The sequence below is a fragment of the Anolis sagrei genome, chromosome 4 (assembly GCF_037176765.1).
Source record: "Anolis sagrei isolate rAnoSag1 chromosome 4, rAnoSag1.mat, whole genome shotgun sequence".
In the NCBI taxonomy this organism is placed as follows: Eukaryota; Metazoa; Chordata; class Lepidosauria; order Squamata; family Dactyloidae; genus Anolis; species Anolis sagrei.
The window spans coordinates 109,609,254-109,681,342 of record NC_090024.1 but is presented as its reverse complement, the minus strand read 5'-3'; the positions used below and the strand labels follow the sequence as shown (position 1 = coordinate 109,681,342).

Sequence of the window (72,089 nt, the reverse complement as noted above, 5' to 3'; positions counted from 1 at the left end):
TGCTCATCATAATTTTGGTGCATTTCCTACATGCCACAGCTTTGTACTGAACTCACTTCTGAATGATTGTCATAATAACTTATTGTTCATACAATATGTGCTAAGAAATTTTATGTGTTAATCCAAAACTCTCTGTACTTCTTTTTCTTTGAACTATCATCAGTTCCAGCCAGGTGTATTTGTATTATTTAAATGCACAGTAGTGAGAACCTAGGGCCTCACTCCTCAGGGATGCACCAGCTTTGTAGAATTAATGCAGTTAGGCGTATGTTTGACTGCCAGAGCTAAATGCTATGGAATTATGGGAGTTGTAGTTTTACAAGATCTTTGGTCTACTCTGCCAAATAATGCTGGTGACTCACCAAATCCACAAATCCCATTATTCCAGAGCACTGAGCCATGGCAATTAGTGTGTCAAACTGCATTATTTCTATGCACTGAAAGAAAGTGCATTACAAGAAAGTGCAATGAGAACATTCCTCACTGTGTAGCTGGGAAAATGAATGCAAAGTGATGGCCACACTATGTTTAATGAATTTACCTGGCAGTTTGAATGTCTCAGGATGAGGTTCTAAATTGTGGCTCACCACTCACTAGATCAGTATTTCTCAACCTTCTTAATACAGTTTCTCGACCCCTTAATACAGTTCCTCGTGTTCTGATGACCCCCAACCATAGAATTATTTTCATTGCTATGTCATAACTCATCTCACCATGCTAAAACAGTAGGTGTGGCTCTTAATGAGACATGCCACATTATCATGGGGTGTCTATGCCCTACACCACTGGAGAAATGACACTGTTTAGCCGGTATTGCACCACCTGACATCCGCCAGGAAATAGCAGCCAATAGTGAAAGGATCAAGACAGTGACATCTCCAGCTCATCCCCTGTTTGGGTATCAGCCAGTACATCAACGACTTAAATCAAGAAATAGCTTTCTAAGATCTACAGAGACACTCGCTGGAACACCCCAGCAAGTGAGAGTCCAAAAGTGACAGGCTAAAACCCAGAACCTCAACCAATGGCTGATACCAAATGAGAGACTCCCTCCTGGGCACACTGAAAACTGGGCGACTTGGAAGGCACTGAACAGACTACGCTCTGGCACCACGAGATACAGAGCCAATCTTCAGAAATGGGGCTACAAAGTGGAATCCACGACATGCGAGTGTGGAGAAGAGCAAACCACAGACCACCTGCTGCAATGCAACCTGAGCCCTGCTGCTTGCACAATTGAGGACCTTCTTATAGTAACACCAGAGGCACTCCAAGTGACCAGTTACTGGTTAAAGGGCTTGCAACTACCAAGCTTGCAAACTTTGTGTCTTGTTTGTTTGTTTGCTTGTTAAAAAAATGCAATACAACTGTTTGGTTTGCTCCTGACACGATAAATAAATACCCTGGACTGTAAATTAACCCTCATCTTTCCCATAGCCTTTGCATTGGTGATCTGGGGACAGTTGTCATTGTAATGATCTCAGTACAGTAAGGCACTGAAACACATCTTCTTGTCTAAAAGCTACTTTATTAAACACAAAATAATATGTACACTAGAAGCTAAGCAGAACAAAATCTTGCTTCCATCTCTTGCGGCAGCTACATGGTTCTTCTTCAACACGTTGTTATCTACACTTAGGCACCTCCTTACATTCCACAGTGACATGATGACGTATGACGTTCTCCGCTCTACACAGTGTACATAGCTCTCCACATTAAGATTTACGACTCTCTAGGAATGCCATCCCTCTTCATGATACAGTTAACCCTTTCCACACAGGAATTACAACTCGGCACATTGCATTACATAGCATCACATTTCTAAGCACACAAACACTAACTTTGAAAATTACAATACACTATTTTAAAACACACATCAACAAAAGTGGCATTTTAGCTCCTCCCACACACAGTGTCAACATTTTATTTACAATCAGGCAACAAAAGCGGGTAAAAGGGATTAATATCACACTGGGAAATTGGCCATTTTGGCCAAATAAGTCAATTGCCAACCGGCTTGAGAATTGCTGGAAAAGCCAACACTTTAGAAATGACAAAATAGCTCACCCCCACAGTTGAAGCTTGCATCATGTGAAGGGCACTGCGAGTTGCCATTTCTTAAATGTGTAGAAACACTGATTTAACTGTGTGTGATGAAGTCATAAGTAGTTGGGTGTGTTCATACAGAAAGTTTTCAAAAATCGAATGGGAGCCCAAAACTGTACAATCCACATCATGCTTTATTATTTTATTCTGCTGCTTGTATACACTGTATATAATTTCCTCTAGGCTCCACTGGACTTATTCCTTAATATGTGTGTTTAAAACTGAAAAGTAGGGGACATCAGTCCTGTGAATAACAATATTGAAATGCCCGCCTTTATTAATATTAAAGCCAACACAGTAGTCTAAGGTACATTATATTGCTAGAATTAGAGCAATTCTGCATGCTCGGGCCATAAAGCTATTAGGAACAATTTCACAGATAATCAGCAAAATAACCCTTAATGTGCACTTTCATTTTGCCAGGGAAATGCTTTCCATAATAGAAGATAACTCTAGGCTAAAAAAGCCTTAGCAATTTAGGAGTTCAAGAATATTTGGCTTCCAAAGGTGAATTACCATAGCAATGCACATCATACTAATGGATCACTTAGAATTTTCAAATTTGCTGTGTGTAGCAAAGCCATGGGGAATGTTCAAACCATCAATAAATATAGCTTTAAATATTGTCAATTACAGCCAATGCCAGCAAAAAAAAAAAAAAAAAGAATGAACAAATTTACTAAGGAATTGTGTGCTTTGTGTCATAAAGCCATATAATTAGTAGGCCTGGGCGGTTTCGTTCGTTAATTTTGTAATTCGTTAAATATTCGTTATTTTTAGCAATTACAAAACGATTACAAAACATATTTTCAAACCCGGAAGTGTTTTTAAATATCGAAACGGCATCCTCCATCTTTTTTACGAGCTTCCGCCCGTTTCGGAAATGACGTTTTAGGGATGGAGGATGCTGGGTGCGCTGGGAGCCAATCCTGCGCTCCCAAGCACCGTGGCTGATTGTGATTGGGCGGGCTGCCCTTTAAAAGCGGCTCCACGTAGCCGCATTGCTCATTGCTGGGGAAGGCGAAGAGACGGGAAGTTCGGGAGGGAGGCTTGGCTTGCATTCATTCATTGCTTGCATTCATTCATTCCCTGGGCTGGGAGCAGCGGGGAGGCTTTGCCGTTCGCTCCACAACAGGGCAAACATTTTTAAATATTTCTGAAAAATATCTTTCTTTTATTCTTAAAAAAATTCAAAAAATATTCTAAAAAAAGAAAAGAAACTTGTGTGCCTGTGTGTGTGAGTTTGTCCCTGTCCTGTGGCTGTGTTCGCTCCACAACAGGGCAAGCATTGTTAATTTTCCATTTTTAAATATTTCAAAAAATATTTATAAATAAATATTTCAAAAAAATTCAAAAAATATTCTAAAAACGAAATTAACGAAATTAACGAAATTAACAAAATTTCGTAAATACTGAACTTTTTCAAAGGAAAATTTTGTAATTATTTTAAATATCGAAACGCAACCCCCCCCCCCCCCCAAATACAAATCGATTTTAGAAACAAATTTTTGCGTTGTTACCCAGGCCTAATAATTAGTACTGAGCATAAAATACAAACATAAAATGATTGTTTATATGTCAGAGGCAGACATCAGAAATCTGTAGCAGTGGGAGGAGTGACTTCAACCATATTTACTTTTAAAGTCAAAATAATAGGTCTTTACCAGTGTTAAAAAATTAAAAAGAGAGGTAGAAGGAATTCAAATGGCCTCTTTTACTAGATCACATAAAGAAGACCCCTGCTCAGACCCCTGGCCTTTGACCTTTGGGGTCCCACAAGGCTCCATTCTGTCTCTCATGCTTTTTAACATCTACATGAAACCGCTGGGAGAGGTCACCCGGAGTTTTGGAGTTCGGTGCCATCTCTGTGCAGATGACACACAACTCTACTACTCTTTTTCACCTAACTCCAAGGAAGCCCCTCGAATGCTAGACGAGTGCCTGACCTCTGTGGCTGTCTGGATGAGGACGAACAAGCTGAAGATTAATCCCAACAAGACAGAGGTCCTCCTGGTCGATCAAAAACCAGACCGGGGTATAGGGTGGCAACCTGTGCTGGACGGGGTTGCACTCCCCCTGAAGTCACAGGTCCGCAGCTTGGGTGTCCTCCTGGATTCTTCACTTATGTTTGAGGCTCAGACGTCAGGGGTGGCTGGGAGGGCCTTTGCACAACTAAGACTCGTGCGCCAACTGCGACCATACCTCGGGAAGGCGGATCTGGCCAAGGTGGTCCACGCCTTAGTTAACTCTAGACTGGATTACTGCAGTGCACTCTACGTGGGGCTGCCCTTGAAAACGGCTCAGAAATTCCAGATGGTCCAACGGGCGGCAGCCAGGTTGTTAACTGGGGCTCCTTACAGGGAGTGGTCAACCCTCCTGTTTAAGGAGCTCCACTGGTTGCCATTCATTTTCCGGACCCAATTCAAGGTGCAGATTTTTACCTACAAAGCCCTGAACGGTTTGGGACCCGCCTACTTGCGTGACCGCATCTCTGTATACAAACCCACATGATCTCTTCGGTCATCTGGAGAGACCCTGCATCGCAGGCATGATTGGTGGGGACGAGAGAGAGGGCCTTTTCGGTGGTGGCCCCTCGACTCTGGAACTCACTCCCTAAGGACATCAGGCAGGCCCCAACTCTGGCAGTCTTTAGGAGGAGTTTGAAGACATGGTTGTTCCAGTGTGCCTTCCCAGAATAATGATCCCATAGCACTTTGTCCTCCAAAGCACTTTACATATTAGGTCTGCTTGTACGTTTTCCACAAACGCCACTTTCACCTTTTTGCCCATGTCCCTGCATCATTTCCAATTTTAATTTTACATTTGGCCTTCCCACTGTTTTTAATTGTGTGTTGTCTTATTATTAATTGTTGCATATTTTATTGTCTATGTTTTTTTATTTTAATTGCTTGTATTGTTGTTACTATTGCTTGTATTGTTGTATTTGGGCTCGGCCTCATGTAAGCCGCACCGAGTCCCTTGGGGAGATGGTAGCGGGGTACAAATAAAATGTTATTATTGTTATTATTATTATTAACAGCATCAGGCAATAGAGTTGTCCCCATTTTTATCAGATCCTGCCCCTTTATCAGCAATTTGATGCTTTCTTGAACACATAAGTGTAACATACACAACTACACATTTTGACTAACCCTGTACTTTCAGTTTTGTTTGCCAATTATAAAAGTGAAATACAGTTGGTCGCAGATCCACAGATTCTGCACCCACAGATTCAACGATCAACAGGTAGAAAATATTTACTCTCAACACCCCTCCCTCGCCAAAAGTTCCACAAAGCAAGTCTTGATGTGGCCATTTTATAGAGAGATCACCATTTACTATGACAATATCTATAATCAAATTTGATCATCAACAGATTTTGCTGGCCATGGAGGGTGCTGGAACCAAACCTGAGCAGATATCATGGACCCACTCATAATCATCATAGGCAATCCTTCATGGCTAAGTACAATTGTCTTCTAAAAGTGGTCTTTGACATACTGTATATGTCAGAGTTTGGCGGTGCATAACAGAAGGAATGCTAGATCAGCAGACACTGTGATGCAAAATAAGGACTCTGCAGGCTTTGAGTTACAAAAGAAACTAAGTTTACTAAGCACATTCAATAGACACGTCTTACTACAGCGAGCTACAATTCAGGAACTAATCAAAATGAAAGTCTCTTCACATCTGCTTATCTCTTCTTGCTGAGACTAGTTACTCCCTTCTGTTCCCAGCAAGAGCAAACCGTATCTTACTTCTCAAGTTTACTTAATCACAGTCTCATAGAATAAACATTCTGCACAGCATTTCTAATACACAGTGGAATCCATCTTGGAAATACATAGAAGCACATTTAAAATACATACATAACTAAATTAATCCTGACAGTATATCCTGCTAAGAACATGCAAAAATTTGTTGTTGTTGTTCTTTATTCATTCAGCCACTTCCAATTCTTCGTGAACTCATGGATCAGCCCACGCCAGAGCTCCCTGTCAGCCATCACCACCCCCAGTCCCTTCAGAGTCAAGCCAGTCACTTCAAGGATGCCATCCATCCATCTTGCCCTTGGTCTGCCCCTCTTCCTTTTTCCTTCCATTTTCCCCAGCATGTCTTCTCTAAGCTTTCCTGTCTTCTCATGATGTGGCCAAAGTACTTCATCTTTGCCTCTACTACCGTTCCCTCCAACGAGCAGTCAGGCTTTATTCCCTGAAGTATGGACTCGTTGGATCTTTTTGCGGTCCAAGGCACTCTCAGAATTTTCCTTCAACACCACAGTTCAAAAGCATCTATCTTCCTTCGCCAAGTCTTCCTTATGGTCCAGCTCTCACATCTGTAGGTTACTATGGGGAATACCATTGCTGTAACTATACAGATGCAAAATATACCCAACTAAATTCAGGCTACTGGAAAGTGTTCTGTCTCAATAGTTTAGAAAACCCATATCACTGGGAACTACATCATTTTGATCTTAACGCAGGATTGCCACCTTGTCCCTGGTCATGAGAAGGTGACATAAAGAAAATTAGGGGGAGGGAGCTATGTTTGCAGACAAGGAGATAAAATGACAGGTAAACTGTCACTTTTTCACAAGTACTGTCCAAGAACTGTGAGACTGATAATACTGAGAGGCAAGGACGCAAATAGTTTGTGCGAAAAAATAGAATTTATGGGTGCACCTACATGTACACTGAAATCCAGGGCCAGTCCTGAGCATTTCTGTTCTAGATTGGCCTAGATTCTGTGCAGCTGTACAGATGCCCTGTTACTAAGCCACAGTAACAATGAGCAGAGTCCAGATCGTCCAGATGGGCAGAATCTGATTCAACCCCATTGAGCAGTAACGTTTTCTTTGCCTATTGTCGCTTTGGCTGCATCACCCACTGGAGAGCTCTAGAAAGTGCTTTCTGGTTGTTGGCTCCTTTGCTGACATCAGCAAACAGACCCACATAATCAAGAAGGAGAGTGAATCATTCACTCCTTTTCCCTGTTTGCATGGTGACGGATACAATGTGGACCCAATCAGTCCTAATTTCCCTGCACCACAGGGCATTCCCTGACTTCTCCTAATACAGCTGAAAACCAAGTTCATGGGTTTTACTCTGTTTTACAGACCACAAGACCCTGGAAGTCATACAGACATCCAGGAGTGACTTCTGCTCAACATCAGGGTATAGGTCCTGAGTAGACAGACCCTAGGTCTGTCCAGTGTATTATCATTGTTTTGTTATATTAGCTACTAGCTGTCCCCTGCCACACGTTGCTGTGGCCCAGTCTGTGTATATGTATTTTGTGTGAGTATACATGTGTATATATATTTGTGTATATGTGTGTTTACACACACACACACACACATTTTTGTTTTTTGGCTTTTTAAGTCTTCTGCTTTGTTTTTCAGTGTTTTTATGAGTGATGGTCAATTGTTGGCCTGATAGGTGTATTGTGTCCAAATTTGGTGTCAATTCATCCAGTGGTTTTTGAGTTATGTTAATCCCACAAATGAACATTACATTTTTATTTATATAGATATACTATAAAAGAGACATAGGTTAAACATAATTTGAAAATCTTGGAGGCAGAAATCTGGTTTCATTTGGTTAAGTTACCTTAAGCTGGAGCCACGGTGGTGCAATGGGTTAAACCCTTGTGCCAGCTGAACTGCTGACCTGAAGGTCAGAGGTTCAAATCCATGAGACAAGGTGAGCTCTTGTCTGTCAGCTCCAGTTTCCCATGCATGAGAGAAGTCTCCCACAGGATAGTAAAACATCCAGGCATCCCCTGGACAACGTCCCTGCATATGGCCAATTCTCTCACCCCAGAAGCAACTTGCAGTTTCTCAAGTCGCTTCTGAAATGAAAAAAAAATCTTAACACTGGTCAAAAAAACAGAGCTGTACAACTCCGGAAGACTCACACGTTTCCTTTGCTATCCTACAGAAATTCTGAACTGTCAGGGCACAACCTGGATTACTCTGATATCCTGAGATCAAACTGGAGTGACAAATGCATTTCCAGCAGCTCGTCAATAGTAATTTGAATGCTAATCTTCTTTCTTCCCTTTTCTTTAAAAAAAATCTATAATGAAAGATTCTTGGCTCTATAATTATAATTTGGTTTATTATTTATAATGATAATTTGGTCTATTGGCAACAAAACGTCTCACTACACTAGGAGTGACCATCACTCAAAACATTACGATTTTGTCATTTGGGAGTTGTAATTGCTGGGATTGATAGTTCACCTACAATCAAAGAGCATTCTGAACTCCACCAACGATGGAATTGAACCAAACTTGGCACACAGAACTCCCATGACCAACAGAAAATACTGGAAGGGTTTGGTGGGCATTGACCTTGAGTTTTGGAGTTGTAGTTCACTTGCATCTAGAGGACACTGTGGACTCAAACAATGATGGATCTTTCTTGACCAAATTTGGCACGAATACTCAATATGCCCAAATATAAACACAGATGGAGTTTGGTGGAAATAGACCTTGACATTTGGGAGTTGTAGTTACTGGGATTTATAGTTTACCTACAATCAAGGAACATTCCAAACCTCACCAACAATGGAATTGGGCCAAACATCCCACACAGAACCCCCATGACCAACAGAAAATACTGTGTTTCCTGGTGGTCTTTGGTGAACCTTCTGACACCCCCCCCCCCCCGGTGACACTCCCCCCCCTCCCCGGGTCTTCCCAGGTTGAGAAATGCTGCCTTAAGGCCACCCAGTCCAACTCCCTTCACCAGGGCAAGAAAACATAATCAAAGCCCTCCTGACAAAGGGCCATCCAGCCATTCACACACACACATATGTATATGACAGATGCAGTAGCAATTTGAAAGAGACCCTTAAAGAAGGACAATGATATGTTGCATGTTCCAGAGTAGGCCAACCAGACACTCTCCACATCAACACTGGCAAGTAAACAACAAGAAATACTTTTATCCCACAAGCATTACATATATTAGAAACCAAAATTTTCTCATTTCTTTATTTTCCAGCTCACGAGACTGGGCCACAGCAGCGCGTGGCAGGGAACGGCTAGCTATTCTATATGATGGATACTTGGTAATCCCCATCATATTGCTATAGAGATTGGCTTATTTGTAGTATGGTGACTAGATAATTAGTATAACTGCAGGTATATTTTGATATACTGATAAATTGCACCTCCCAGTGGACACTTAATCCAATGGTACAGTTGTGTTACTTTACAGGGTTTTAATTGGCAATCATAAATATAATACCACAGGGTTTAAGCACATAATAATGCTTTGTTGAACAACCAGATTGTGAACACACATGAACTACTAAAATCCCAAGAGTGTTAAGTAGCATTGTATCAGCATTGTGTGTTTCAATTGAAATTTAGATATACATTTCTGATTGTTCTTTCTGTGGCATTATATTTATGATTGCCAATTAAAAGACATACAATGGATTTTTATTGTGGACTTTAAGTAATCAGACACATGGCTCCGGTTCAAAGTAGTCGGTTTACAAGAAATCTGAGGAGTCTTTGACCCTCCAAATCCTTTACAAATATCATAATCCCTATAACTAGATGGGATGTGTGGATGCTGGAATACAAATTATTTGGAGGGCCAAAGATTCCTCACTGCACAACTGTACCACTGCCAGAACAAGGCAATCAGTTACATTTGGAATCATAGGCTTACCTGAAATCTGACTACCCAGAACTTAGAATGACAATTAATTGAATTCCTCCTCTTCCATTTAGAGCAGGGGTCCTCAAACTAAGGCCCGGGGGCCGGATGCGGCCCTCCAAGGTCATTTACCTGGCCCTCACTCAGGGTCAACCTAAGTCTGAAATGACTTGAAAGCACACAAGAAGAAGAAAAACGGAAAAATGATTTTAGTGATGAGACTCTGATGACTTGTGTTGTATGGTTTTTATTGTTTTATTGCTTTGATATGGTTTATATAATATGTAATGTTTTTGACTGTGTTTTATGTTGTTTGGGGGCATTGACTGCTGACTAGGCCTGTCGGTTTCGTTTCGTTAATTCGTTATTTCGTATTAAAATCGTTATTTTTTGCATATCCGAAGCGATATCAAAACATATTTTTAAACCCGGAAGGGTTTAAAAATATCGAAGCAGCAGCCCCATGTATTTTACGAGCTGAAGCTCCGCTCGTTAATGGCATGGAGGCTGCTGCTGAGTGGTGCTGCAGTGCTGGTGCCTGGGAGCCAATCCGGCGCTCCCAAGCAGTGCACCCCAGCAGTGCACCATGGCAGAAGCCGGATGGCGCGCGGAGGCCGCTTGTGAGCGCGCGCGCGCCATCCAATGGGCTCCGGCTCCTGCGCCCCCCTCCTCCTCCTCCTCCTCCTCTTCCTCCCAGCTGGGAGGAAGAGGAGGAGGAGGAGGAGGAGGAGGGGGGCGCAGGAGCCGGAGCCCATTGGATGGCGCGCGCGGGCTCACAAGCGGCCTCCACGCGCCATCCGGCTCTGGCTCCTCCTCTTCCTCCGGAGCCCATTGGATGGCGCGCGCGCGCTCACAAGCGGCCTCCGCGCGCCATCCGGCTCTGGCTCCTGCGCCCCCCTCCTCCTCCTCCTCCTCCTCCTCTTCCTCCCAGCTGGGAGGAAGAGGAGGAGGAGGAGGAGGAGGAGGGGGGCGCAGGAGCCGGAGCCCATTGGATGGCGCACGCGGGCTCACAAGCGGCCTCCGCGCGCCATCCGGCTTGTGTGACTTTTCAGGGCTGTATGACCATGTTCCAGAAGCATTCTCTCCTGACATTTTGCCCACATCTATGGCAGGCATCCTCAGAGGTCTGTTGGAAACTAGGCAAATGGTGAGTTATATATCATCTTCTAATACTATGGAATGTCCAGGGTGGGAGAAAGCCATTCAATGCTAATCAAGGTGACCATTACTGCAACATTCACACTTAGCCTGTTTGATCAAGAAATTTTTTTTTTCTAAAATGTTTTGTAAAATATTTACGAAAATTCGTAAATAACAAAACATTTTTTTGGAAAGTTTTGTAAATATTTTTAATATCGAAACAAAAAAACACCCCAATTAAGAATCGAATTTAGAAACAATTTTTTTCTTGATCAAACAGGCCTACTGCTGACTGTAAACCACCTTGAGTCATCTTCGGGCTGAGAGGGATGGTATATAAATATGGTAAACAAACAATAAGGGATTTCCTCTCAGCAGGACATCTGATCAGTTTCCCAGTTTACAGTTTCACAAGCACATACATAACATCATATCAAGTTTTTCTGGGTGCACTGGATCATAACTTTGCTGCTCCTGCCAGCACCCCCAATTCCTATTTGTATACATACATATATATGAGTGCCCCTCTCCCCAGTTCACGTTCCATCTAGTCATAAGGGAAACCTCAAAGTGCTTGAAAATCTCTGGGTGAAGGAGTTGGGAATCAGCCTATTGTTTGAAGAGTATTTTCCTGTCACCTACCTGGAGCACTAGGTTTGGCAGATAACTGATTTAATTATTTCAGGAATTTCTAGGCTCTAGGTGGTTTCAGAAAGAAATCACCACGAAAGGCTGAGCCAAAGTGTTTAATGAAGAATCCAATATCCGCACCAACAGTGTCTCCAACTTGGGTGCCATGACAAATAAGGTCGGTTCCTATGCCATCGTACATTGTATTATTCCCACGAGTGGGACAAACAGTTGGGCAAACATGCTATTTTTGTGTTAGCCTACCATTAGGTACAATGGTAGCAGGATCACTCATGCCAGCAGGATCTGTACAGAGGTTTCTAACACTAAAATGTTTTCAGCAGTCACATCCAATTTCACAGCTAGCCCTAGACTTAGCTGCTGCACCACTTAAAAGTGGCAGTGACCACATAAAATAAGAGCCAGGTGGTTTCCATGTATTTAGGATGGTGAATCTGGTCCTGAACCTAAAAGGAGCTATCCATGGTACTGAGCTTATTTAATGGACATTTCTCAATACAATGTGTAGCTCATTCAGCATTCATATTAAAACCCAGAGCAGCTTCATTATGTCACTTTTGCTATCAGCTATTTTGAATTAAATTTCTCACTGCACTTTATTATGGTTGGGCTTTAAGTAGCTGAAGTCGTACTGGTGGTGAGCCAAAGTTTCCCTGCCCTTGAGGTGGGTTGAATCTCTGGGAAAGAACTAGAGAACAAAAACTGTGGCTTCTTGCCATCTACTACTCTCCATCTTGGTCTCTTGGTTTATAGGCCTATTCCTGGGGTTATTTGGGACGCCGAGTCAGAAAATTGCATGAGATAGACCACATGGGATAGGCTCTAGTTACTTATACATAGTTACTTATACATAGTTATTGTGGTTTCCTACAGGCAAGCTAATGGCAACTGGTAGATGGTTATGTTCTATATCTCAAAAAGTTCTTCACATTGAACTGGATCCACATTGTAAGGCAGCGTGGACCTAGTTAACTCAGGGCCCTTCCACACAGCTTTATATTCCAGAATATCAAGGCTGAAAATCCTACATTATCTGAATGTAGGATTTTCAACCTTGATAATCTGGAGGATCTGATCCCAGGTTGTTTATCCCAGATTATCTGGCAGTGCGGACTCATATAGTCCAGTTTCAAACAGAAAACCGGGGATCAGATCCTGAGATATAGGGTCTTTCTGGAAGCCCTCCCACACAGCCATATAACTCAGAATATCAAGGCAAATAATCCACAAGATCTGATCTGGATTATCTGAGTCCACACTGCCATATAATTCAATTTAATGTGGCGTTTATACAGCTGTGCGGCCTGAAAGGGCCCTAGGTGCCCTTTCAAGAGAATTATCTCTTGAATTCTGGGCACCACAATTCAAGAGAGATATTGACAAGCTGGAATGTGTCCAGAGGAGGGCGACTAAAATAATCAAGGGTCTGGAGAACAAGCCCTATGAGGAGCGGCTTAAGGAGCTGGGCATGTTTAGCCTGAAGAAGAGAAGGCTGAGTGGAGATATGATAGCCATGTATAAATATGCGAGAGGAAGCCACAGGGAGGAGGGAGCAGGCTTGTTTTCTGCTTCCTTGGAGACTAGGACGCGGAACAATGGCTTCAAACTACAAGAGAGGAGATTCCATCTGAACATGAGGAAGAACTTCCTGACTGTGAGAGCCGTTCAGCAGTGGAACTCTCTGCCTCAGAGTGTGGTGGAGGCTCCTTCTTTGGAAGCTTTTAAACAGAGGCTGGATGGCCATCTGTCAGGGGTGATTTGAATGCAATTTTCCTGCTTCTTGGCAGGGGGTTGGACTGGATGGCCCATGAGACCTCTTCCAACTCTTTGATTCTATGATTCTATGACTGTGAGAGCCGTTCAGCTGTGGAACTCTCTGCCCCGGAGTGTGGTGGAGGCTCCTTCTTTGGAGGCTTTTAAACAGAGGCTGGATGGCCATCTGTCGGGGGTGATTTGAATGCAATATTCCTGCTTCTTGGCAGGGGTTTGGACTGGATGGCCCATGAGGCCTCTTCCAACTCTTTGATTCTATGATTCTATGACTGTGAGAGCCGTTCAGCTGTGGAACTCTCTGCCCCGGAGTGTGGTGGAGGCTCCTTCTTTGGAAGCTTTTAAACAGAGGCTGGATGGCCATCTGTCAGGGGTGATTTGAATGCAATATTCCTGCTTCTTGGCAGGGGATTGGACTGGATGGCCCATGAGGTCTTTTCCAACTCTTTGATTCTATGATTCTATGACTGTGAGAGCCGTTCAGCTGTGGAACTCTCTGCCCCGGAGTGTGGTGGAGGCTCCTTCTTTGGAAGCTTTTAAGCAGAGGCTGGATGGCCATCTTTCAGGGGTTATTTGAATGCAATATTCCTGCTTCTTGGCAGGGGATTGGACTGGATGGCCCATGAGGCCTCTTCCAACTCTTTGATTCTATGATTCTATGACTGTGAGAGCCGTTCAGCTGTGGAACTCTCTGCCCCGGAGTGTGGTGGAGGCTCCTTCTTTGGAAGCTTTTAAGCAGAGGCTGGATGGCCATCTGTCAGGGGTGATTTGAATGCAATTTTCCTGCTTCTTGGCAGGGGGTTGGACTGGATGGCCCATGAGGCCTCTTCTAACTCTTTGATTCTATCATTCTATGACTCTATAAGAGTTTGCCTCCAAGCGGAAGTGATGATTGCGTGGGGTTCTCCTGAGATGTAAAAAAAAAAAACCATATCCGATCTAAGCCACATCGCTCTATGTTTCTCAGCCTTGTGGTTCAATTGGGAACCGGACGTTTAGAGAGACCTCAGTAGGTGCTCTTTGCTCCCCTTAGCTTCACTAGCTAGTCCTCTTGCCCCGCCCCCTTTTCCGGGCACGCGCCTCCTCCCCTGCCTTCACCGGAAGTGATGGACAGCAAGGGGGCGTGCCTGACCAGCGAGCCGAGGGAGGAGGGCGCTTGCTCGTTTTGGCCGAGTTTGGAGGCCGGATGGATTGCCCAATGAGTGAGGCGGGCGCCCTCCCTCCGCGCGCGCCTGGCCTCGGAAGCGGCTGTTAGTGGGACCCCATTCCCCCCCTTGCGCGCGCCTCTCGCCTCGCTCTCGCGGTAAGTCCTCCTCTTCCTCCTCTCGCGGGGCGCCAAAGATTCAGGGGGGTTTCCGCGGGGCGCGGCCTTGTTTGAGGGGCTGCTTCGGGAAGAAGGGGCTTGGGGGCTTCAGCCTCTTCTAACCCACCGTTCAGCCACAGAGGCTCTCAGGGAAGAAGCTCTTTGCACCCCTAAGCAGGGGAGAGGCATGCCAGTGAGGAGAGGCAACAGCTGCTCTGCTCTTGCCCTCACTGGGCAACTTGACAAGAAAGGCTTGGGGCTCACAGCTTTCCCAGAGAAGTTTCAGCATTGGAGACCCCAAATGTTGCATCACAAGGCCCATAATCCTTAGCTGCGCCGAGGGATATTTCTTTATTGTGTCAGGAGCAGACCAAACAGTTGCATTGCATTTTTTAACAAGCAAACAAACAAATCACAAAGTTTGCAAGCTTGGTAGTTGATCAAATGGCTTTGATCTGGCCACTTGGAGTGCCTCTGGTGTTGCTGCAAGAAGGTCCTCCATTGTGCATGTGGCAGGGCTCAGGTTGCATTGCAGCAGGTGGTCAGTTTTCTTAGATCTACAAAGACACTCGCTGGAACACCTCAGCAAGTGAGAGTCCAAAAGTGGCAGGCCCAAACCCAGCACCTCAATCCATGGGTGATACCAGATCAGAATCATAGAATCAAAGAGTTGGAAGAGACCTCATGGGCCATCCAGTCCAACCCCCTGCCAAGAAGCAGGAATATTGCATTCAAATCACCCCTGACAAATGGCCATCCAGCCTCTGCTTAAAAGCTTCCAAAGAAGGAGCCTCCACCACACTCCGGGGCAGAGAGTTCCACTGCTGAACAGCTCTCACAGTCAGGAAGTTCTTCCTAATGTTCAGAGACTCCCCCCTGGGCACACAGAAGACTGGGTGACTTGGAAGGCGCTGAACAGACTGCGCTCTGGCACCACGAGATGCAGAGTCAATCTTAAGAAATGGGGCTACAGGGTGGAATCCACGGCATGCAAGTGCGGAGAAGAACAAACCACTGACCACCTGCTGCAATGCACCCTGAGCCCTGCCACATGCACAATGGAGGACCTTCTTGCGGCAACACCAGAGGCACTCCAAGTGGCCAGATACTGGTCAAAGGACATTTAACCAACTACCAAGTTTGCAAAATCTGTGTGTGTGTTTTTTTAATCTTGTGTGTTTGTTTTGCTCTGTTAGAAATGTAATACAATGGTATGGTTGCTGATGACACAATAAATAAATAAATAAATAGGTGGTCAGTGGTTTGCTCCTCTCCACGTTCACATGTCGTGGATTTCACTTTGTAGCACCATTTCTTAAGATTGGCTCTGCATCTAGTGGTGCCTGAGCACAGTCTGTTCAGCACCTTCCAAGTCGCTCAGTTTTCTGTGTGCCCAAGGGGAAGTCTCTCATCTGGTATCAGCCATTGGTTGAGGTGCTGGGTTTGAGCCTGCCACTTTTGGACTCTCGCTTGCTGGGGTGTTCCAGCGAGTGTCTCTGTAGATCTTAGAAAACTATTTCTTGATTTAAGTCATTGAGGTGCTGGCTGATATCCAAACAGGGGATGAGCTGGAGATGTCACTGCCTTGGTCCTTTCACTATTGGCTGCTACTTCCCGGCGGATACAAAAAACATAAATCCATTAAAAGTTGAGGTACATAAATGACAAATGTCAATATTGCCTAACAGTTTGTATGTTACAATATTCAACAAACGACAAATTTATATGGTATAGGCATAACACAGTGTATAATGAACAACAACCAGTTGTTTACGAAGATTACACATACATAACATAAAGAGTCTTTTGGTGTAAAGACAACTTGTCTTCAGGGCATAAGATCCCTTGCTTTAGAGTAAGCGTAATGTAAAGAGTCTTTCTTGGTGTAAAACCAACTTCTCTTCAGGGCATAGGATCCCTTGCTTTAGAAAATGTTCGGTTCCTTATACACGGATATTCACATCCACGACCAGTTTCGACTAGAGTCTTCCTCAGGTGAATATATGAAACATCAAGTTCTTCACAATAGTAATCCCTCCTCGGGTGTTTTATACAATGGGACAGTGGATCTATAGGGAAAATACAAAGGTGGCTAGAGTATGTCTCAAAGGGGGATAAACATTTGTATGTATTACTCACATTTAAGATATGCATCACAACAAAGGAGAAATAAACAGGCATAGGTTACTTACAAGTTCTCAGAAGCCGTGCTCTGCAGCAGTTTGATTCTCTAGCAAGCACATAGGCCATCAGGTACAGACTAGTTTATAAAGTAACACATTTAAAGGGGCTCAAACCAGGTAGATCAAGCCAAAAAATGTTAAAGAGCTATGTACTCTGATTTATAAGAAACACTGATATGAAATGGTGTCATTCAGACCTTTGGGATATACAGTTTTCAGGGTGAAGATCCAAAAGGCTTCCCACTGTAGTAATTTAATGCCAAAATCCAAATTGGAGGGGGGTGTGACAACCTCTAAAACAAGTACCCGGAGTGATTCTGCATTATGATTTAAATCCACAAAATGTTTATAGAAAGTGGAGTCCATGGAGTGATTTCTAATTTTGCTCTTATGCTCAATGATCCGTTGTTTAATCGGTCTACTTGTTTGGCCTATATACATAAGAGAGCATGGGCAAAAAACAATATAGACCACTCCCTTGGTGGTACAAGTAGCAAAATGCTGTATCGGGTAAGAAGCTTTAGTGTCAGGATTCTGAAATATCTTTGTCTAAATGAATTGTGGACATATCGAACAGTGATGGCAAGCAAAATTCCCTACCAAATTGTGTTTGACTTTAGAGGTTCGAAAAAAATGGTCTGTATCAGAATGATGGAGTGGGGTATAAATAAAGTTTCATTATTATTGTTGTTGTTTCATATTGAAAAAGAAATTTGTTAGCATGTCTGGAGTAGGGATTGGGAATGGTACCAAATTTAAGAAACCTAATAAATACAGACATGTGCAAATCAATGGAAGTGTTAGCAGTTAGATCTGTTCCTGTAACTACGTGGTTAAATTTAACATATATATCTATATTTTATTTCTAGGTAATAACTTCAAGTGTTACTGAAAAAACTATCAGCTTGAGAGACTTTAGCTTACATATGAAGTTCCCAATAGTAAAAGGGCACATCTGCAATGAAGAAAAGAAGAAAAGTCACTGCAAATTTAGATGACAAAAAATGCCTTGATCACCAGAAGGAGTCTTTTAACAAGATCTCTACAGCAGACTCTGAGAGGGAAACTATCATTGATTCTGCGGGACTTGCTCCTGCAGGCCAGCTTGCATGTTCCGAACAACTTCCTCCATCATCAGAGCAAAGAAGGCTTTTAAGCTCCCTACAGTACAACAAAAATCTACTAAAATATTTAAATGATGATCGACAGAAACAGCCGTCATTCTGTGATTTGCTTATAACTGTTGATGGGAAAGAATTCAGTGCCCACAAAGTAGTAGTTGCTGTTGGCAGCAGTTACTTTCATGCTTACTTGAGCAAAAATCCAAAAGCAAATGTTATTAGCTTGGATCATGTAACTCATTCAGTTTTTCGTCATCTCCTTGAATTTCTCTACACATCAGAGTTTCTTGTGTATAAAAATGAAATCCCCCTAATTTTAGAAGCAGCCAAATTTTTAGATATTATAGATGCAGTAAAACTGCTAAATATTGAAAATGTTTCCAGTTTGCATCAGGAAGAGAATCTAGAAAATTCAGCACAGCTTGAAAAGTTTGATGAACAAACTGCTAAAGTTCAAAGCAGTCACCAGTGCACTTTTTGCGGTCGCAACTTCTGTTACAAAAAATCCTTAGCAAATCACCTGTCCAGAGCACACACTTCCACTGCAGAGGGAAAAGGACATGGCCTAAAAATGGTGGAGAATTCTGAGATCTCTACCAGAAGATCAATGAGAAATCGCAAATGTCCAGCTAAGTTTGATCAGAGTGACAATGAAAGCAATGCTGCATCTGATAGCAATCTAGATACTGTTGTTGTTGGCAAAGAAAACAGAAGGTCTAGCAGTGAATCTGAAGATAGTGGAAGTAAATATAATACGGATGGAGATAGGCAGGAAGAAAACACCTCTGGAGATGACGCCAAGTCTGAAGAGCAAAGTGAAAAAGAACCTGAAGAGCCAGTTGATCTGGCAGAAAATATTTCAGAAGGCCATCTTTCCAAGTATATTCCAGTCATTGTTCAGAACAGCAGCAAAAAATGTTTGCAGTGTCCTAAGTGTGATAAAATATTTGATAGAGCAGGTAAGAGGGGATGAGAGTTTATTTCTTCTTTTGTAGAAGATAGTGTTTGGTTGGAAGGCACATCAACATTTTATATTGTATTATAGCTATTATTTTATGCTTAACCTATCTCTTGAAGACAATTATGCTGGGGAAAGTGGAAGGTAAAAGGAAGAGGGGCCGACCAAGGGCAAGATGGATGGATGGCATCCTTGAAGTGACTGGACTGACCTTGAAGGAGCTGGGGGTGGTGATGGCCGACAGGGAGCTCTGGCGTGAGCTGGTCCATGAGGTCACGAAGAGTCGGAGACGACTGAACGAATGAACAACAACAACCTATCTCTTTCCCCTCCTTCTACTTGAGGGTGGGAATCGCAGCATTTCTCACTATTAGCTTTCCTGTTTAAGAATGGTGAGACTTACAATCCGAGAGCTTGTGGAAAGCCACATGATTCTCATCCATGCTGATGACATATTAAAAGTATTAAAATAGATGGGGGTGTATTAGTAGGATTGAGTGATGGACATTATTTGAGTAATGGAAAAATAGAGCCTCATGTTTATTGTAAGATCCTTTAAAGTGAAGTATTTGGATCATCTGGTGTATAGCTGGTATTCTTATGCAATAACATAGGGCAGTCCAACAACATCAGGAGGGCTCCACATTCCCCAAATCTACCAAAAGAGACAGAGAAATGTTAGAGACATAGGCCTGGTTCAAATATCTCATTGACTGAACCCACAATTAGCCTTAAAAGGCATCTTGGGATCAGATGAAGGTGTTACTTGTACAAGTTGAAATGTTGTGTTGATCATGAAATGGTTGCTGAAATGTATACACTTCGCCTCCAATTTAGTATGTTTTTCTCCTATCTCAGGACACCTTTTTCATGCCATGGCTAATTTTTTTTGCTTGCATCAGCAGGCTTGCACCCCACTATAATCAGCAATTTGAATCCTGTCCTGATCCAGTTAAGTGCTTTCTATCATGATGGGGAGAATAAAGTGACATCTATTAGAAGAAATTTGGAAATATGTATTGTTAGTTTTATATTTTAAATAACTTTTTAAATAATAATTTTAAACCAGACTTGAAAACTGCTAGAGATGAAACTGGCAGGATGCATCTGCACATCTTGTGTTGTGTGTTAGTTTCTGTATGAGTATGGATAGCAAGATGACATTAGTTGACCTAGCAGCACACTTCAAACCCCTTCCTACTCCATGAACAGCATTTTTCCAGTTGAGAAATAGGATATTTCCAAAATAGAAGGGATTTCTTTCTAGGCTTTATTTCTGAATTTGTTTGATAATGTGCCATGTAAACCAATCTGTTTGAAAAGACACCTTGCCCCCCACCAAATGAAACAAAATCTATATTTATGTATGGTATTGCAGGCCTACTTCAGTCAACAAAGCGTCTGTCATTATTACTCTCTTCCATTCTTGTCCTCTATTGAGTTTTAAGACTTTTATCATTTGAAAATGGCAAAGGGGGCTAAAGAAACCCAAACCTTTCATGTTGGATTGCAGGGTGTATCTCCAAGTAAACTGCTATAAAGCTTGGGCTGGGAAAATGGTATTCTGCCTTAACATATCCTGTAGTTGTATATCCTTACCTGTAATGGTAAGATAAACCACATTTGCCTCCAGAACACCTTAGTGCATATGTGCGAACAGAACAGAAAAAAGAGGGGGAACAGCAATAAAGAAGCCTAACTTACCAATTTCTCTTAACATATTAAAGTGGAATAAGTCTGTAAAGTTGGCCATCCAAATCATGAGAATTTTTTTTGTCATGTCAGAAGCAACCGCTCCTGTTGTGAGAGAATTGTGTGAGAAAAATGGAGGCTGATAAAAAAAAGCATCATCTCTGGATGCACTGTGGAAGAAGCTTTCAAGTGGTTTCTAGGATATTCAGAATCTTTTTTTTTGTTACTTATGTGAGGCTTGATTACTGTATATACTCGAGTATAAGCCTAGTTTTTCAGCCCTCTTTTTAGGCTGAAAAAGCTCCTCTCGGCTTATACTTGAGTCAAGGTTATTGATTATTTTATTCTGTTATTAGTATTATTTTTATTTGATGTATTATTTTACTTTCTTTATTATTATTATTATTATTATTATTATTATTATTACATTCACAGTATTTTACCTTATTATTATTATTATTACATTTATTATACTTTATTATTATTGCATTTATTATTTTACTCTATTATTACATTTATTATTTTGCTCTATTATTACTGTTATTGCATTTCCATTATTTTACTTTATTGTTATTATTATTGTTGTTGTTACATTTATTATTTTATTCTCATTATTGTTGGAAGGATGTGCAAGTATATTTACATTGAAAAAGGTTAAAATAATGATTTAATCAGAGTTGGGCAATCTTATCTCAAATTACAGTTTTATGTAAATATTCAAAAACATTTCATCTCCTGGTGCCTCAATTAATTTAATGTTATTGGTATCTATTTTTATTTTGAAATTGGCCAGTAGCTGCTGCATTTCCCACCCTCGGCTTATACTCGAGTCAATATGTTTTCCCAGTTTTTTGTGGTAAAATTAGGTGCCTCGGCTTATATTCGGGTCAGCTTATACTCGAGTATAAACAGTAATTTGGTTTCACATATTTAAATTATTAATTTTGGATAACATCTAGACTGAAATACATTGAGTTGCTCTTCTGTTTTGTGTGATGCAGGAACCTATCCTTAGTCTTTTTATTATTTCTGCTTATGGTACTAATTTTTTGTTTAAAAAGTAATACCAAAGCATCTGTCTATTTTGTTCATTGAAATCCCTGTCCTGGATGTTAATAGGATTGTTTGCCAACTGGATATTTAATAATTTAATGCAAGTGTTTTGTTTTGTAGGGAAATTTGAGAGCCATGCTCGTGTACACACTGGCGAGAAGCCTTTCGAGTGTGATATTTGTCATCAACGCTATTCAACCAAATCCAATTTAACTGTACATAGAAAGAAGCACAACAATGAAATGGAACTTCATAAAAAAGAACATAAGTGTTCATACTGTAGCAAACTGCATGCCACCAAAAAGACCTTGATAAAGCATATAAAGAGGCGAGTATGAAGTTAATTTGTTACACTGTGGTTAGAGAGTGTTATAATGTGATTTCCTTTTAATGTAACATTGTATTATTGACATGTGTGATGATATAGAAAGACTTAAATGCATGCCAGCAAATTATTTTTAAGTATGTCATTTTACAAAGGCAGATCATAATCTCAGATGTTTTGAGCTTGTGTGTGAAAGGATGCGCACAAACTATCTCACACATGCAATCAAATGTCAAGTGATCTAGTAAAAAAACAAACAAACTACAGAGCTGAAAGGAAAGAGAGACTGCTTATCAAAACAGCATTTTCTAGCCAATTGGATATCACAGCATTGGAAGATGTGTAAGATTTCAGTTTTTATTGAAAGAATTAAGATTTATCTAGACGTATATCAGCACTGTTGGTTCTTGTGACCAGAACAGGTGAACACAGTGCAATCCTGGGCTGCAGGAGGCCTTGCAAGGCCACCTTTATGGAGCAAATTTTGTTTTGTTGCAACATGCCCCTAAATTATTTTTAGGGATGGCCTCTTGTTTGGAGCCTTCCCACCCTGAGTCCCCAGGATCCTAAATGAAATTTTATCAACACTTTTTTTGTCCAAAAATGTCACAGAAATACATTCTCTGGTCCCATGGGTGAAGTGTGGAGGCATTTCTTTGGTGACAATGGTTGCAGCCCTCTTAAGGCTAATGTGCCTCTCTAGGCTTCCATAAGTGCTCCCCTTAGCCTACAACATGGAAAGGATTGTGTTTTTTGGAAGCACAAACACTACTTTGCCAAGGTAGCTGTACCAGAGTTAAATTGATACACATGATAACATATATTTATTACTGAAATAATTTCTCCTCTACCCTTTGTAGATATCATCCTGATAATATACAGGAGTTTCTTTCCATTAAGAAAAAAAAGAGTGATGGCTGGAAATGTGATGTAAGCATGATCTTGGTATTTCTGAGAAGCAAGGATTTCTACTTTTTGCAATACTATATCTTGAATCCCAAGTGATTTGTAGGCTTGCCTGATTTTCTTTCTTAAATACAGCTTCTCATGTTGCACTGGAAATTTCTGCAAAGCATTCTCTGACAAAGTGAAATCTATATAAATAAAAATGTAATGTTCATTTGTGGGATTAACAGAACTCAAAAACCACTGGACAAATTGACACCAAATTTGGACACAAGACACCTAACAACCCAATGTATGTCCTTCACTCAAAAAAAATGATTTTGCCATTTGAGAGTTGTAGTTGCTGGGATTTATAGTTCACCTACAATCAAAGAGCATTCTGAACCCCACCTATGATGGAATTGAACCAAACTTGGCACACAGTTCTTCCATGACCAACAGAAAATACTGGAAGGGTTTGGTGGGCAGTGTCCTTTGGTTTTGGAGTTGTAGTTCACCTGCATCCAGATCTGGACCAAGCTCTACACGAATACGCAATATGCCCAAATGTGAACACTGGTGGAGTTTGGAGAAAATAGAATCTTCACATTTGGGAGTAGTTGCTGGGATTTGTAGTTCACCTACAATCACAGAGCATTCTGAACCCCACCACTGTTAGAATTGGCACACCTCCCACACAGAACCCCCATGACCACCAGAGTGGGCCACAGCAACGCGTGGCAGGGGACGGCTAGTTTAAAATAGCGAGATGTGCAGTGAGAAAGGAGCTTCAAAAACCAATTTTCCCAATGCAGTTCTTGCTTCATTGCACTCCTCGAGTTGTGAATTGAAACTTCTTTAATGTCCTCTGATTACTCCTCCCCTTTTTACATTCTGTGTGACCAGTACATTGTTCTTTTATACCCTGGATTGTCACTTCTTTAGAAAATTTGATTAGTATATGGGATATAAATCTTGTTGCTGATATTTAATATTAGATATGTTTATTTAAAAAACAGAAGACCTTCAGATAATAGCCAGACTATCTAGACCAGGGGTCCTCAAACTAAGGCCCAGGGGCCGGATATGGCCCTCCAAGGTTATTTACCTGGCCCTCGCTCAGGGTCAACCTAAGTCTGAAATGACTTGAAAGCACACAACAACAACAACAATCCTATCTCATCAGCCAAAAATAGACCCACACTTCCTATTGAAATACTAATGTTTTTATTTGTTAAAATTGTTCTTCATTTTAATTATTGTATTGTTTTAAGTTTGCATAGGAATTCTTTTTTTTCTTCAAATTATAATCCGGCCCTCCAACAGTTTGAGGGACTGTGACCTGGCCCTCTGTTTAAAAAGTTTGAGGACCCCTGATCTAGACCTTCAGATAGCCAAACTATCTAATCAGTCTCTCTAAAGTTGAAAGTTTTACATAGCTTCATGTTATAACAATGGATAGAAAAAAGTTGCCCAGAATAATACTGTTGGTCATAATATTTTTATTGACTTATACAGGGTGATGCAGCATAACTTCTTTTTTTCAAAACTTAATAAGACCCATTGTATGAATCAGAAATTTTTATTTTTTTTTAATAATGTAGGCGCATACCTAAAGTTTTGTTTTACGTAGTTTTGAAGATCAAATTAGGTAGGTGACGTCCCCCATTCTCCATACACAGAGTAAACCGATTTCTGGCGTTTGTCATGACTCTTGCCAGCATAGCAGGTGTTATGTTGGCAATTTCTTCCTGGATGTTGGTCTTCAAATCTTGCATACCTAAAGTTTTGTTTTACGTAGTTTTGAAGATCAAATTAGGTAGGTGACGTCCCCCATTCTCCATACACAGAGTAAACCGATTTCTGGCGTTTGTCATGACTCTTGCCAGCATAGCAGGCGTTATGTTGGCAATTTCTTCCTGGATGTTGGTCTTCAAATCTTATAGGGTCTTTGGATGGTTCACATAAACCCGGGATTTTAAAAAACCTCATAGAAAAAAATCACAAGGAGCCAAATCTGGAGAGCGGGCCGGCCACTCCAAATCCGCTCGAAAAGTAGGCTTCAACGGCAAAAGCATGCTCCTCACTGTTCCAACGCATGATGGCGACTGAACTGTGTCAGGACAAAACTATACTCCCGCCTCTCGAACGAGACCACTAGCGCTCTGCTACGACTGCAAACGACTGAATGGCGCTCATTTTAAAAAAGGAAGTTATGCTGCCTCACCCTGTACAATTGTTTATCATCTAAGCATCATCTAAGTCAGGGGTCAGGAACCTTCGGCCCTCCAGGTGTGGTGGACTTCAACTCCCACAATTCCTTGGGCCAAGGTAAGCCTTTGGGGCGAATGCCGAGCCTCAAGGAATTGTGGGAGTTGAAGTCCACCACACCTGGAGGGCCGAAGGTTCCCCATGCCTGATCTAAGTGAAAGTATTCCACGTGTTTGATTGATTCCCCACTATATTCCAAGAAGCTCAGACTTATAAACTTGGCAATTTCTAGTGGACATTTTAGTTAGTTGGCTTCTTGTATTGCTTCAGATTTGCAAGAAATCTTTCACAAGAAGGCTTCATCTGGACGAACACATGATTCTTCATACCCAGGATAAGCCTTTCAAGTGTACCTATTGTGAAGAGCACTTTAAATCCCGCTTTGCTAGACTAAAGCATCAAGAAAAATTCCACCTAGGTATGAAAACCTTGTTCTGATCATAAGTACTAGACTTAAATATGTTTTCTTTAATCTAATTGTGTTAAATTGAGTGTAGATTGGATTCCAAATCTTCAGTTTATGCAAATCTTTTCCATTATAGTATTTGAGTATCTCTGTTTTAAAATTGTGCAAAGTAGTACACATTTCACTATCCAGCAGTGATAGTATCCTTGTGAAATAGTAATATCGAAGGCAGTGGTTCTCAACCTTCCTAATTCTGCGACCCCTTAATATAGTTCCTAGCATTGTTGTGACTCCCTCAACCATAAAATTATTTTTGTTGCTACTTCATAACTGTAATTTTGTTACTGTTATGAATCGTCATGTAAATATCTGATATGCAGGATGTATTTTCATTCACTGGACCTAATCTGGCACAACTACCCGATACTCCCAAATTTGAATACTAGTGGGGTTTGTTGGGGGTTTGTGTTGATTTTGTCATTTGGGAGTTGTAGTTGCTGGGATTTATAGTTAACCTCCATTCAAAGAGCATTCTGAACTCCACCAACGATGGAATTGAACCAAACTTGGCACACAGAACTCCCCACGACCAACACAAAATACTGGAAGGGTTTGGTGGGCATTGACCTTGAGTTTGGGAGTTGTAGTTCACCTACGTCCAGAGAGCAATGTGGACTCAAACAATGATGAATCTGGACCAAACTTGTCACGAATACTCAATATGCCCAATTGTCAACACTGGTGGAGTTTGGGGAAAAATAGACCTTGACATTTGGGAGTTGTAGTTGCTTGGCTTTATAGTTAATCTACAATCAAAGATCATCTGAATGAGAAAATTGGGCCAAACTTCCCACACAGAACAGAAAATGCTGTGTTTTCTGATGGTCTTTGGCGACCCCTCTGACACCCCCTCGCAACCCCCCTAAGGGTCCCGACCCCCAGGCTGAGAAACGCTGATCTAAAGGAACTGGGAGGCACATTATTTCCAAAGAAACCCACTGCAAAACCAGTTCTCAAGAATTGGGAAAAGCTTTGTAGTCAGCTCTTGGATAGTATGGATAGCTTCTAGTGGAATAAGTAAGGAAGTTAATTGCATTTCATTAATGTTGGATTTAGTCCTTAGTTTTTAGGGAAAAAAGTTAGGCCCCTTCTATACTGCCATATAAAATCCATATTATCTGCTTTGATAATCTGGATTATATGCCAGTGTAGAAGGAGCCTTAGTTGTGGGAAGTACCCTATGCCCAGCTCATTTTTAAGACTCGGGAAAATTGAACAAATGTTCCAGCAGAGGGCGCAAGCTTTCCATTCTGAAAAGCCTAAAAGCAAGTTAGCTCAGCCTCTCAAATAAGAGTTGTAATACTTTCCATTTTTGTAGGATTTTATCTGCTTTGCTAATGGATAAATGAATTATTTCTGCTAGAAATAAAAGTTTTGTTTCTATGCAAACATGTTTGAATTGTGTAAAAGCAGAAAAATTGTGCCGATTGTGTACAATTGAGTTGCCTCTGGGCTGATATGAGCGGGGTAAAAATAATGCAAATAAATAAATAAAGATGGTGAGGTGACACACACACAAACCACATCTGAACAACTTACCACTTTGTAGACCGTCATTCAGTTTCAGCTGACAGACTGAGGAGTAAAAGTAAAGTTTGACTTACATGTGATTTTTCAAAGAAGGAAGGTTGTCTTTCTACTTGGTATTCTTGTGCTACTAAATAATGTGCTTGGTTGTAGTACAGTAAATTTATTCAAATTACAGATATTCTAATTTGTATTTATTGCTCTCCTTAGGACCTTTCCCATGTGATATTTGTGGACGTCAGTTTAATGACACTGGAAATCTGAAGCGTCATATTGAATGTACTCATGGGGGAAAGAGGAAATGGATTTGCTATATTTGTGGGAAGTCAGTTAGAGAAAGGTAGGTGAGCAATTGCATACACTGATTTATATGAACCAGCTGTGTTGTATGCCTCCAAATTCCAAATGTTTGTACAGTGAAGATGGTATTTCAGTTTTTAAAGACCACAGAGGTAGTGGTCTGAGGATGCTTGCCATAGATGCAGGCGAAACGTCAGGAGAAAATGCCTCTAGACCATGGCCATATAGCCCGAAAAAACCTACAACAACCCAATCTAAGAAAGGTTTTGATACTAATAGATGAGAAAGAAATGGCAGCCTGCAGTTTGGGCCAGCCCCCCCCCCCCCCTTCCCAGTGTATTACAGGACTTTCAAAGGAATGAGCCAAAAGTGACCAGAAGTCACTTCCAGTTTCCATTATAAGGGTTTGAGGGGAAGGTTGAAATAAATTAAGTAATCCACTGATCCTGGAGTATTCCAAGATTCACAAGTGATCAACTTGGGAGTGATTTTTGTCTTTCTGTTTATGGGTCCTTGGATCTGCACAAAAAGGGGCTTGGATCTGCACTTTCCCCACTCTGATCAAGGATGCAAATTGGTCCAGACCTCCTTCACCGTACCTCCTATTGTTGAGGCTTGTCCCAATTGTGTTCTTGCTTTGTGCCTATAAGCTTCTCTTTTTGTAGCCTAGCATTAACCATCATAGGAAATAATAGCAAATCCAGTGTTCTGAATGCCACTCCTTCTATAACACTATGTAACAAAATTTGAAAATAATAATAATTATTTATTTATATACCGCTCCATCTCCCCAAGGGGACTCAGAGCGATTCCCAAGTAACATCACAAAACATACAGAGTAAAAACAACATAACCATAAGATTAACAAACAAAATATAAGCATAACAATTGTCGTCGTAACACACATATATTAAAAGTAATCCTTCCTGTTCAAGGCAATTAAAAATGTAAAAGGCCAGGCCAAGATTTGTGCAAGCCCAAAAATTCTAGGGGGCCCGGGAATTAAGTGCAATGCTATGGCAGGCAACAATAATATTAGGTATGGCTCTGTGGCTGTTCATTCCGGGGCCGATTAGAGGAAAGAATCTGGGTAACTGGTAGGAAGAATAAGGTCGAATTAGTCGATGTGTGGGGCTGAGTTAGAACTGGTCATTTTCAAAGGCTTGTTGAAACCACCAGGTCTTCAAGCTCTTATGAAAGGAGGGGAGGGATGGGGCCTGTCTTATTTCCCTTCAAAGGGCGTTCCAGAGACGGGGGGCCACCACTGAGAAGGTCCTCTCTCTTGTCCCCATCAACCACGCTTGAGACGGTAGTTGGACCGAGAGGAGGGCTTCCCCAGAAGATCTTAGAGCTCATGCCGGTTCATAGAAGGAGATGCCATCACCAATCACCTATCTATTCCCGTCTTGAAAGTGTTATTTCCTGTTTAATTGTGTGGTACTTTCTTTGAAAGTAGTTTGTATACTCCATAAACTTCATATTTGTGGCTGCCACAAACTATGTTGAATTGGTTGAGATTCTGTGATATATTCATTGAAAAAGTATAGCAAAATGCTTCAGGATGCCCCAAAAAACAAAGTGTTGGCAGTTTAATAAACTTTTTCCATGTTTTTTTCTTATGATAGAACCAATTAGGAAATGACATTTATAACCTAAGAACAAAAATCGTAGTGTAGTGTAATCAAGATGGCATCATTCATGCATAGAAGGGTAGGTAAGCTTTCCAAACTACAAGGTTTTCAGAAGTACTAGTACAGTAATCCTAAAAAAAGAAAAGAAAAACTAAAAACCAAGCCACTTTCCCAAGAGCCTGGTAGAAACTGAGCCTGCTCAATAGACACAAAATACTAACTGTGAAAAAACAAACATTCAAGTGAATTATTTGGAGGAGAATGAGAAGTTGGCAGATCCCAGAACTTAATTTTGACAGAGAAGGTACTTTTGCTGAAATCTGTTTCAGAGTACGGCATTGCAGAGTACATGGTGAAGGGAAAAGTTAATGCAACAGTATTTATACAATTTATAGTGGTTTATGTTAATCTTACTTTAATTGGAAAGGCTAGAAAATGCATTTTTCATATTTTCTTTTCTTTAGAACTACTTTAAAAGAACATTTACGAATCCATAGTGGAGAAAAGCCTCATCTGTGTAGCATTTGTGGACAGAGTTTTCGTCATGGAAGCTCATACAGGTAATAGTGCCTGTATTGTTTTGTTGTTCCTGGTAAATGGTTATTTAATTGAAATGCTTGTAAAGTGGCTTTCCTCTAAAGACCCAAATTAAAGCATCAAATCAAAAAATATGATAAATTAAATAATTAAGAATATCAATGTGATTTTAAAACGCTAGGAATGATAGGTTACTAGTAATGTATGTAGTTATATATATGTCTACTCAGGAATCAATCACACAAGAATGTTTGAATTTAAATAGTGAGCAAAGCATTGCTTCCACTATATCACATCACATGAAAATAATGAAAGTATAGATATTCTAATTCTATTGCATGTTCCTGAAAACAATGTACAGTGTTTCCTCGCTACTTTGCGGTTTGCTTTTAGTGGACTCGCAGTTTCACAGGTTTTTGAAAATATTAATAAAAAATATAAACTGTGGCGGCCTGAGGCGCAGCGGGGAAGGCCTGCCTCCCTGGCCTGCTGCTGCCTGAATAGCTCCGGAGGCTCTGCGGAGGCCAGGGAGGCAGGCAGGTGCCCTTGGCATGGCCTGGGAGGCGGGTAAGGAAGCACGGGTAAGAAAATAATATATAAAATATATAAAATAATGTATAAATATTAAAAATAATATGGCTTCCCTACTTCACAGATTTTCACTTATCACGGGCGGTCCTGGAACAGAACCCCCGCGATAAGTGAGGGAACACTATACATTGTTTTCAGAGCATAATGAGCTAATAGTAGATGAAATTTAAAAATTTGTATTACGAGACATCATTATAGCATTCTTATAGCATTTTTGCTACTGGATTCCTATTTTGGCAGTTAGCTTTTTACCCTTGTGCCAGTAGTTGATTTTCAGGACAAAATTACAAACGGGTTGAGAAGTGACACCAAAACCCCTTTTGTGTGCTTATTGATGCAGACTTCATCTGCGAGTCCACCATGATGACAAGAGATATGAATGTGAAGAATGTGGAAAAACCTTTATTCGCCATGATCATCTGACAAAACACAAAAAAATACACTCAGGTAAGCAAGTGTTAATATTAATTGCAGGATACAGAATACATGGATATTGTTTTAAGATATTTCAATAGTTATGCCATATTGATAATATTTTATTTTAGAGAAAATATTTTAAGATCCCATCTCCTCCTATATTAAGGCAGGGTGGTTAGAGATTGGAGTATATTTACATGCATATATTGCCAATGGATTGTATTTAGATTGGCCATTTGATGAGTAGAAGTGCCTCTCTTCAGGGAAAGCTATGAGATCACCTTGTAGGCCATAGAGACAGAGAGTTAATTTTTATGATTTTTTCTCTCTGATTAAATCTCCAAGGATTTCTGGAGCATCTTTTCAAGAGAGATGAAGATTGTTGGGGTTAGGGGAAAATCACATGATCACCTCTTGAATCATATTCTTCCATTTCCACTAAATACTCCTCTGGATTCAACATATAACATAATGGGGAAACATCTTAGGCTTTTTTTTCCTAATTAAGGTGCCAGGAAAAAAGACTTGTGTTTAACATAATAATTATAGTAATTTTCTTAAAGCAGCTCTTTCTTGTTATCATATAATGTAAACTTTCAAGGCATGCAGATTCATCTCCATTTTTATTGGCATGTTTTTCTTAAAATGTTGAATCATTTTGATTTTGTATGTTTTTTGCTTTTATCTCTTTTTAATGTTTTCTAGCTGTAAAATTAGACTTTAGCAAATTTAGAACAAAAGGTGTAACAAGAAAAGAAAGGAACTGTGATAAGTAAATCTGGAATATACTTAGATGTGAAAATAATGTACCGTATATTCTGGTGTATAAGACCACTTTCTAACCCAAGAAAATCCTCTCAAAAGTCAGGGGTCGTCTTATACACGGGAGTAGTGTTATACACAGGAGTAGTCTTATACACAGGAGGAGTCTTATATGCGAGAGTAGTCTTATACGCAGGAGTCGTCTTATAGAACAGGTGCTGAAACTTCTAATTGGATTGGAGAATCTGTTGGTGCTGCATATAGTGGGGGGAGCTAAAAAATGGCAATGGCTGCAAGCTGCAGGCTTCCGGGGCACCTGGGGTATGGAAAAAAGAGTGGCGCTGGGCCCAGAAAAACACAACTCTTTTACCTGTCTGGCCCGTCCTTGTATCCTATTACTGTACCTCCTCCTCTACCTCTCAGATCTCGCTCCTGAAGACTGCAGTGAAGTGGTGCAGCTGCGCATGTGCGAGATCTGAGAGGCAGAGGAGGAGGTACAGTAATAGGAAAATTACCATATTGAAATCAAATCTGATGCTTTTTAAATTTTTATTTGCTGTGCGTTGGAAGAGGGGTATTCTTATACGGCAAATATATCCCAAACTCTATATTTTAACTGGAAAAGTTGGGGTCGTCTTATATGCCCAGTCGTCTTATATGCCGGAATATACGGGTACTTAGGATGTGAAAATTTGAGAAAATAAGAGAAAAAAAACACATATTTAAGATATATCTTGCTCTAGGGCTGTGTTTCACATCTGCTATGAGTTCATGATCTTCCTTTTTATTTACATGGCAATAGAAGAGACCAAAAGTGTTTGTTTATAAAACAGCAAAAGTTCCGAGTTCTGGATTCTTCTGATTCAGGACAAAGACTGTGAAAGCGCATATGACTGTTTCTACTACTTTCTTAGATTTTTGGCCTTGAATTTGTTTTTTTATTGAAGTCATTTCAAATTGTGATGTTGATTCTCTTTTCTCTAGGTGAAAAAGCTCATCAGTGTGAGGAATGTGGGAAATGTTTTGGTCGAAGAGATCACCTCACTGTTCATTATAAAAGTGTTCATCTAGGAGAAAAGGTGTGGCAAAAGTAAGGCTCATTTTTATTCTGAAACATATTCTAGTTTTGAACAAATGTTGAGTTGGCTACTGGGTACAATATCACTACTACGAGGGGTATTTTTTAAGTAAGGTCCGTTTTGTTGTAGACACTAGTAGTTCGCGCGCATACCGCAACGGGCGTGTGCGTCGTGTACCGGCATGCCTCGGGAACAACTGTGCTCAGTTTCCACTCTGTAGCTAACCTGTACGGTTCTGTTCTGTGCTTTAAAAATGTTTAAGACTATCAATTCACCCTTCGCATGTGAGGTTCGCTCAGTGATATGGTTTTTGTCAGCAAGGAACCTGCCTGCTGCAGAAATTAATCGACAGATTTGTGAAGTGTACGGTGATACTGTTATGAGTGAAAGCAAAGTGCGTAAGTGGGTACGACAATTCAAAGATGGCCGTGACAACGTCCATGATGAGGACCGCTCCGGTTGCCCTTCTTTGATTACAGACGATTTGGTGGCTTCGGCAGGTGGCAAGTTTTTATGAAGAGGGTATTTTAAAATTGGTTCAGAGGTATGATAAGTGTTTGAACAAACTTAGCAACTATGTCGAAAAATAGAGTGAAGTATGTACTTTCTGAAAATAAATTTACTTTTTTGAAATAAACTTTCATTGTGTACTTATGTTCTAACGGACCTTACTTAAAAAATACCCATCGTATATACAATGGGGTGAAGAGAAAATGTTATGCTGTCTTGCTTCTTTACTCTTGTCTTGCATATCAGACTTTGAAAAAAATATTAAAGTTCGTTCATGTTCACTTTCCCTTTATGCCCAAACCAGACAACTGTTGTTATGTGTTAATTTAATTTTAGGATTATATCTTCATTTTAGATACTATAAATGGTTTGTGTTGAGATGGAAGATGTAAACTCCCTTGCATGAATTATGTATGAATTACATAATTTGTGCAAGCCTTAAAATATTGTTAGAAAGACAACCAATTTTATAACATTTCTTTATTTGTTTTTCTTTGAAGGTATAAAGCAACATTTCATCAGTGTGGAGTCTGTAAGAAAGTTTTTAAAGGGAAATCCAGTTTGGAAATGCATTTTAGGACACATTCAGGTAAACAACCTTTAATTACTGTACACCATAGGAGTGTTTGTAGACGTGATTGCAGAATTGCACCTCTGTTTGCCACAGGACCTCACTCCTATTTCTCCACCTCTTTCAGTAATACTGATATTAAACATCTCTCTGTGTATGTATGCATCTGTTCTGTGTAAGGTCGTATAATTATGGAACATGGTAGCTTATGGTCTGAGAATTTAATCCATATTCACAGACACCTCACTTTTTATGGAATCAGTGCCCAAAGAAATAAGGTGGCCAGGATTTCCTGGTATGTGTATTTGGATGAAAGATGCCCATTTTAGTCTTTTGCGCATGGGTATAAAGGGGAATTTCTTTATCAAATTGTGCAATTCCTTCCCGTGAAATCTCAGGATGCCAGCTTGTAAAATAGTCTTTGATATTTTTCTGTTAGTGGCCCATTCACATTCTAACTTGTTCTTGATCATTTGTTGCAATGCTGTTACAGCATTAGCACAATACCACATTTTTCTGTCACATACTGTAGCTCACCCCAGCAACTAGATCCTGAAAGTGAATTTAGATTATAGGTATGTGACTGTATGTGTGCATTCATTCCTATGTCAAAAACTCTTCCTATGTAGAAAACGATCACTTTTGAGATTAATTTTCTAGGCCAGGAAGAAATCTTTAGCATTCCAGCTGTTTTGGGATGTATCCCTCAGAAACCCTAGCCAATATAGAGCTGATTGTATTTCCAGCAATATGTCCCAGAAGCACTTTATCAGAGATTTAAGATTGTCTGCACATTGCACTTACCCTAAAATCCTATAGTTCACCTGTCATACTCAGCACTTTTTAATCTGTACCCATTACATTCGGCCCGGCCCTAGTTTTATTCTGCTATGGTGTATTGGTTTTATTGTTTATTGTTATTGCTTAACATTTTGATTTGTTTTATAATGTTATGTGTATTGTTATACTGTTGTTTTTGTTGAGGCCTTGGCCTTTGTAAGCCGCATCGAGTCCTTCGGGAGATGTTAGCGGGGTACAAATAGTTAATAATAATAATAATAATAATAATAATAATTTCAACACGTATGCCCAAAGTTTCCCCGGTCTTGTTCTGGTTAAAAAAGGATCCTGGATAGAATCATTTCTATGGGCAGTGCCTTCAATATGTGAGTGGACGTCAACTTTTATTTTAATGAATCATCACCACCACCCCAGCTAATAGTCTGTGAAAGCATTGATCAAGCAATGTGAGAATCACATTTAATGAAGTTGTTGTTTTCCATGGGTTAAGAAAACAGGTCCTCGCAAAACACATTGTTTCTGGCTATTTTACTCAATGTTACCATGTAGATATCCTGCCTCTTGTTTTATTAAAATTAATTAATTAATAAAACTATGTAATTGGGTTTTTAAGTGACAGAGACCTGCAAAAGACCTGGAAGTGCAGATAGTATCAAACCTATAAATCCCTATACGGTTCCGGCCTAGTTTACCTGTCCAAACGTACTCTCCAATATGAACCATCAAGGACGTTAAAATCTTCTGGAGAGGCTCTGCTCTTGGTCCCACCACCTTCGCAAGCGCACTTGGTGGGAACGAGAGACAGGGCCTTTTCTGTGGTGGCCCCTCGACTATGGAACTCTCTCCCGAACGAGATTAGATTTGCCCCCTCCCTCTTGTCCTTCAGGAGGCTAGTGAAATCCTGATTATGGAACAAAGCATTCCCAGAATAATGGCTGAGACTGGTTACAGACCAAAGTGAGTGACCACATATGCAGACTGAGTTGAACATGATTTTTACCTTGGTGATTTGGTACATATGTATTTTATCTATATGTATTTTAACCTTGTATTGTTGTATGATGTTTTAACTTGTATTAGTAGCATTGAATCCTTGCTGAAAGCCGGTCTGAATCCCTCTACGGAGGTGAGAAGATCAGGATATAGAAGTTTTAAATACATTTATTTATTTGTTTTTTTGTTTGTTTGGAGTGTTTCTACCCCGCACTTCTCAACCCCCTAAGGGGGACTCAGGACGGCTTACAACAGGCACAATTCGATGCCCAACAGTTCACAAAATACAATATACAAAATACAATATAACAACAACAGTTATAACTAGTTAAAACAGTCAAATTAATACAATAGCAGCAATAAAATCATCTTGTGGTCATAGTAAATAATAAATAAATAAATATTGTTTGTGTAGGTGATGATAGTAGCCCCCAATTCACAGGACATATGTTCCAAGAGCTCTAGTAGATGCCTGGAAGTGGAGATAGTATCAAACCTTCTGTTGTTATTGGGTTTGTTTTTTTACCATAAATACATTCTTATGATGAAGTTTAATTTGTACATTAGGCTCAGTAAGAGATTAATAACAGTAATAAAATAGTACTAACAACAGTATGTTGTAAAAGTACGTAATATGAATACATTGTGTGATATAAACATTATTTTTCCTTGGATTTTTTTATTTAATATTTTTAGGCCATATTGACAATGGGTAACTGAAACTATGGAATGCAAAATCATGGGTAACAGGGAGCAGGGAAGGACTACTGTGCTTTCTTATTTTATTTTCTATTAATACCGACTTTCCCACACAGGTGAAAAGCCATACAAGTGTCAAATCTGTAACCAGTCCTTCAGAATTAAGAAGACATTAACTAAACACATGGTGATCCATTCCGATGCTCGTCCTTTCAACTGCCAATACTGCAATGCAACGTTTAAACGGAAAGACAAACTGAAATACCACACTGACCATGTTCATGGAGGAAAGTCTGCAGAGGAGTCTCTCAGCCCAGAGCCGGAGGAGAAGATTGTTTCCCTGCCAACCCAGTATGTACCCGAGGACAAGGTTTTTCAAAGTGATTCTAAACTATCCGTGGAACAGCCCAAACCATACCAAGTTGGAGCCAAGACAGTGCAGAATGTATCCCCAGACACTTCGGTGCCAGTAATGCTAATACCTGTTCAAATGTGTGAAAGTCATTCTGAACTTATACAGCATCCCCCTGCTGTTACATCGTCCCCTCACGGCATTCTTCCTTCACAGCCACCTCCAACAGACTATCAGCCCGCAACAGACCTGGCTTTTCTAGAAAAATACACGCTTACTCCACAGCCAGCAAATATAGTTCATCCAGTCAGACCGGAGCAAATGTTGGATTCTAGAGAACAGTCTTACCTTGGAACTCTGTTAGGTCTCGATTCAGCTTCCTCTGTTCAAAACATTTCAAGTAATGACCAGTCATGATTACCCTATATACTCATGTATAAGTCTAGAATTTTAGTCACAAAATCAACTCAAAAAACTGAGTTGAGTTATCCATAGGTCAGTGTGAGTACTGTACCTTAACTCTTATCAAAAAAGGAAGCACCCCATTCTCTGAGTAGAGTGGCCAAAGGGGAAAAAAATTAGTCTGTCCTGGGAGAACCTAAAAGATATACCGTATATTCTGGCATATAAGACTACTTTTTAAACCAAGAAAATCTTCTCAAAAGTCAGGGGTTGTCTTATACACAGGTGTTGTCTTATGCTCTGGAGTAGCCTTATGCATGGGGGTCGTCTTATATGCGGGAGTAGTCTTATACGCCGGGGTATAGATTACTGCAACGCACTCTACGTGGGGTTGCCTTTGAAAACTGTTCGGAAACTCCAACTAGTCCAGCGGGAGGCAGCCAGAGTACTTACAGGAGCGTCATACAGGGAGCATACCACCCCCCTGTTGTGTCAGCTTCACTGGCTGCCGATCCAATTCCGAGTACAATTCAAAGTGCTGGTTTTGACCTACAAAACCATATACGGTTCCGGCCCAGTGTATCTGTCCGAACGGATCTCCCTCTACGTCCCACCTCGGAGTTTAAGATCTTCTGGGGAGGCCCTGCTCTTGACCCCGCCTCTATCACAAGTGAGATTGGCGGGGAGGAGGAGCAGGGCCTTCTTGGTGGTGGCCCCTCATCTGTGGAATTCACTCCCCGGGGAAATTAGATCAGCGACATCCCTCCTTTCCTTTGAGAAAAAATTGAAAACATGGATTTGGGACCAGGCATTCGGACATTCTGGCAGATAAAGAAAGGACTTCGACAATGGACAGGAATTGACTAAGTAGAATGGAATTATGGAACTCTGAAAGACGAACGCTGAGCTTGAGATTAGTTTTTATTGATTGTGTTAGATACCAATTATTTTTAACTGTGATAATTGTTTAACTGCTGTTTTATACGTATGTGTAGGCATCAAATTGTGCCTTTTTTTGTAAGCCGCCCTGAGTCCCCCCTCGGGGGTTGAAAAGGGCGGGGTAGAAGTACTCAAAATAAATAAATAAATAATAGAGCGGGTGCTGTAACTTCCAATCTGGATTGGAGAATCTGTGGTTGCTGCATATTGTGGGGAGAGCTCAAAAATGGCAGTGGCCGTGTCCCTGCCGTATGCAGCGACTGTATGAAAGCATTAAGGGCGATGCTGTACAAGTATGGTAGAAGAAAATCCATTTATCAAAATTCGTGGACTTAATGCAGTCCTGATGGTGAGGTGAAGGGGTGCCTCACTGGGAAATTGTAAGTGAAGGGCCGAGCAAGCTGCAGGCATCCGGGGTGCCCGGGGTATGGAAAAAAGAGATAGAGTGGCTCTGGGCATAGAAAAACACAACTCTTACCTGTCTGGCCTGCCCTTGTATCCTATTACCGTCCCTCCTCCTCTGCCTCTGAGATCTCGCTCCTGAAGACTGCAGTGAAGCGATGCAGGTGCGGAGGTGCGAGATCTGAGAGGCAGAGAAGGAGGTACAGTAATAGGAAAATTACCATATTGAAATCAAATCTGATGCTTTTAAAATGTTTATTTGGTGTGTGTTGGAAGAGGCGTAGTCTTATACGACGAGTATATCCCAAACTCTATATTTTAACTGGAAAAGTTGGGGGTTGTCTTATACGCCCAGTCGTCTTATATGCCGGATTATACGGTACTTACTTTCCTTCTACTCTCCCTGCCATGGCACCACATCTGGCCTTTTTTAATGCCTGGGTGGGAACATGGCAAGGGTGGCTGATTCCCCGAGCCATCATTTCTGCTTTTCCTTCTCTGCAGAATGACCCTCGACTTATCCATGTGTCATATCGAAATCTATAATTTTGGCTCCCAAACTTGCCTTCGGCTTGTTCAGGAGGTTGGCTTATACATGAATATGTCTAACAGAATGGTGTTTTACAGGTTCGTTTAAATCGTTTAAATGGTGTTTTACAGGTTCGTTGGAGGGCCGGACTATAGTTTTTTTTAAAAAAAATCAATTAAAAAATTCCTATGCACATTGCACATATCTTATTTTGCTGTGTGAAAGGGCCCTTTGAGGGGGTTCTTTCTCGCCCTCTTTAGGCAGTAATTCCAGGAGCAGAGAATGGGAAATCTTCCTATTTCTAGTCTGAACAAAATTGGCTACCAGTATTAAAAAAAAACTCTAAAATTATAACTGTAAATAAAGAACAACACTCAAACACAGGGGAACTCCAGACAAGAAACAATCAGGGCCAGCTAATCACCTCTCAAGAAAGGATTCTCCCTAAAAACTGTCAGGCTATGAAATGGTAATCAAGGTGGCCAATTGAAACATTCATACCTACCTCCAAAAGACAAGAGTTCTTTCTCCCACCCTGGATCTTCCACAATTATCCTAGTTAAAGGTTTACCTCTATCATGAAGTCCAGTCGTGTCCGACTCTGGGGTGTGGTGCTCATCTGCATTTCTAAGTCGAAGAGCCGGCGTTGTCCATAGACACCTCCAAGGTCATGTGACCGGCATGACTGCTTAGAGCGCCAGGGCAGCCTCACTTGGCTGGCTCACGCTGCCCATTGGGCCTGACAGCATGAGCCAGCCAAGGGAGGAGCAGCACCGCGTGGCCTACTCGCGTAAAGCACCTCGCGAGGTGTTTTACGCGAGAGTAGACCAAATCGAGCAGCTGCCCTTGGCTGACTCACGCTGCTCATCGGGCCTGACGGATAGCGTGAGCCAGCCAAGGGAGGGGCACTGTGGGAGGGCACTCCTCTGCGGGCCGGAGAAGTGCCCTTGGCGGGCCGGACGTGGCCCGCGGGCCTTAGTTTGGGGACCCCTGATTTAAATAGATAATGAATTTATGGATTCATTTGGGTTCTTCGGTCTTTTTAAAGCTGGTGAGCACAAAGAAAAGAAGTGTTTTTAAAACGCTGTATCTTACCAATCAAGACCTCCTGGTTTTAAATGTATAGCTTTGTATTGTTTTTAAAAGAGAAGGCTATTGGGTACTAAGAATCAAAATTCTCCATGGCATCGTTGGTTACTGTAATAGTGGAATTGTTCACCTTTGTGTATTTAATTTCTCCTGCTTCATGTATGAAAATTTCCTTGAAATCAGTATATCTGTACTTATTGTTAGCATCAATCTAATGAACTCCCATGTTGATCTGTAAAATGATTTGCATCTTACAATTAGAATTGGAGAAAGAATGTCAGGGCTACAGTCCTGCTTCATTCTAATGGTGTGAGCAGGACCAAGGAAGACTAAAATATATCCACTGGAAATCCTTTACTTTTAAACATCATGTCATGTTTTGCTTGCTTCACCTAGCTTTTTGTTTACCTTCTGGGATAGCTTCTAAAATGTTGTATTAGAAGTCATTATATTTTTTAAATAACTTATATTTTAAATCTTTTTAAAAGCAGGCACAGAATTGAACGTTGGCTCAAATCTTGTTGGTTTTCCAGTTTGCTAGTACAGGCAGTCCTGGAGTTACAAACATCTGACTTACAAATGACTGATACTTAAGAATGGGAGCAAGACAACAGGAAGTGAGAGAAATTTACCCCTCGGAAGGGAAATTCACTCCTGAAAGAGTTATCATGGGGAAAAGGTGTTCCCAATTCTTTCCAAAACAAGCCTTGGATAGTGCCTGAAGACAACTTTTTGTTGCCTGATAGTGCCTAGAGCCAACTTTTTGTTGCCTGATAGTGCCTGGAGCCAACATACATCAAGGGAACCACTGACCGCATAGGGAAGCGGATGAGGAAACACAACATACAAACTTATCTACAGACCCACCAAGAAAATCCAATTAATGCTACGTTCAGCAAAGGACAAGAGGGATCCTCTCACTTCTGCAGGAAGTGTACCATGCAGCTGTGGACAAGTCTACATAGGGTCCACCAAATGCAGCATTGCCCAAACACGAATCAAGGAACATGAAAGGCACTGCAGACTACTTCAACCAGAGAAGTCAGCCATAGCAGAGCACCTGATGAACCAACCTGGACACAGCATTTTATTTGAGAACACAGAAATGCTGGACCACTCCAACAACCACCATGCCAGACTACACAGAGAAGCCATTGAAATACACAAGCATGTGGACAATTTCAACAGAAAGGAGGAAACCATGAAAATGAACAAAATCTGGCTACCAGTATTAATAAAAACCTCTAAAATTGCAACAGCACAACAACAGAGAGGAAACAAACAAGGACATCTCATCACCTCTCAACAAAAGTTGGCTCCAGGCACTATCAAGCCATTATATGCTAATCAAGGTGATCAGTTGAAACATTCACACCTAGCTCCAGCAGACAAGAGTCCTTTGTCTCACCCTGGTCATTCCACAGATATATAAACCATTTTTCCTAGTTCCAACAGACCTCACTACCTCTGAGGATGCTTGCCATAGATGCAGGCGAAACGTCAGGAGAGAATGCCTCTAGACCATGGCCATATAGCCCGAAAAAACCTACAACAAACCATTGTTAAAATTATTTTTAAAAACAAGGTGCATTTTAATTTTACACTTTTAACAAAGATTCATTGAGCCTACGTCCAAATAAAGCCATTCAAGATTGTCTTGCTGAGCAAACAAATACTCATTTGTTAGTATTGATAATAACCAGCATTTTAAAGTAATGTGTAGGTGACACTGAAAAATTCTGAACATTTATAATGCTATTAAGAACTGCCTGGAATGAATTATGCTTTAAGGGCACGTTTGATGTTAAATTACAACCAAATAGATAGCAATATTACTATGTAGAAATGATTTCAAAAGTGAAACACATGACTTGGTCATTTGAATAAATCTTACAAGTTGATCATGAAATTGAAAGCAGTCATGGTAACTCTATTCAGTTCTGTGTTACTTCTACCACATTTTCACATTACAACAACCAAACTTTATTTATATACGGCTCTATCTCCCCAAGGGGACTCAGAGCGGTTTCCAAGTAACATATTTATTTATTATTTACTTATTTACAGTATTTATATTCCGCCCTTCTCACCCCGCAGGGGACTCGGGGCGGATTACAGTGTACACATATATGGCAAACATTCAATGCCAATTTTTGACATACAAATATATACAGACATACACAGGCTATATAACTTTTTCTGGCCGCCAGGTGAGCTGTCGCTTTCATCGTCCATCTGCGACGCTGATGAAGTACTTCCGCATGCCCCACATGCTTCCCCACTGGAATGCTTTGCTGGAGTCTTCTTTATGGCCTCATAAATTAGTTAATTTATCCTCCCCACACTTTAAGGTGGTACCTAATTTTCCTATTTGACAGATGCAACTGTCTTTCGGGTTGCAAAGGTCGACAACAGGCTACACAATTGGTTGGAAACCCATTCCAACCCGGGCTGGCTTCGAACTCATGACCTTTTAGTCAGAGTGATCTTAATGCAGCTGACACTCAGCCAGCTGGGCCACAATCCCGGTGCTCAATACATATAAAGAAACAGCATAAACATAAAAAGATAATATAAGCATTAAAAACCATAAGAGCACATATATTTAAAATAATCCTGCCTGCTCAAGGCAGTTTAAAAGGCCGGACCGAGGCTAGTGTGATTTTAGAGGACCCGGGAAATTCGGTAGACTGTATGGCTGTACATTTCCAGGGCCTAATAGAAGAAAGTGACCTGGGTAATTGGTAGAGAAAGATATGGCCAATTTCAACAGTATCTGGGGCAGAGCTAGAACTAGTGGTTCTCAAAGGTTTGTTTAAACCACCAGGTATTAGTAATGATTATATTAACAACAACAACAATAATGAGAGTTGAAAGGGAGTTCTAAAGGCTCTCTAGTCCAACTCTCTTCCTTCTGCCTTCATGCAGGGAAAGCAAAGTGAAGGGCCGCCTGACAAACGGCCAACCAGCCTTAAATTTAATAATAATAATAATATTAATAAGAAGAAGAAGAAGAAGAAGAAGATGAAGAAGAAGCAGGAGCAGCAGCAGCAGCTTTGGTTTAAGAATTATAATTATAATTATAATTATAATAATTATAGGAAGAAGAAGAAGAAGAAGCAGCTTTGGTTTAAGAATAATAATAATAATTATAATAATAATTATAATAATAATAAGAAGAAGAAGATGAAGAAGAAGCAGGAGCAGCAGCAGCAGCTTTGGTTTAAGAATAATAATTATAAATATAATAATAATAATTATAAGAAGAAGAAGAAGAAGAAGAAGCAGCAGCTTTGGAAGGGAGCTGTAAAGGCTCTGTAGTCCAACTGCCTTCATGCAGGGAAAGCACAGTCAAAGCACCCCCGATAGATGGCCATTTAGCCTTGTTATTAATATTATTATTATTAATAATGATAGATTTGGAAGTCAGCTCATGTAGTCCAACCCCCTGCTCTCTTCATTCAGCACAAGCCGATTCAAAGTACAGCACCTCCCGGTCCCGGAAGTCAGGCAGGCAGGCCGTTGCAAGAAGAGGTCAGCGCAGGCCTCCGTAGCATACCACAATATTCACTGGATGTATCACTGTATTGTACTCTTCCGCTATACCAGAACGTTATTAGTAATTTGACATGAAATATATAATATACAACCAATACTCTGATTATTAAATATTTTTCAGAATTGTTCCTTAATTGAAGGGCCAGATTGCTGGCAATATTTTTTAATAAATCAAAAGTACAGCACAACTGCAAGTCTTTGATTAAGGAAAGGTTTCTTGACCATATTTGAGGTGGATCTATCCTCATGTTTAGACGATATTCCCATTTTGGGAAAAATCCAGAAGATGGTCCTTCTGGGGTCATTCTTTCTCAGCCTTGGTCCACCTCCTCCATAGAAAAACCATCCAAAAGGTCTACCCACGTCGGAGAACGGTGCTTTCCATCCATACTTCCAATCCAGTTCTTATTCCTAAAGGACGGGCAGCTCCTGTGAAGATCAACTCCCAAGGCGACACAATTTTGGAACATGATTCCGAATGTGACACGAATTAGAGCACCTTTGTACAAGGCGACGGAGAATGAACGTTGTGAGTATTGCAAGCACATGATGAATTGAGAAGGTGGTCAAAAGGGAAATCATCAGAAATATTGGTGGTCTCAGAGAAAGCAGAGGGAACTAGGAGCAGCATTGATGTTTAATTAATTGAAAAAGAACACAATTCAATCAAATTCAACATAAAACCAAAATTGCTTTGACATGGGTCATATTCCTATCGGTAATCTAAAACACATACTTTCCAGCCATGATGCGGCATCATAAAAAAGAAACAACAGACCAGAGTATAAGGAATCATCATTATTTTTATTATCCAATAAAAAACACAAATTAAAAGGAAACCGTCCAGTGACCGCGTCGTCCTGAGCCGGATTCGAACTCCTACCATTGAGGGCTCAATCCAGACGCTCAGCGCATGTCGCCACCTAGGCACTCCTCGAGATTCCGCCTGGAAAACAGCCTCAAGAAGCGGACAGTTAGAATGTGAAAGAGGGAGGGGGGAACTGCTCGTGATGTCATCACGCCACTCACTCGCCTGGGAGAGGAGGCGGGACTAGCTGCAGGAATGGCCGTGGCCAAGATCAATAGGTCAGCAAGCTGGAAGGCAGGACTCGCCCAGGGAGGGAAGGAGGGGGCTTAGGGGCCTAGGGGCTTGGGGACAACAGCACAGGACATCCAAGTCCGAACCTGGGCCGTCCCCCCTTAGCGCCAGCGGCGGTCTCCCATCCAAGTCCGAGCCTGGGCCGGTCCTGCTTAGCGTCCATTTGCATACTCCCATTCAAATCTGAACCTGGGATGGCCCCGCTTAGTGCCCGTGGGCTTACGGCCCTCGTTCAGAACGGATGGGAAACCGCTCAAGACCGATAAGCAGGGACGGCCACGCTTCGAACTTGTACGGGAGAACGCCCGTGGGTCCCAGGCTGTGTTTCCGAGAGCAAAAGCAATCCCGATGAATTGGACCCTCCGGCTCTGTTTCACATATTGTTATTGCTCTTCATGGACGGGAAGCTCCTGTCCAGATCGATTCCCAAAATATTATTTCTGTATTTAGTTGTTCATTTACCGTATATACTCGAGCATCAGCCGACCCGAATATAAGCCTAGGCTCCTAATTTTTGACAAAAATCTGGGAAAACTTCTTGACTCGAGTCAAGAAGCCAACGGTGGGAAACGCAGCAGCTACTGTTCAATTTGAAAAATGAAAACAGATACATTCTTATTAAAATTACATTAATAGAGGGATCGATAGGTTAAATGAATATTCATGTGAATATTATTAGTACTGATTATATTAACAACAACAACAATAATGAGAGTTGGAAGGGAGTTCTAAAGGCTCTCTAGTCCAAGGCTCTTCATTCTGCCTTCATGCAGGGAAAGCAAAGTGAAGGGCCGCCTGACATACGGCCAACCAGCCTTAAATTTAATAATAATAATAATAATAATAATAATAATAAAAATATGAAGAAGAAGAAGAAGAAGAAGAAGAAGAAGAAGAAGAAGCAGCAGCAGCTTTGGAAGGGAGCTGTAAAAGCTCTTTACTCCAACTCTCTTCCTTCTGCCTTCATGCACGGAAAGCAAAGTGAAGGGCCGCCTGACATAGGGCCAACCAGCCTTAAATTTAATAATAATAAGAATAATAAGAATAATAAGAATAATAAGAAGAAGAAGAAGAAGAAGAAGAAGAAGAAGAAGAAGAAGAAGCAGCAGCAGCTTTGGTTTAATAATAATAATAATAATAATAATAATAATAATAATATGATGATGATGATGAAGAAGAAGAAGAAGAAGAAGAAGAAGAAGCAGCAGCAGCTTTGGAAGGGAGCTGTAAAGGCTCTGTAGTCCAACTCTCTTCCTTCTGCCTTCATGCAGGGAAAGCAAAGTGAAAGGCCGGCTGACATATGGCCAACCAGCCTTAAATTTAATAGTAATAATAATAATAATAATAATAATAATATGAAGAAGAAGAAGAAGAAGAAGAAGAAGAAGAAGAAGAAGAAGAAGAAGCAGCAGCAGCTTTGGAAGGGAGCTGTAAAGGCTCTCTACTCCAACTCTCTTTCTTCTGCCTTCATGCAGGGAAAGCACAGTCAAAGCACCCCCGATAGATGGCCATTTAGCCTTGTTATTAATATTATTATTATTAATAATGATAGATTTGGAAGTCAGCTCATGTAGTCCAACCCCCTGCTCTCTTCATTCAGCACAAGCCGATTCAAAGTACAGCACCTCCCGGTCCCGGAAGTCAGGCAGGCAGGCCGTTGCAAGAAGAGGTCAGCGCAGGCCTCCGTAGCATACCACAATATTCACTGGATGTATCACTGTATTGTACTCTTCCGCTATACCAGAACGTTATTAGTAATTTGACATGAAATATATAATATACAACCAATACTCTGATTATTAAATATTTTTCAGAATTGTTCCTTAATTGAAGGGCCAGATTGCTGGCAATATTTTTTAATAAATCAAAAGTACAGCACAACTGCAAGTCTTTGATTAAGGAAAGGTTTCTTGACCATATTTGAGGTGGATCTATCCTCATGTTTAGACGATATTCCCATTTTGGGAAAAATCCAGAAGATGGTCCTTCTGGGGTCATTCTTTCTCAGCCTTGGTCCACCTCCTCCATAGAAAAACCATCCAAAAGGTCTACCCACGTCGGAGAACGGTGCTTTCCATCCATACTTCCAATCCAGTTCTTATTCCTAAAGGACGGGCAGCTCCTGTGAAGATCAACTCCCAAGGCGACACAATTTTGGAACATGATTCCGAATGTGACACGAATTAGAGCACCTTTGTACAAGGCGACGGAGAATGAACGTTGTGAGTATTGCAAGCACATGATGAATTGAGAAGGTGGTCAAAAGGGAAATCATCAGAAATATTGGTGGTCTCAGAGAAAGCAGAGGGAACTAGGAGCAGCATTGATGTTTAATTAATTGAAAAAGAACACAATTCAATCAAATTCAACATAAAACCAAAATTGCTTTGACATGGGTCATATTCCTATCGGTAATCTAAAACACATACTTTCCAGCCATTATGCGGCATCATAAAAAAGAAACAACAGACCAGAGTATAAGGAATCATCATTATTTTTATTATCCAATAAAAAACACAAATTAAAAGGAAACCGTCCAGTGACCGCGTCGTCCTGAGCCGGATTCGAACTCCTACCATTGAGGGCTCAATCCAGACGCTCAGCGCATGTCGCCACCTAGGCACTCCTCGAGATTCCGCCTGGAAAACAGCCTCAAGAAGCGGACAGTTAGAATGTGAAAGAGGGAGGGGGGAACTGCTCGTGATGTCATCACGCCACTCACTCGCCTGGGAGAGGAGGCGGGACTAGCTGCAGGAATGGCCGTGGCCAAGATCAATAGGTCAGCAAGCTGGAAGGCAGGACTCGCCCAGGGAGGGAAGGAGGGGGCTTAGGGGCCTAGGGGCTTGGGGACAACAGCACAAGACATCCAAGTCCGAACCTGGGCCGTCCCCCCTTAGCGCCAGCGGCGGTCTCCCATCCAAGTCCGAGCCTGGGCCGGTCCTGCTTAGCGGCCATTTGCATACTCCCATTCAAATCTGAACCTGGGATGGCCCCGCTTAGTGCCCGTGGGCTTACGGCCCTCGTTCAGAACGGATGGGAAACCGCTCAAGACCGATAAGCAGGGACGGCCACGCTTCGAACTTGTACGGGAGAACGCCCGTGGGTCCCAGGCTGTGTTTCCGAGAGCAAAAGCAATCCCGATGAATTGGACCCTCCGGCTCTGTTTCACATATTGTTATTGCTCTTCATGGACGGGAAGCTCCTGTCCAGATCGATTCCCAAAATATTATTTCTGTATTTAGTTGTTCATTTACCGTATATACTCGAGCATCAGCCGACCCGAATATAAGCCTAGGCTCCTAATTTTTGACAAAAATCTGGGAAAACTTCTTGACTCGAGTCAAGAAGCCAACGGTGGGAAACGCAGCAGCTACTGTTCAATTTGAAAAATGAAAACAGATACATTCTTATTAAAATTACATTAATAGAGGGATCGATAGGTTAAATGAATATTCATGTGAATATTATTAGTACTGATTATATTAACAACAACAACAATAATGAGAGTTGGAAGGGAGTTCTAAAGGCTCTCTAGTCCAAGGCTCTTCATTCTGCCTTCATGCAGGGAAAGCAAAGTGAAGGGCCGCCTGACATACGGCCAACCAGCCTTAAATTTAAGAATAATAATAATAATAATAATAATAAGAAGAAGAAGAAGAAGAAGAAGAAGAAGAAGAAGAAGCAGCAGCAGCTTTGGAAGGGAGCTGTAAAGGCTCTGTAGTCCAACTCTCTTCCTTCTGCCTTCATGCAGGGAAAGCAAAGTGAAAGGCCGGCTGACATATGGCCAACCAGCCTTAAATTTAATAGTAATAATAATAATAATAATAATATGAAGAAGAAGAAGAAGAAGAAGCAGCAGCAGCAGCAGCTTTGGAAGGGAGCTGTAAAGGCTCTCTACTCCAACTCTCCTTCTTCTGCCTTCATGCAGGGAAAGCACAGTCAAAGCACCCCCGATAGATGGCCATTTAGCCTTGTTATTAATATTATTATTAATAATGATAGATTGGGAAGGCAGCTCATGTAGTCCAACCCCTGCTCTCTTCATTCAGCGCAAGCCAATTCAAAGTACAGCACCTCCCGGTCCCGGAAGTCAGGCGGGCAGGCCGTTGCAAGAAGAGGTCAGCGCAGGCCTCCGTAGCATACCACAGTATTCACATTATGTATCGCCATATTGTACTATGCTACTATACCAGAACGTTATTAGTCATTTGACATGAAATATATAATATATAACTAATACTCTGGTTATTAAATATTTTTCAGAATTGTTCCTTAATTAAAGGGCCAGTTTGCTGGCAATATTTTTTAATAAATCAAAAGTACAGCACAACTGCAAGTCTTTGATTCAGGAAATGTTTTTTGACCATATTTGAGGTGGATCTATCCTCATGTTTAGACGATATTCCCATTTTGGGAAAAATCCAGAAGATGGTCCTTCTGGGATCATTCTTTCTCAGCCTTGGTTCACCTCCTCCATAGAAAAACCACCCAAAACATCTACCCAGGTCGGAGAACGGTGCTTTCCATCCATATTTCCAATCCAGTTCTTATTCCTAAACGACGGGCAGCTCCTGTGAAGATCAACTCCCAAAGCGCCACAATTTTGGAGCGTGATTCCGAATGTGACACGAATTGGAGCACCTTTGTTCAAGGCGACGGAGAATGAACGTTGTGAGTATTGCAAGCACCTGATGAATTGAGAAGGTGGTCGAAACGGAAATCATCAGAAATATTGGTGGTCTCAGAGAAAGCAGAGGGAACTAGGAGCAGCATTGATGTTTAATTAATTGAAAAAGAACACAATTCAATCAAATTCAACATAAAACCAAAATTGCTTTGACATGGGTCATATTCCTATCGGTAATCTAAAAAACATACTTTCCAGCCATTATGCGGCATCATAAAAAAGAAACAACAGACCAGAGTATAAGGAATCATCATTATTTTTATTATCCAATAAAAAACACAAATTAAAAGGAAACCGTCCAGTGACCGCGTCGTCCTGAGCCGGATTCGAACTCCTACCATTGAGGGCTCAATCCAGACGCTCAGCGCATGTCGCCACCTAGGCACTCCTCGAGATTCCGCCTGGAAAACAGCCTCAAGAAACGGACAGTTAGAATGTGAAAGAGGGAGGGGGGAACTGCTCGTGATGTCATCACGCCACTCACTCGCCTGGGAGAGGAGGCGGGACTAGCTGCAGGAATGGCCGTGGCCAAGATCAAGCTGGAAGGCAGGACTCGCCCAGGGAGGGAAGGAGGGGGCTTAGGGGCCTAGGGGCTTAGGGACAACAGCACAGGACATCCAAGTCCGAGCCTGGGCCGTCCCCCCTTAGCGCCAGCGGCGGTCTCCCATCCAAGTCCGAGCCTGGGCCGGTCCTGCTTAGCAGCCATTTGCATACGCCCATTCAAATCTGAACCTGGGATGGCCCCGCTTAGTGCCCGTGGGCTTACGGCCCTTGTTCAGAACGGATGGGAGACCGCTCAAGACCGATAAGCAGGGACGGCCACGCTTCGAACTTGTAAGGGAGAACGCCCATGGGTCCCAGGCTGTGTTTCCGAGAGCAAAAGCAATCCCAATGAATTGGACCCTCCGGCTCTGTTTCACATATTGTTATTGCTCTTCATGGACGGGAAGCTCCTGTCCAGATCGATTCCCAAAATATTATTTCTGTATTTAGTTGTTTATTTACCGTATATACTCGAGCATCATCCGACCCGAATCTAAGCCTAGGCTCCTAATTTTTCAGAAAAATCTGGGAAAACTTCTTGACTCGAGTCAAGAAGCCAACGGTGGGAAACGCAGCAGCTACTGGTCAATTTGAAAAATGAAAACAGATACATTCTTATTAAAATTACATTAATAGAGGGATCGATAGGTTAAATGAATATTCATGTGAATAATATTAGTACTGATTATATTAACAACAACAACAACAATGAGACTTGGAAGGGAGTTCTAAAGGCTCTCTAGTCCAACGCTCTTCATTCTGCCTTCATGCAGGGAAAGCAAAGTGAAGGGCCGCCTGACATATGGCCAACCAGCCTTAAATTTAAGAATAATAATAATAATAATAAGAAGAAGAAGAAGAAGAAGAAGAAGAAGAAGAAGAAGAAGCAGCAGCAGCTTTGGAAGGGAGCTGTAAAGGCTCTGTAGTCCAACTCTCTTCCTTCTGCCTTCATGCAGGGAAAGCAAAGTGAAAGGCCGGCTGACATATGGCCAACCAGCCTTAAATTTAATAGTAATAATAATAATAATAATAATATGAAGAAGAAGAAGAAGAAGAAGCAGCAGCAGCAGCAGCTTTGGAAGGGAGCTGTAAAGGCTCTCTACTCCAACTCTCCTTCTTCTGCCTTCATGCAGGGAAAGCACAGTCAAAGCACCCCCGATAGATGGCCATTTAGCCTTGTTATTAATATTATTATTAATAATGATAGATTGGGAAGGCAGCTCATGTAGTCCAACCCCTGCTCTCTTCATTCAGCGCAAGCCAATTCAAAGTACAGCACCTCCCGGTCCCGGAAGTCAGGCGGGCAGGCCGTTGCAAGAAGAGGTCAGCGCAGGCCTCCGTAGCATACCACAGTATTCACATTATGTATCGCCATATTGTACTATGCTACTATACCAGAACGTTATTAGTCATTTGACATGAAATATATAATATATAACTAATACTCTGGTTATTAAATATTTTTCAGAATTGTTCCTTAATTAAAGGGCCAGTTTGCTGGCAATATTTTTTAATAAATCAAAAGTACAGCACAACTGCAAGTCTTTGATTCAGGAAATGTTTTTTGACCATATTTGAGGTGGATCTATCCTCATGTTTAGACGATATTCCCATTTTGGGAAAAATCCAGAAGATGGTCCTTCTGGGATCATTCTTTCTCAGCCTTGGTTCACCTCCTCCATAGAAAAACCACCCAAAACATCTACCCAGGTCGGAGAACGGTGCTTTCCATCCATATTTCCAATCCAGTTCTTATTCCTAAACGACGGGCAGCTCCTGTGAAGATCAACTCCCAAAGCGCCACAATTTTGGAGCGTGATTCCGAATGTGACACGAATTGGAGCACCTTTGTTCAAGGCGACGGAGAATGAACGTTGTGAGTATTGCAAGCACATGATGAATTGAGAAGGTGGTCGAAACGGAAATCATCAGAAATATTGGTGGTCTCAGAGAAAGCAGAGGGAACTAGGAGCAGCATTGACGTTTAATTAATTGAAAAAGAACACAATTCAATCAAATTCAACATAAAACCAAAATTGCTTTGACATGGGTCATATTCCTATCGGTAATCTAAAAAACATACTTTCCAGCCATTATGCGGCATCATAAAAAAGAAACAACAGACCAGAGTATAAGGAATCATCATTATTTTTATTATCCAATAAAAAACACAAATTAAAAGGAAACCGTCCAGTGACCGCGTCGTCCTGAGCCGGATTCGAACTCCTACCATTGAGGGCTCAATCCAGACGCTCAGCGCATGTCGCCACCTAGGCACTCCTCGAGATTCCGCCTGGAAAACAGCCTCAAGAAACGGACAGTTAGAATGTGAAAGAGGGAGGGGGGAACTGCTCGTGATGTCATCACGCCGCTCACTCGCCTGGGAGAGGAGGCGGGACTAGCTGCAGGAATGGGCGTGGACAAGATCAAGCTGGAAGGCAGGACTCGCCCAGGGAGGGAAGGAGGGGGCTTAGGGGCCTAGGGGCTTAGGGACAACAGCACAGGACATCCAAGTCCGAGCCTGGGCCGTCCCCCCTTAGCGCCAGCGGCGGTCTCCCATCCAAGTCCGAGCCTGGGCCGGTCCTGCTTAGCGTCCATTTGCATACGCCCATTCAAATCTGAACCTGGGATGGCCCCGCTTAGTGCCCGTGGGCTTACGGCCCTTGTTCAGAACGGATGGGAGACCGCTCAAGACCGATAAGCAGGGACGGCCACGCTTCGAACTTGTAAGGGAGAACGCCCATGGGTCCCAGGCTGTGTTTCCGAGAGCAAAAGCAATCCCAATGAATTGGACCCTCCGGCTCTGTTTCACATATTGTTATTGCTCTTCATGGACGGGAAGCTCCTGTCCAGATCGATTCCCAAAATATTATTTCTGTATTTAGTTGTTTATTTACCGTATATACTCGAGCATCATCCGACCCGAATCTAAGCCTAGGCTCCTAATTTTTCAGAAAAATCTGGGAAAACTTCTTGACTCGAGTCAAGAAGCCAACGGTGGGAAACGCAGCAGCTACTGGTCAATTTGAAAAATGAAAACAGATACATTCTTATTAAAATTACATTAATAGAGGGATCGATAGGTTAAATGAATATTCATGTGAATAATATTAGTACTGATTATATTAACAACAACAACAACAATGAGACTTGGAAGGGAGTTCTAAAGGCTCTCTAGTCCAACGCTCTTCATTCTGCCTTCATGCAGGGAAAGCAAAGTGAAGGGCCGCCTGACATATGGCCAACCAGCCTTAAATTTAAGAATAATAATAATAATAATAATAATAATAATAAGAAGAAGAAGAAGAAGAAGAAGAAGAAGAAGCAGCAGCAGCTTTGGAAGGGAGCTGTAAAGGCTCTGTAGTCCAACTCTCTTCCTTCTGCCTTCATGCAGGGAAAGCAAAGTAAAAGGCCGGCTGACATATGGCCAACCAGCCTTAAATTTAATAGTAGTAGTAATAATAATAATAATAATAATAATAATAATATGAAGAAGAAGAAGAAGAAGAAGAAGAAGCAGCTTTCGAAGGGAGCTGTAAAACTCTCTAGTCCAACTCTCTTTCTTCTGCCTTCATGCAGGGAAAGCACAGTCAAAGCACCCCCGATAGATGGCCATTTAGCCTTGTTATTAATATTATTATTAATAATGATAGATTTGGAAGGCAGCTCATGTACTCCAACCCCTGCTCTCTTCATTCAGCGCAAGCCAATTCAAAGTACAGCACCTCCCGGTCCCGGAAGTCAGGCGGGCAGGCCGTTGCAAGAAGAGGTCAGCGCAGGCCTCCGTAGCATACCACAGTATTCACATTATGTATCGCTATATTGTACTATGCTACTATACCAGAACGTTATTAGTCATTTGACATGAAATATATAATATATAACTAATACTCTGATTATTAAATATTTTTCAGAATTGTTCCTTTATTAAAGGGACAGATTGCTGGCAATATTTTTTAATAAATCAAAAGTACAGCACAACTGCAAGTCTTTGATTCAGGAAATGTTTCTTGACCATATTTGATGTGGATCTATCCTCATGTTTAGAGGATATTCCCATTTTGGGAAAAATCCAGAAGATGGTCCTTCTGGGATCATTCTTTCTCAGCCTTGGTTCACCTCCTCCATAGAAAAACCACCCAAAACATCTACCCAGGTCGGAGAACGGTGCTTTCCATCCATATTTCCAATCCAGTTCTTATTCCTAAACGACGGGCAGCTCCTGTGAAGATCAACTCCCAAAGCGCCACAATTTTGGAGCGTGATTCCGAATGTGACACGAATTGGAGCACCTTTGTTCAAGGCGACGGAGAATGAACGTTGTGAGTATTGCAAGCACATGATGAATTGAGAAGGTGGTCGAAACGGAAATCATCAGAAATATTGGTGGTCTCAGAGAAAGCAGAGGGAACTAGGAGCAGCATTGACGTTTAATTAATTGAAAAAGAACACAATTCAATCAAATTCAACATAAAACCAAAATTGCTTTGACATGGGTCATATTCCTATCGGTAATCTAAAAAACATACTTTCCAGCCATTATGCGGCATCATAAAAAAGAAACAACAGACCAGAGTATAAGGAATCATCATTATTTTTATTATCCAATAAAAAACACAAATTAAAAGGAAACCGTCCAGTGACCGCGTCGTCCTGAGCCGGATTCGAACTCCTACCATTGAGGGCTCAATCCAGACGCTCAGCGCATGTCGCCACCTAGGCACTCCTCGAGATTCCGCCTGGAAAACAGCCTCAAGAAGCGGACAGTTAGAATGTGAAAGAGGGAGGGGGGAACTGCTCGTGATGTCATCACGCCACTCACTCGCCTGGGAGAGGAGGCGGGACTAGCTGCAGGAATGGGCGTGGCCAAGATCAATAGGTCAGCAAGCTGGAAGGCAGGACTCGCCCAGGGAGGGAAGGAGGGGGCTTAGGGGCCTAGGGGCTTAGGGACAACAGCACAGGACATCCAAGTCCCAACCTGGGCCGTCCCCCCTTAGCGCCAGCGGCGGTCTCCCATCCAAGTCCGAGCCTGGGCCGGTCCTGCTTAGCGGCCATTTGCATACTCCCATTCAAATCTGAACCTGGGATGGCCCCGCTTAGTGCCCGTGGGCTTACGGCCCTTGTTCAGAACGGATGGGAGACCGCTCAAGACCGATAAGAAGGGACGACCACGCTTCGAACTTGTACGGGAGAACGCCCATGGGTCCCAGGCTGTTTTTCTGAGAGCAAAAGCAATCCCAATGAATTGGACCCTCCGACTCTGTTTCACATATTGTTATTGCTCTTCATGGACGGGAAGCTCCTGTCCAGATCGATTCCCAAAATACATTATTTCTGTATTTAGTTGTTCATTTACCGTATATACTCGAGCATCAGCCGACCCGAATCTAAGCCTAGGCTCCTAATTTTTCAGAAAAATCTGGGAAAACTTCTTGACTCGAGTCAAGAAGCCAACGGTGGGAAACGCAGCAGCTACTGTTCAATTTGAAAAATGAAAACAGATACATTCCTATTAAAATTACATTATTAGAGGGATCGATAGGTTAAATGAATATTCATGTGAATAATATTAGTACTGATTATATTAACAACAACAACAACAACAACAACAACAACAATGAGACTTGGAAGGGAGTTCTAAAGGCTCTCTAGTCCAAGGCTCTTCATTCTGCCTTCATGCAGGGAAAGCAAAGTGAAGGGACGCCTGACATATGGCCAACCAGCCTTAAATTTAAAAATAATAATAATAATAATAATAATAAGAAGAAGAAGAAGCAGCAGCAGCAGCTTTGGAAGGGAGCTGTAAAGGCTCTGTAGTCCAACTCTCTTCCTTCTGCCTTCATGCAGGGAAAGCAAAGTAAAAGGCCGGCTGACATATGGCCAACCAGCCTTACATTTAATAGTAGTAGTAAGAATAATAATAATAATAATAATAATAATAATATGAAGAAGAAGAAGAAGAAGAAGAAGAAGAAGAAGAAGAAGCAGCAGCTTTGGAACGGAGCTGTAAAACTCTCTAGTCCAACTCTCTTTCTTCTGCCTTCATGCAGGGAAAGCACAGTCAAAGCACCCCCGATAGATGGCCATTTAGCCTTGTTATTAATATTATTATTAATAATGATAGATTTGGAAGGCAGCTCATGTAGTCCAACCCCTGCTCTCGTCATTCAGCGCAAGCCAATTCAAAGTACAGCACCTCCCGGTCCCGGAAGTCAGGCGGGCAGGCCGTTGCAAGAAGAGGTCAGCGCAGGCCTCCGTAGCATACCACAGTATTCACATTATGTATCGCTATATTGTACTATGCTACTATACCAGAACGTTATTAGTCATTTGACATGAAATATATAATATATAACCAATACTCTGGTTATTAAATATTTTTCAGAATTGTTCCTTAATTAAAGGGCCAGATTGCTGGCAATATTTTTTAATAAATCAAAAGTACAGCACAACTGCAAGTCTTTGATTCAGGAAATGTTTCTTGACCATATTTGAGGTGGATCTATCCTCATGTTTAGACGATATTCCCATTTTGGGAAAAATCCAGAAGATGGTCCTTCTGGGATCATTCTTTCTCAGCCTTGGTTCACCTCCTCCATAGAAAAACCACCCAAAACATCTACCCAGGTCGGAGAACGATGCTTTCCATCCATATTTCCAATCCAGTTCTTATTCCTAAACGACGGGCAGCTCTTGTGAAGATCAACTCCCAAAGCGCCACAATTTTGGAGCGTGATTCCGAATGTGACACGAATTGGAGCACCTTTGTTCAAGGCGACGGAGAATGAACGTTGTGAGTATTGCAAGCACATGATGAATTGAGAAGGTGGTCAAAAGGGAAATCATCAGAAATATTGGTGGTCTCAGAGAAAGCAGAGGGAACTAGGAGCAGCATTGACGTTTAATTAATTGAAAAAGAACACAATTCAATCAAATTCAACATAAAACCAAAATTGCTTTGACATGGGTCATATTCCTATCGGTAATCTAAAAAACATACTTTCCAGCCATGATGCGGCATCATAAAAAAGAAACAACAGACCAGAGTATAAGGAATCATCATTATTTTTATTATCCAATAAAAAACACAAATTAAAAGGAAACCGTCCAGTGACCGCGTCGTCCTGAGCCGGATTCGAACTCCTACCATTGAGGGCTCGATCCAGACGCTCAGCGCATGTCGCCACCTAGGCACTCCTCGAGATTCCGCCTGGAAAACAGCCTCAAGAAGCGGACAGTTAGAATGTGAAAGAGGGAGGGGGGAACTGCTCGTGATGTCATCACGCCACTCACTCGCCTGGGAGAGGAGGCGGGACTAGCTGCAGGAATGGGCGTGGACAAGATCAATAGGTCAGCAAGCTGGAAGGCAGGACTCGCCCAGGGAGGGAAGGAGGGGGCTTAGGGGCCTAGGGGCTTAGGGACAACAGCACAGGACATCCAAGTCCGAGCCTGGGCCGTCCCCCCTTAGCGCCAGCGGCGGTCTCCCATCCAAGTCCGAGCCTGGGCCGGTCCTGCTTAGCGGCCATTTGCATACTCCCATTCAAATCTGAACCTGGGATGGCCCCGCTTAGTGCCCGTGGGCTTACGGCCCTCGTTCAGAACGGATGGGAGACCGCTCAAGACCGATAAGCAGTGACGGCCGCGCTTCGAACTTGTACGGGAGAACGCCCATGGGTCCCAGGCTGTGTTTCCGAGAGCAAAAGCAATCCCAATGAATTGGACCCTCCGGCTCTGTTTCACATATTGTTATTGCTCTTCATGGACGGGAAGCTCCTGTCCAGATCGATTCCCAAAATATTATTTCTGTATTTAGTTGTTTATTTACCGTATATACTCGAGCATCAGCCGACCCGAATCTAAGCCTAGGCTCCTAATTTTTCAGAAAAATCTGGGAAAACTTCTTGACTCGAGTCAAGAAGCCAACGGTGGGAAACGCAGCAGCTACTGGTCAATTTGAAAAATGAAAACAGATACATTCTTATTAAAATTACATTAATAGAGGGATCGATAGGTTAAATGAATATTCATGTGAATAATATTAGTACTGATTATATTAACAACAACAACAACAATGAGACTTGGAAGGGAGTTCTAAAGGCTCTCTAGTCCAACGCTCTTCATTCTGCCTTCATGCAGGGAAAGCAAAGTGAAGGGCCGCCTGACATATGGCCAACCAGCCTTAAATTTAAGAATAATAATAATAATAATAATAAGAAGAAGAAGAAGAAGAAGAAGAAGAAGAAGCAGCAGCAGCTTTGGAAGGGAGCTGTAAAGGCTCTCTACTCCAACTCTCCTTCTTCTGCCTTCATGCAGGGAAAGCACAGTCAAAGCACCCCCGATAGATGGCCATTTAGCCTTGTTATTAATATTATTATTAATAATGATAGATTGGGAAGGCAGCTCATGTAGTCCAACCCCTGCTCTCTTCATTCAGCGCAAGCCAATTCAAAGTACAGCACCTCCCGGTCCCGGAAGTCAGGCGGGCAGGCCGTTGCAAGAAGAGGTCAGCGCAGGCCTCCGTAGCATACCACAGTATTCACATTATGTATCGCTATATTGTACTATGCTACTATACCAGAACGTTATTAGTCATTTGACATGAAATATATAATATATAACTAATACTCTGGTTATTAAATATTTTTCAGAATTGTTCCTTAATTAAAGGGCCAGTTTGCTGGCAATATTTTTTAATAAATCAAAAGTACAGCACAACTGCAAGTCTTTGATTCAGGAAATGTTTTTTGACCATATTTGAGGTGGATCTATCCTCATGTTTAGACGATATTCCCATTTTGGGAAAAATCCAGAAGATGGTCCTTCTGGGATCATTCTTTCTCAGCCTTGGTTCACCTCCTCCATAGAAAAACCACCCAAAACATCTACCCAGGTCGGAGAACGGTGCTTTCCATCCATATTTCCAATCCAGTTCTTATTCCTAAACGACGGGCAGCTCCTGTGAAGATCAACTCCCAAAGCGCCACAATTTTGGAGCGTGATTCCGAATGTGACACGAATTGGAGCACCTTTGTTCAAGGCGACGGAGAATGAACGTTGTGAGTATTGCAAGCACATGATGAATTGAGAAGGTGGTCGAAACGGAAATCATCAGAAATATTGGTGGTCTCAGAGAAAGCAGAGGGAACTAGGAGCAGCATTGACGTTTAATTAATTGAAAAAGAACACAATTCAATCAAATTCAACATAAAACCAAAATTGCTTTGACAGTAATAGTAATAATAGTAATAATAATAATAATAATAATAATAATATGAATAGTAATAATAATAATAATAATAATAATAATATCGCTTCGAACTTGTACGGGAGAACGCCCGTGGGTCCCAGGCTGTGAAGGGCTGCCCCCTTAGCGCCAGCGGCGGTCTCCCATCCAAGTCCGAGCCTGGCCCGGTCCTGCTTAGCGGCCATTTGCATACTCCCATTCAAATCTGAACCTGGGATGGCCCCGCTTAGTGCCCGTGGGCTTACGGCCCTTGTTCAGAACGGATGGGAGACCGCTCAAGACCGATAAGCAGGGACGGCCACGCTTCGAACTTGTACGGGAGAACGCCCGTGGGTCCCAGGCTGTGTTTCCGAGAGCAAAAGCAATCCCAATGAATTGGACCCTCCGGCTCTGTTTCACATATTGTTATTGCTCTTCATGGACGGGAAGCTCCTGTCCGGATCGATTCCCAAAGTATTATTTCTGTATTTAGTTGTTTATTTACCGTATATACTCGAGCATCAGCCGACCCGAATCTAAGCCTAGGCTCCTAATTTTTCAGAAAAATCTGGGAAAACTTCTTGACTCGAGTCAAGAAGCCAACGGTGGGAAGCGCAGCAGCTACTGGTCAATTTGAAAAATGAAAACAGATACATTCTTATTAAAATTACATTAATAGAGGGATCGATAGGTTAAATGAATATTCATGTGAATAATATTAGTACTGATTATATTAACAACAACAACAACAATGAGAATTGGAAGGGAGTTCTAAAGGCTCTCTAGTCCAACTCTCTTCCTTCTGCCTTCATGCAGGGAAAGCAAAGTGAAGGGCCGCCTGACATATGGCCAACCAGCCTTAAATTTAAGAATAATAATAATAATAATAATAATAATAATAAGAAGAAGAAGAAGAAGAAGAAGCAGCAGCAGCAGCAGCAGCAGCTTTGGAAGGGAGCTGTAAAGGCTCTGTAGTCCAACTCTCTTCCTTCTGCCTTCATGCAGGGAAAGCAAAGTAAAAGGCCGGCTGACATATGGCCAACCAGCCTTAAATTTAATAGTAGTAGTAATAATAATAATAAGAAGAAGAAGAAGCAGCAGCAGCAGCATCAGCTTTGGAAGGGAGATGTAAAACTCTCTAGTCCAACTCTCTTCCTTCTGCCTTCATGCAGGGAAAGCAAAGTAAAAGGCCGGCTGACATATGGCCAACCAGCCTTAAATTTAATAGTAGTAGTAATAATAATAATAATAAGAAGAAGAAGAAGAAGAAGAAGAAGAAGAAGAAGAAGCAGCAGCAGCAGCTTTGGAAGGGAGCTGTAAAACTCTCTAGTCCAACTCTCTTCCTTCTGCCTTCATGCAGGGAAAGCAAAGTAAAAGGCCGGCTGACATATGGCCAACCAGCCTTAAATTTAATAGTAGTAGTAATAATAATAATAATAATAATAATAATAATAATAAGAAGAAGAAGCAACAGCAGCATCAGCTTTGGAAGGGAGCTGTAAAACTCTCTAGTCCAACTCTCTTCCTTCTGCCTTCATGCAGGGAAAGCAAAGTAAAAGGCCGGCTGACATATGGCCTACCAGCCTTAAATTTAATAGTAGTAGTAGTAATAATAATAATAATAATAAGAAGAAGAAGAAGAAGAAGAAGAAGAAGCAGCAGCAGCAGCAGCTTTGGAAGGGAGCTGTAAAACTCTCTAGTCCAACTCTCTTCCTTCTGCCTTCATGCAGGGAAAGCAAAGTAAAAGGCCGGCTGACATATGGCCAACCAGCCTTAAATTTAATAGTAGTAGTAGTAATAATAATAATAATAATAATAATAATAAGAAGAAGAAGAAGAAGAAGAAGAAGAAGAAGCAGCAGCAGCAGCTTTGGAAGGGAGCTGTAAAACTCTCTAGTCCAACTCTCTTCCTTCTGCCTTCATGCAGGGAAAGCAAAGTAAAAGGCCGGCTGACATATGGCCAACCAGCCTTAAATTTAATAGTAGTAGTAATAATAATAATAATAATAAGAAGAAGAAGAAGAAGAAGAAGAAGAAGAAGAAGAAGCAACAGCAGCATCAGCTTTGGAAGGGAGCTGTAAAACTCTCTAGTCCAACTCTCTTCCTTCTGCCTTCATGCAGGGAAAGCAAAGTAAAAGGCCGGCTGACATATGGCCAACCAGCCTTAAATTTAATAGTAGTAGTAATAATAATAATAATAATAATAAGAAGAAGAAGAAGAAGAAGAAGAAGAAGCAGCAGCAGCTTTGGAAGGGAGCTGTAAAACTCTCTAGTCCAACTCTCTTCCTTCTGCCTTCATGCAGGGAAAGCAAAGTAAAAGGCCGGCTGACATATGGCCAATCAGCCTTAAATTTAATAGTAGTAGTAATAATAATAATAATAATAATAATAAGAAGAAGAAGAAGAAGAAGAAGAAGAAGAAGAAGAAGCAGCAGCAGCAGCTTTGGAAGGGAGCTGTAAAACTCTCTAGTCCAACTCTCTTCCTTCTGCCTTCATGCAGGGAAAGCAAAGTAAAAGGCCGGCTGACATATGGCCAACCAGCCTTAAATTTAATAGTAGTAGTAGTAATAATAATAATAATAAGAAGAAGAAGAAGAAGAAGAAGAAGAAGCAACAGCAGCATCAGCTTTGGAAGGGAGTGGTAAAACTCTCTAGTCCAACTCTCTTCCTTCTGCCTTCATGCAGGGAAAGCAAAGTAAAAGGCCGGCTGACATATGGCCAACCAGCCTTAAATTTAATAGTAGTAGTAGTAATAATAATAATAATAAGAAGAAGAAGAAGAAGAAGAAGAAGAAGAAGCAACAGCAGCATCAGCTTTGGAAGGGAGCTGTAAAACTCTCTAGTCCAACTCTCTTCCTTCTGCCTTCATGCAGGGAAAGCAAAGTAAAAGGCCGGCTGACATATGGCCAACCAGCCTTAAATTTAATAGTAGTAGTAGTAATAATAATAATAATAATAATAAGAAGAAGAAGAAGAAGAAGAAGAAGAAGAAGAAGCAGCAGCAGCAGCTTTGGAAGGGAGCTGTAAAACTCTCTAGTCCAACTCTCTTCCTTCTGCCTTCATGCAGGGAAAGCAAAGTAAAAGGCCGGCTGACATATGGCCAACCAGCCTTAAATTTAATAGTAGTAGTAATAATAATAATAATAATAATAATAATAATAATAAGAAGAAGAAGAAGAAGAAGAAGAAGCAACAGCAGCATCAGCTTTGGAAGGGAGCTGTAAAACTCTCTAGTCCAACTCTCTTCCTTCTGCCTTCATGCAGGGAAAGCAAAGTAAAAGGCCGGCTGACATATGGCCAACCAGCCTTAAATTTAATAGTAGTAGTAATAATAATAATAATAATAATAAGAAGAAGAAGAAGAAGAAGAAGAAGAAGAAGCAGCAGCAGCTTTGGAAGGGAGCTGTAAAACTCTCTAGTCCAACTCTCTTCCTTCTGCCTTCATGCAGGGAAAGCAAAGTAAAAGGCCGGCTGACATATGGCCAATCAGCCTTAAATTTAATAGTAGTAGTAATAATAATAATAATAATAATAATAAGAAGAAGAAGAAGAAGAAGAAGAAGAAGAAGAAGCAGCAGCAGCAGCTTTGGAAGGGAGCTGTAAAACTCTCTAGTCCAACTCTCTTCCTTCTGCCTTCATGCAGGGAAAGCAAAGTAAAAGGCCGGCTGACATATGGCCAACCAGCCTTAAATTTAATAGTAGTAGTAGTAATAATAATAATAATAATAATAATAATAATAAGAAGAAGAAGAAGAAGAAGAAGAAGCAACAGCAGCATCAGCTTTGGAAGGGAGCTGTAAAACTCTCTAGTCCAACTCTCTTCCTTCTGCCTTCATGCAGGGAAAGCAAAGTAAAAGGCCGGCTGACATATGGCCAACCAGCCTTAAATTTAATAGTAGTAGTAGTAATAATAATAATAATAATAATAATAAGAAGAAGAAGAAGAAGAAGAAGCAGCAGCAGCAGCAGCAGCAGCTTTGGAAGGGAGCTGTAAAACTCTCTAGTCCAACTCTCTTCCTTCTGCCTTCATGCAGGGAAAGCAAAGTAAAAGGCCGGCTGACATATGGCCAACCAGCCTTAAATTTAATAGTAGTAGTAATAATAATAATAATAATAATAATAATAAGAAGAAGAAGAAGAAGAAGAAGAAGAAGAAGAAGCAACAGCAGCATCAGCTTTGGAAGGGAGCTGTAAAACTCTCTAGTCCAACTCTCTTCCTTCTGCCTTCATGCAGGGAAAGCAAAGTAAAAGGCCGGCTGACATATGGCCAACCAGCCTTAAATTTAATAGTAGTAGTAATAATAATAATAATAATAATAAGAAGAAGAAGAAGAAGAAGAAGAAGAAGAAGAAGCAGCAGCAGCTTTGGAAGGGAGCTGTAAAACTCTCTAGTCCAACTCTCTTCCTTCTGCCTTCATGCAGGGAAAGCAAAGTAAAAGGCCGGCTGACATATGGCCAACCAGCCTTAAATTTAATAGTAGTAGTAGTAATAATAATAATAATAATAATAAGAAGAAGAAGAAGAAGAAGAAGAAGCAGCAGCAGCAGCAGCTTTGGAAGGGAGCTGTAAAACTCTCTAGTCCAACTCTCTTCCTTCTGCCTTCATGCAGGGAAAGCAAAGTAAAAGGCCGGCTGACATATGACCAACCAGCCTTAAATTTAATAGTAGTAGTAGTAATAATAATAATAATAAGAAGAAGAAGAAGAAGAAGAAGAAGAAGCAACAGCAGCATCAGCTTTGGAAGGGAGCTGTAAAACTCTCTAGTCCAACTCTCTTCCTTCTGCCTTCATGCAGGGAAAGCAAAGTAAAAGGCCGGCTGACATATGGCCAACCAGCCTTAAATTTAATAGTAGTAGTAGTAATAATAATAATAATAATAATAAGAAGAAGAAGAAGAAGAAGAAGAAGAAGAAGCAGCAGCAGCAGCTTTGGAAGGGAGCTGTAAAACTCTCTAGTCCAACTCTCTTCCTTCTGCCTTCATGCAGGGAAAGCAAAGTAAAAGGCCGGCTGACATATGGCCAACCAGCCTTAAATTTAATAGTAGTAGTAATAATAATAATAATAATAATAATAATAAGAAGAAGAAGAAGAAGAAGAAGAAGAAGCAACAGCAGCATCAGCTTTGGAAGGGAGCTGTAAAACTCTCTAGTCCAACTCTCTTCCTTCTGCCTTCATGCAGGGAAAGCAAAGTAAAAGGCCGGCTGACATATGGCCAACCAGCCTTAAATTTAATAGTAGTAGTAATAATAATAATAATAATAATAAGAAGAAGAAGAAGAAGAAGAAGAAGAAGAAGCAGCAGCAGCTTTGGAAGGGAGCTGTAAAACTCTCTAGTCCAACTCTCTTCCTTCTGCCTTCATGCAGGGAAAGCAAAGTAAAAGGCCGGCTGACATATGGCCAATCAGCCTTAAATTTAATAGTAGTAGTAATAATAATAATAATAATAATAAGAAGAAGAAGAAGAAGAAGAAGAAGAAGAAGAAGAAGAAGAAGAAGAAGCAGCAGCAGCAGCTTTGGAAGGGAGCTGTAAAACTCTCTAGTCCAACTCTCTTCCTTCTGCCTTCATGCAGGGAAAGCAAAGTAAAAGGCCGGCTGACATATGGCCAACCAGCCTTAAATTTAATAGTAGTAGTAGTAATAATAATAATAATAAGAAGAAGAAGAAGAAGAAGAAGAAGAAGCAACAGCAGCATCAGCTTTGGAAGGGAGCTGTAAAACTCTCTAGTCCAACTCTCTTCCTTCTGCCTTCATGCAGGGAAAGCAAAGTAAAAGGCCGGCTGACATATGGCCAACCAGCCTTAAATTTAATAGTAGTAGTAGTAATAATAATAATAATAATAATAATAATAATAAGAAGAAGAAGAAGAAGAAGAAGCAGCAGCAGCAGCTTTGGAAGGGAGCTGTAAAACTCTCTAGTCCAACTCTCTTCCTTCTGCCTTCATGCAGGGAAAGCAAAGTAAAAGGCCGGCTGACATATGGCCAACCAGCCTTAAATTTAATAGTAGTAGTAATAATAATAATAATAATAATAATAATAAGAAGAAGAAGAAGAAGAAGAAGAAGAAGCAACAGCAGCATCAGCTTTGGAAGGGAGCTGTAAAACTCTCTAGTCCAACTCTCTTCCTTCTGCCTTCATGCAGGGAAAGCAAAGTAAAAGGCCGGCTGACATATGGCCAACCAGCCTTAAATTTAATAGTAGTAGTAATAATAATAATAATAATAATAATAATAATAATAAGAAGAAGAAGAAGAAGAAGAAGAAGCAGCAGCAGCTTTGGAAGGGAGCTGTAAAACTCTCTAGTCCAACTCTCTTCCTTCTGCCTTCATGCAGGGAAAGCAAAGTAAAAGGCCGGCTGACATATGGCCAATCAGCCTTAAATTTAATAGTAGTAGTAATAATAATAATAATAATAATAAGAAGAAGAAGAAGAAGAAGAAGAAGCAGCAGCAGCAGCTTTGGAAGGGAGCTGTAAAACTCTCTAGTCCAACTCTCTTCCTTCTGCCTTCATGCAGGGAAAGCAAACTAAAAGGCCGGCTGACATATGGCCAACCAGCCTTAAATTTAAAAGTAGTAATAATAATAATAATAATAATAATAATAATAATAAGAAGAAGAAGAAGAAGAAGAAGAAGAAGAAGAAGCAGCAGCAGCAGCAGCTTTGGAAGGGAGCTGTAAAACTCTCTAGTCCAACTCTCTTTCTTCTGCCTTCATGCAGGGAAAGCACAGTCAAAGCACCCCCGATAGATGGCCATTTAGCCTTGTTATTAATATTATTATTAATAATGATAGATTTGGAAGGCAGCTCATGTAGTCCAACCCCTGCTCTCTTCATTCAGCGCAAGCCAATTCAAAGTACAGCACCTCCCGGTCCCGGAAGTCAGGCGGGCAGGCCGTGCGAAGAAGAGGTCAGCGCAGGCCTCCGTAGCATACCACAGTATTCACATTATGTATCGCTATATTGTACTATGCTACTATACCAGAACGTGATTAGTCATTTGACATGAAATATATAATATATAACTAATACTCTGGTTATTAAATATTTTTCAGAATTGTTCCTTAATTAAAGGGCCAGATTGCTGGCAATATTTTTTAATAAATCAAAAGTACAGCACAACTGCAAGTCTTTGATTCAGGAAATGTTTCTTGACCATATTTGAGGTGGATCTATCCTCATGTTTAGACGATATTCCCATTTTGGGAAAAATCCAGAAGATGGTCCTTCTGGGATCATTCTTTCTCAGCCTTGGTTCACCTCCTCCATAGAAAAACCACCCAAAACACCTACCCACGTCGGAGAACGGTGCTTTCCATCCATATTTCCAATCCAGTTCTTATTCCTAAACGACGGGCAGCTCCTGTGAAGATCAACTCCCAAAGCGCCACAATTTTGGAGCGTGATTCCGAATGTGACACGAATTGGAGCACCTTTGTTCAAGGCGACGGAGAATGAACGTTGTGAGTATTGCAAGCACCTGATGAATTGAGAAGGTGGTCGAAACGGAAATCATCAGAAATATTGGTGGTCTCAGAGAAAGCAGAGGGAACTAGGAGCAGCATTGACGTTTAATTAATTGAAAAAGAACACAATTCAATCAAATTCAACATAAAACCAAAATTGCTTTGACATGGGTCATATTCCTATCGGTAATCTAAAAAACATACTTTCCAGCCATTATGCGGCATCATAGAAAAGAAACAACAGACCAGAGTATAAGGAATCATCATTATTTTTATTATCCAATAAAAAACACAAATTAAAAGGAAACCGTCCAGTGACCGCGTCGTCCTGAGCCGGATTCGAACTCCTACCATTGAGGGCTCAATCCAGACGCTCAGCGCATGTCGCCACCTAGGCACTCCTCGAGATTCCGCCTGGAAAACAGCCTCAAGAAGCGGACAGTTAGAATGTGAAAGAGGGAGGGGGGAACTGCTCGTGATGTCATCACGCCACTCACTCGCCTGGGAGAGGAGGCGGGACTAGCTGCAGGAATGGGCGTGGCCAAGATCAATAGGTCAGCAAGCTGGAAGGCAGGACTCGCCCAGGGAGGGAAGGAGGGGGCTTAGGGGCCTAGGGGCTTAGGGACAACAGCACAGGACATCCAAGTCCCAACCTGGGCCGTCCCCCCTTAGCGCCAGCGGCGGTCTCCCATCCAAGTCCGAGCCTGGGCCGGTCCTGCTTAGCGTCCATTTGCATACTCCCATTCAAATCTGAACCTGGGATGGCCCCGCTTAGTGCCCGTGGGCTTACGGCCCTTGTTCAGAACGGATGGGAGACCGCTCAAGACCGATAAGCAGGGATGGCCGCGCTTCGAACTTGTACGGGAGAACGCCCATGGGTCCCAGGCTGTGTTTCCGAGAGCAAAAGCAATCCCAATGAATTGGACCCTCCGGCTCTGTTTCACATATTGTTATTGCTCTTCATGGACGGGAAGCTCCTGTCCAGATCGATTCCCAAAATATTATTTCTGTATTTAGTTGTTTATTTACCGTATATACTCGAGCATCAGCCGACCCGAATCTAAGCCTAGGCTCCTAATTTTTCAGAAAAATCTGGGAAAACTTCTTGACTCGAGTCAAGAAGCCAACGGTGGGAAATGCAGCAGCTACAGGTCAATTTGAAAAATGAAAACAGATACATTCTTATTAAAATTACATTAATATAGGGATCGATAGGTTAAATGAATATTCATGTGAATAATATTAGTACTGATTATATTAACAACAACAACAACAATGAGAGTTGGAAGGGAGTTCTAAAGGCTCTCTAGTCCAAGGCTCTTCATTCTGCCTTCATGCAGGGAAAGCAAAGTGAAGGGCCGCCTGACATATGGCCAACCAGCCTTAAATTTAAGAATAATAATAATAATAATAATAATAATAAGAAGAAGAAGAAGAAGAAGAAGAAGCAGCAGCAGCTTTGGAAGGGAGCTGTAAAGGCTCTGTAGTCCAACTCTCTTCCTTCTGCCTTCATGCAGGGAAAGCAAAGTAAAAGGCCGGCTGACATATGGCCAACCAGCCTTACATTTAATAGTAGTAGTAATAATAATAATAATAATAATAATAATAATAATATGAAGAAGAAGAAGAAGAAGAATAAGAAGAAGAAGAAGCAGCAGCAGCAGCAGCAGCTTTGGAAGGGAGCTGTAAAACTCTCTAGTCCAACTCTCTTTCTTCTGCCTTCATGCAGGGAAAGCACAGTCAAAGCACCCCCGATAGATGGCCATTTAGCCTTGTTATTAATATTATTATTAATAATGATAGATTTGGAAGGCAGCTCATGTAGTCCAACCCCTGCTCTCTTCATTCAGCGCAAGCCAATTCAAAGTACAGCACCTCCCGGTCCCGGAAGTCAGGCGGGCAGGCCGTTGCAAGAAGAGGTCAGCGCAGGCCTCCGTAGCATACCACAGTATTCACATTATGTATCGCCATATTGTACTATGCTACTATACCAGAACGTTATTAGTCATTTGACATGAAATATATAATATATAACTAATACTCTGATTATTAAATATTTTTCAGAATTGTTCCTTAATTAAAGGGCCAGATTGCTGGCAATATTTTTTAATAAATCAAAAGTACAGCACAACTGCAAGTCTTTGATTCAGGAAATGTTTTTTGACCATATTTGAGGTGGATCTATCCTCATGTTTAGACGATATTCCCATTTTGGGAAAAATCCAGAAGATGGTCCTTCTGGGATCATTCTTTCTCAGCCTTGGTTCACCTCCTCCATAGAAAAACCACCCAAAACATCTACCCACGTCGGAGAACGGTGCTTTCCATCCATATTTCCAATCCAGTTCTTATTCCTAAACGACGGGCAGCTCCTGTGAAGATCAACTCCCAAGGCGCCACAATTTTGGAACATGATTCCGAATGTGACACGAATTAGCGCACCTTTGTTCAAGGCGACGGAGAATGAACGTTGTGAGTATTGCAAGCACATGATGAATTGAGAAGGTGGTCGAAACGGAAATCATCAGAAATATTGGTGGTCTCAGAGAAAGCAGAGGGAACTAGGAGCAGCATTGACGTTTAATTAATTGAAAAAGAACACAATTCAATCAAATTCAACATAAAACCAAAATTGCTTTGACATGGGTCATATTCCTATCGGTAATCTAAAAAACATACTTTCCAGCCATTATGCGGCATCATAAAAAAGAAACAACAGACCAGAGTATAAGGAATCATCATTATTTTTATTATCCAATAAAAAACACAAATTAAAAGGAAACCGTCCAGTGACCGCGTCGTCCTGAGCCGGATTCGAACTCCTACCATTGAGGGCTCAATCCAGACGCTCAGCGCATGTCGCCACCTAGGCACTCCTCGAGATTCCGCCTGGAAAACAGCCTCAAGAAGCGGACAGTTAGAATGTGAAAGAGGGAGGGGGGAACTGCTCGTGATGTCATCACGCCACTCACTCGCCTGGGAGAGGAGGCGGGACTAGCTGCAGGAATGGGCGTGGCCAAGATCAATAGGTCAGCAAGCTGGAAGGCAGGACTCGCCCAGGGAGGGAAGGAGGGGGCTTAGGGGCCTAGGGGCTTAGGGACAACAGCACAGGACATCCAAGTCCCAACCTGGGCCGTCCCCCCTTAGCGCCAGCGGCGGTCTCCCATCCAAGTCCGAGCCTGGGCCGGTCCTGCTTAGCGTCCATTTGCATACTCCCATTCAAATCTGAACCTGGGATGGCCCCGCTTAGTGCCCGTGGGCTTACGGCCCTTGTTCAGAACGGATGGGAGACCGCTCAAGACCGATAAGCAGGGATGGCCGCGCTTCGAACTTGTACGGGAGAACGCCCATGGGTCCCAGGCTGTGTTTCCGAGAGCAAAAGCAATCCCAATGAATTGGACCCTCCGGCTCTGTTTCACATATTGTTATTGCTCTTCATGGACGGGAAGCTCCTGTCCAGATCGATTCCCAAAATATTATTTCTGTATTTAGTTGTTTATTTACCGTATATACTCGAGCATCAGCCGACCCGAATCTAAGCCTAGGCTCCTAATTTTTCAGAAAAATCTGGGAAAACTTCTTGACTCGAGTCAAGAAGCCAACGGTGGGAAATGCAGCAGCTACAGGTCAATTTGAAAAATGAAAACAGATACATTCTTATTAAAATTACATTAATATAGGGATCGATAGGTTAAATGAATATTCATGTGAATAATATTAGTACTGATTATATTAACAACAACAACAACAATGAGAGTTGGAAGGGAGTTCTAAAGGCTCTCTAGTCCAAGGCTCTTCATTCTGCCTTCATGCAGGGAAAGCAAAGTGAAGGGCCGCCTGACATATGGCCAACCAGCCTTAAATTTAAGAATAATAATAATAATAATAATAATAATAAGAAGAAGAAGAAGAAGAAGAAGAAGCAGCAGCAGCTTTGGAAGGGAGCTGTAAAGGCTCTGTAGTCCAACTCTCTTCCTTCTGCCTTCATGCAGGGAAAGCAAAGTAAAAGGCCGGCTGACATATGGCCAACCAGCCTTACATTTAATAGTAGTAGTAATAATAATAATAATAATAATAATAATAATAATATGAAGAAGAAGAAGAAGAAGAATAAGAAGAAGAAGAAGCAGCAGCAGCAGCAGCAGCTTTGGAAGGGAGCTGTAAAACTCTCTAGTCCAACTCTCTTTCTTCTGCCTTCATGCAGGGAAAGCACAGTCAAAGCACCCCCGATAGATGGCCATTTAGCCTTGTTATTAATATTATTATTAATAATGATAGATTTGGAAGGCAGCTCATGTAGTCCAACCCCTGCTCTCTTCATTCAGCGCAAGCCAATTCAAAGTACAGCACCTCCCGGTCCCGGAAGTCAGGCGGGCAGGCCGTTGCAAGAAGAGGTCAGCGCAGGCCTCCGTAGCATACCACAGTATTCACATTATGTATCGCCATATTGTACTATGCTACTATACCAGAACGTTATTAGTCATTTGACATGAAATATATAATATATAACTAATACTCTGATTATTAAATATTTTTCAGAATTGTTCCTTAATTAAAGGGCCAGATTGCTGGCAATATTTTTTAATAAATCAAAAGTACAGCACAACTGCAAGTCTTTGATTCAGGAAATGTTTTTTGACCATATTTGAGGTGGATCTATCCTCATGTTTAGACGATATTCCCATTTTGGGAAAAATCCAGAAGATGGTCCTTCTGGGATCATTCTTTCTCAGCCTTGGTTCACCTCCTCCATAGAAAAACCACCCAAAACATCTACCCACGTCGGAGAACGGTGCTTTCCATCCATATTTCCAATCCAGTTCTTATTCCTAAACGACGGGCAGCTCCTGTGAAGATCAACTCCCAAGGCGCCACAATTTTGGAACATGATTCCGAATGTGACACGAATTAGCGCACCTTTGTTCAAGGCGACGGAGAATGAACGTTGTGAGTATTGCAAGCACATGATGAATTGAGAAGGTGGTCGAAACGGAAATCATCAGAAATATTGGTGGTCTCAGAGAAAGCAGAGGGAACTAGGAGCAGCATTGACGTTTAATTAATTGAAAAAGAACACAATTCAATCAAATTCAACATAAAACCAAAATTGCTTTGACATGGGTCATATTCCTATCGGTAATCTAAAAAACATACTTTCCAGCCATTATGCGGCATCATAAAAAAGAAACAACAGACCAGAGTATAAGGAATCATCATTATTTTTATTATCCAATAAAAAACACAAATTAAAAGGAAACCGTCCAGTGACCGCGTCGTCCTGAGCCGGATTCGAACTCCTACCATTGAGGGCTCAATCCAGACGCTCAGCGCATGTCGCCACCTAGGCACTCCTCGAGATTCCGCCTGGAAAACAGCCTCAAGAAGCGGACAGTTAGAATGTGAAAGAGGGAGGGGGGAACTGCTCGTGATGTCATCACGCCACTCACTCGCCTGGGAGAGGAGGCGGGACTAGCTGCAGGAATGGGCGTGGCCAAGATCAATAGGTCAGCAAGCTGGAAGGCAGGACTCGCCCAGGGAGGGAAGGAGGGGGCTTAGAGGCCTAGGGGCTTAGGGACAACAGCACAGGACATCCAAGTCCCAACCTGGGCCGTCCCCCCTTAGCGCCAGCGGCGGTCTCCCATCCAAGTCCGAGCTTGGGCCGGTCCTGCTTAGCGGCCATTTGCATACTCCCATTCAAATCTGAACCTGGGATGGCCCCGCTTAGTGCCCGTGGGCTTACGGCCCTTGTTCAGAACGGATGGGAGACCGCTCAAGACCGATAAGCA

The 72,089-nt window shown here is 41.7% G+C and overlaps 1 protein-coding gene across 2 annotated transcripts; it reads left to right on the top strand.

Moving 5' to 3' along the window:
* The first annotated feature begins 14,453 nt into the window (after window positions 1–14,453).
* On the top strand, window positions 14,454–41,639 carry ZBTB41 (zinc finger and BTB domain containing 41). Of its 2 annotated transcripts, XM_067467566.1 has the most exons (11): window positions 14,454–14,645; window positions 17,698–18,908; window positions 21,773–21,980; window positions 22,838–22,907; window positions 25,404–25,551; window positions 27,337–27,466; window positions 29,522–29,617; window positions 30,526–30,632; window positions 32,349–32,454; window positions 33,454–33,542; window positions 36,134–41,639. In XM_067467566.1, exons 2-11 carry the CDS (start codon window positions 17,789–17,791, stop codon window positions 36,784–36,786), a joined length of 2,727 nt encoding a protein of 908 aa, XP_067323667.1. In that variant the 5' UTR covers window positions 14,454–14,645; window positions 17,698–17,788; the 3' UTR covers window positions 36,787–41,639. The 2 variants fall into 2 exon arrangements, with proteins under 2 accessions (XP_067323667.1, XP_060630529.2); XM_060774546.2 differs by lacking the exon at window positions 14,454–14,645 and having other exon boundaries at window positions 18,093–18,181.
* Window positions 41,640–72,089: the final 30,450 nt, after the last annotated feature.

What these genes read in the sequence shown, in the direction of transcription:
- ZBTB41 (XM_067467566.1), top strand. Translation starts at nt 17,789, where the DNA reads ATGAAGAAAAGAAGAAAAGTCACTGCAAATTTAGATGACAAAAAATGC. An exon ending in GTGATGGCTGGAAATGTGAT is followed by an intron (nt 22,908 to 25,403) that starts GTAAGCATGATC and finishes GTATTGCTTCAG; the next exon opens with ATTTGCAAGAAATCTTTCAC. An exon ending in TCAAGAAAAATTCCACCTAG is followed by an intron (nt 25,552 to 27,336) that starts GTATGAAAACCT and finishes TGCTCTCCTTAG; the next exon opens with GACCTTTCCCATGTGATATT.